General features: G+C 44.5%; 4 protein-coding genes across 4 annotated transcripts in view; 3 read left to right on the forward strand and 1 right to left on the reverse strand.

The window, feature by feature from the left end:
- Window positions 1-12,860: 12,860 nt before the first annotated feature.
- mfng (MFNG O-fucosylpeptide 3-beta-N-acetylglucosaminyltransferase) lies at window positions 12,861-20,194 on the reverse strand. The gene is made up of 9 exons (XM_058382111.1): window positions 20,061-20,194; window positions 19,536-19,843; window positions 18,380-18,425; window positions 18,175-18,277; window positions 17,764-17,917; window positions 15,929-16,014; window positions 15,661-15,826; window positions 14,636-14,721; window positions 12,861-13,957 (listed from the first exon to the last, which is right to left on the reverse strand). The coding sequence occupies exons 2-9, from the start codon at window positions 19,839-19,841 to the stop codon at window positions 13,900-13,902; spliced, it is 1,005 nt and encodes a 334-aa protein (XP_058238094.1). The 5' UTR covers window positions 19,842-19,843; window positions 20,061-20,194; the 3' UTR covers window positions 12,861-13,899.
- Window positions 20,195-30,808: 10,614 nt separating this feature from the next.
- On the forward strand, window positions 30,809-38,568 carry LOC131347390 (amine sulfotransferase-like; the record flags this gene model as incomplete). Its single annotated transcript, XM_058381394.1, has 6 exons — window positions 30,809-31,109; window positions 33,833-34,035; window positions 34,205-34,331; window positions 34,781-34,875; window positions 37,748-37,928; window positions 38,268-38,568. Coding segments are annotated over 6 exons (1,035 nt in total), but the record flags the coding sequence as incomplete, so codon positions are not given.
- A 7,327-nt stretch (window positions 38,569-45,895) lies between these two features.
- On the forward strand, window positions 45,896-50,425 carry LOC131347750 (amine sulfotransferase-like). Its single transcript, XM_058382112.1, has 6 exons — window positions 45,896-46,099; window positions 47,552-47,754; window positions 47,924-48,050; window positions 48,516-48,610; window positions 49,511-49,691; window positions 50,069-50,425. Exons 1-6 carry the CDS (start codon window positions 45,934-45,936, stop codon window positions 50,194-50,196), a joined length of 900 nt encoding a protein of 299 aa, XP_058238095.1. The 5' UTR covers window positions 45,896-45,933; the 3' UTR covers window positions 50,197-50,425.
- Window positions 50,426-53,648: 3,223 nt separating this feature from the next.
- Window positions 53,649-62,500, forward strand: part of man2b1 (mannosidase, alpha, class 2B, member 1) — an 11,590-nt gene continuing 2,738 nt past the window's right edge. The window contains exons 1-16 of the mRNA XM_058381860.1: window positions 53,649-53,807; window positions 54,583-54,685; window positions 57,626-57,799; window positions 57,958-58,151; window positions 58,382-58,514; window positions 58,693-58,838; window positions 59,106-59,305; window positions 59,428-59,548; window positions 59,717-59,795; window positions 59,880-59,989; window positions 61,048-61,155; window positions 61,384-61,500; window positions 61,601-61,783; window positions 62,086-62,183; window positions 62,296-62,413; window positions 62,482-62,500. The exon at window positions 62,482-62,500 is cut by the window's right edge and continues 100 nt beyond it. Coding sequence (XP_058237843.1) covers window positions 53,703-53,807; window positions 54,583-54,685; window positions 57,626-57,799; window positions 57,958-58,151; window positions 58,382-58,514; window positions 58,693-58,838; window positions 59,106-59,305; window positions 59,428-59,548; window positions 59,717-59,795; window positions 59,880-59,989; window positions 61,048-61,155; window positions 61,384-61,500; window positions 61,601-61,783; window positions 62,086-62,183; window positions 62,296-62,413; window positions 62,482-62,500 — 2,008 coding nt within the window. The 5' untranslated portion in view covers window positions 53,649-53,702. The remainder of the gene's footprint in view (window positions 53,808-54,582; window positions 54,686-57,625; window positions 57,800-57,957; window positions 58,152-58,381; window positions 58,515-58,692; window positions 58,839-59,105; window positions 59,306-59,427; window positions 59,549-59,716; window positions 59,796-59,879; window positions 59,990-61,047; window positions 61,156-61,383; window positions 61,501-61,600; window positions 61,784-62,085; window positions 62,184-62,295; window positions 62,414-62,481) is intronic.

Consider the following 62,500-nt stretch of genomic DNA (forward strand, 5'->3'; position numbering starts at 1 on the left):
AATGAGTCCCGCCCATGTTCATGAATCCCTGCCCCTAGGGTGTGCAGTGGCCCGTAGAGAGGAGTGTCTATAAAAAAGACTGACAGACTGATTTAAACACACACACACACACACACACACACACATATATATATCCAGACTCAAGTCTATTTTTCACTTTCGCTCAGGTCACATTGTTTAATCGTGTTCATTTCTACAAGTTAAAAATAAAAAGTGACTATTGCACCTTTAAAGTAAAAAAACACTACTACACGTTCTACAATCACGTGCTGAAAATAAATCAGATTAAATCGTATTTCAGGATCTGATATCATCACGGTGCAATACTCTGCAGGGTTGCCAGATTGTGGTCAGGTTTAAAACAGATTTAATGTTTTAGAACAAAAGCTACATTTCAACAGAGTTAATTTCTGGTCAATCTGGCAACCCGGATACGGTGATAGTCCGACAGCGGCACCAGCTGGAGATCTGCGGTCACTGCGTCAGGACGCTTCACAGCACGTGACAGAGAGAAACGGAGAATAATTAGAAATGTTAAACTTATTTCTAGACATTCAGATCACTTTCACATCCTTCCGTTCACACTTTTCTCATGCTCCTCTCTTTCTCTTTCACTCTCTCCCTTCTTTTTCTTCTCTTTCTCTCTTTAACTGCCTCCTCAGCATCCCCATTCCTCTTCCAGGTCCTATTTTATATCTTTTTGCTCCTTCACTCCTTCATTTCCTTCCTGCAACACCCCCCACCCCACCCCACCCCCGTCTCTCTCTCTCTCTCTCTCTCTCTCTCTCTCTCTCTCTCTCGCTCCCCATCACTGATTCTGGTCCTCATGTTTCTATGGTAACAGAGCACAGAAGCGAGGCAGGTCGTGTGCCAAGACTGAACACCCACACACTCTCTCTCTCACACACACACAAACACACACACACACACACACACACAGACACTCTCTCTCTCTCACACAAACACACACACACTGCCTGATTGTCTACAGCAGCACTACACACTGGTTATTATTTATCAGCACAGCTGGCAGTGTTCAGTGTGTATGGTGTATGTATGGGAGTAGGGGGTGTGGCTCTGGATGGGCATGGTCTACAGCAAGCACTAGAACTCTGAGAACTCTAGATTTAGGATTCAAATTTTAATTCTCGGGTAAAAAAAGTGCATTAAACACTGAGCTGATGCTCTGTGGTGTGTAGTACACATCCTGTTTACTTTCTAGTGTGTGTTGTGTATCACACACTGCTGAGTGCCCCACCCTCTCAGGAACCAAAAGCACCCCAGGACCTGACTGCTGGTCCAGTTCTGATACCACATTACCACAAACCACCAGCAATCTGCACTTGTATTAAAAGCTCTTCATGTTTACAGTCATTACACACACACACACACAGACGTACGAGATTGAGATAATGAAAAGCTGAGTCTCAGGGTGACCATCACTGACCACGAGCTATAAAGCACACCATTATGCTAACAGCAGTGTGTTCAATACAGCGCGGTGAGCAGGGAACAATTACTCCAACAAAAACGATAATGATACACACGCCGCTGACAGGAGCTGCTTTACGAGCCGGCTTTATGACTTCACGGCCATGTGAGACCCGCTCAGTGCTCTACACACTAGTGCTCTAAATGAAACACAGCCCTGAATGTTCCCTGAAGACTTGGTGTGTTTTTATCTACAGCACTGACCACCTTCTCATCACAACCGCAGAGAAATAAACACCACAATCAGCCCAGAAACACATCAGGACTCAGACTGTAGCGTTAGCGCTACCGCTAGGAACACACTCCACTGTCCTAAGGGTGTGTGTGTTATTCTACACAGCGTTGTGGTCATCAGTGTGAAAGTTCTGCTATTTAGAGTCGGGTTCCACTTTCACATTATTACCTTCACCTGTGTGTAGCTCACACCTCCAGCTTTAAACACTCACCTGTATACACACACTCACCTTTATACACACACTCACCTTTATAAACACACACTCACCTGTATACACACACTCACCTTTATACACACACTCACCTTTATAAACACACACTCACCTTTATACACACACTCACCTTTATACACACACTCACCTTTATACACACACACTCACCTTTATACACACACTCAACTTTATACACACACTCACCTTTATAAACACACACTCACCTTTATACACACACTCACCATTATAAACACACTCAACTTTATACACACACTCACCTTTATACACACACTCACCTTTATACACACACTCACCTTTATACACACACTCACCTTTATACACACACTCACCTTTATACACACACTCACCTTTATAAACACACTCACCTTTATACACACACACTCACCTTTATAAACACACTCACCTTTATACACACACTCACCTTTATAAACACACTCAACTTTATACACACACACTCACCTTTATACACACACTCACCTTTATACACACACTCACCTTTATACACACACTCACCATTATACACACACACTCACCTTTATAAACACACACACCTTTATACACACACACTCACCTTTATACACACACTCACCTTTATACACACACTCACCTTTATACACACACACTCACCTTTATACACACACTCACCTTTATAAACACACTCACCTTTATACACACACTCACCTTTATACACACACACTCACCTTTATACACACACACTCACCTTTATACACACACACTCACCTTTATACACACACACTCACCTTTATACACACACTCACCTTTATACACACACACTCACCTTTATACACACACACTCACCTTTATACACACACACTCACTTTTATACACACACTCACCTTTATACACACACTCACCTTTATACACACACTCACCTTTATACACACACTCACCTTTATACACACACTCACCTTTATACACACACACTCACCTTTATACACACACTCACCTTTATACACACACTCACCTTTATACACACACTCACCTTTATACACACACACTCACCTTTATACACACACTCACCTTTATACACACACACTCACCTTTATACACACACTCACCTTTATACACACACACTCACCTTTATACACACACACTCACCTTTATACACACACTCACCTTTATACACACACACTCACCTTTATACACACACTCACCTTTATACACACACACACACCTTTATACACACACTCACCTTTATACACACACTCACCTTCAGACACACACGCACACACACACCTTTATACACACACACACCTTTATACACACACTCACCTTTATACACACACTCACTTTTAAACACACACACTCACCTTTATACACACACACTCACCTTTATACACACACACACCTTTATACACACACACTCACCTTTATACACCCACACTCACCTTTATACACACACACTCACCTTTATACACACACACACCTTTATACACACACACTCACCTTTATACACACACACTCACCTTTATACACACACACTCACCTTTATACACACACTCACCTTTATACACACACACTCACCTTTATACACACACACTCACCTTTATAAACACACTCACCTTTATACACACACACTCACCTTTATACACACACACTCACCTTTATACACACACACTCACCTTTATAAACACACTCAACTTTATACACACACACTCACCTTTATACACACACACTCACCTTTATAAACACACTCAACTTTATACACACACACTCACCTTTATAAACACACTCACCTTTATACACACACACTCACCTTTATACACACACACTCACCTTTATACACACACACACACCTTTATACACACACACTCACCTTCATACACACACTCACCTTTATACACACACTCTCACCTTTGTACACACACACACACCTTTATACACACACACTCACCTTTATACACACACACTCACCTTTATACACACACACTCACCTTTATAAACACACTCAACTTTATACACACACACTCACCTTTATACACACACACTCACCTTTATACACACACACTCACCTTTATACACACACACTCACCTTTATACACACACTCACCTTTATACACACACACTCACCTTTATACACACACACTCACCTTTATACACACACACACCTTTATACACACACACTCACCTTTATACACACACACCTTTATACACACACACTCACCTTTATACACACACACACACCTTTAAACACACACACACCTTTATACACACACACTCACCTTTATACACACACACTCACCTTTATACACACACACTCACCTTTATACACACACTCACCTTTATACACACACACTCACCTTTATAAACACACTCACCTTTATACACACACTCACCTTTATACACACACACTCACCTTTATACACACACTCACCTTTATAAACACACTCACCTTTATAAACACACTCACCTTTATACACACACTCACCTTTATACACACACACTCACCTTTATACACACACACTCACCTTTATACACACACACTCACCTTTATACACACACACTCACCTTTATACACACACACTCACCTTTATAAACACACTCACCTTTATAAACACACTCACCTTTATACACACACACTCACCTTTATACACACACACTCACCTTTATACACACACACTCACCTTTATACACACACACTCACCTTTATACACACACACTCACCTTTATAAACACACTCACCTTTATACACACACACTCACCTTTATACACACACACTCACCTTTATAAACACACTCACCTTTATACACACACACTCACCTTTATACACACAATTACCTTTATACACACACACACCTTTATACACACACTCACCTTAATACACACACACACACTCGTCTTTGTACACACACACTTACCTTTATACACACACACACACCTTCATACACACACACACATTCATACACACACACACACACACACCTTTATACACACACTCACCTTTATACACACACACACCTTCATACACACACACACACCTTCATACACACACACACCTTTATAAACACACTCAACTTTATACACCCACACTCCCCTTTATACACACACACCTTTATACACACACACTCACCTTTATACACACACACACACCTTTAAACACACACAAACCTTTATACACACACACTCACCTTTATACACACACACTCACCTTTATACACACACACCTTTATACACACACACTCACCTTTATACACACACACACCTTTATACACCCACACTCCCCTTTATACACACACACCTTTATACACACACACACTCACCTTTATACACACACACTCACCTTTATACACACACTCACTCACCTTTATAGACACACACACACCTTTATACACATACACCTTTATACACACACACCTTTATACACACACACACACCTTTAAACACACACAAACCTTTATACACACACACTCACCTTTATACACACACACACCTTTATACACCCACACTCCCCTTTATACACACACACACTCACCTTTAAACACACACACCTTTATACACACACACTCACCTTTATACACACACACCTTTATACACCCACACTCCCCTTTATACACACACACCTTTAAACACACACTCACCTTTATACACACACACTCACCTTTATACACACACACACCTTTATACACCCACACTCCCCTTTATACACACACTCACCTTTATACACACACACTCACCTTTATACACACACACTCACCTTTATACACACACTCACCTTTATACACACACACTCACCTTTATACACACTCACTCACCTTTATACACACACACACACCTTTAAACACACACAAACCTTTATACACACACACTCACCTTTATACACACACAAACCTTTATACACACACACTCACCTTTATACACACACACCTTTATACACCCACACTCCCCTTTATACACTCTCACCTTTATACACTCACTCACCTTTATACACACACACCTTTAAACACACACACACCTTTATAAACACACACACACCTTTATACACACACTCACCTTCATACACACACTCACCTTTATACACACACTCACCTTTATACACACACACTCACCTTTATACACACACTCACTCACCTTTATACACACACACACACCTTTAAACACACACACACCTTTATACACACACACACACCTTTATACACACACACTCACCTTTATACACTCACTCACCTTCATACACACACACACACCTTTAAACACACACACACACACCTTTAAACACACACACACACACCTTTATAAACACACACACACTTTTATACACACACACTCACCTTTATACACACACTCACCTTTATACACACACTCACCTTTATACACACACTCACCTTTATACACCTACACTCACCTTTATACACACACACACCTTTAAACACACACACACACACCTTTATAAACACACACACACCTTTATACACACACACTCACCTTTATACACACACACACCTTTATACACACACTCACCTTTATACACACACTCACCTTTATACACCTACACACACCTTTATACACACACACACCTTTATACACACACTCACCTTTATACACACACTCACCTTTATACACACACTCACCTTTATACACACACACACACCTTTATACACACACTCACTCACCTTTATACACACACACACACCTTTATACACACACACCTTTATACACACACACTCACCTTTATACACACACTCACTCACCTTTATACACACACACACACCTTTAAACACACACACTCACCTTTATACACACACACACCTTTATACACACACACTCACCTTTATACACTCACTCACCTTTATACACACACACACACCTTTAAACACACACACACACCTTTATAAACACACACACACCTTTATACATACACACTCACTTTTATACATACACACTCACCTTTATACACCTACACACACCTTTATACACACACACACACCTTTATAGACACACACACACCTTTATACATACACACTCACCTTTATACACACACACTCACCTTTATACACACACTCACCTTTATACACACTCTCACCTTTATACACACACTCACCTTTATACACACACACACACCTTTATACACACACTCACCTTTATACACACACTCACCTTTATACACACACACACACCTTTATACACACACTCACCTTTATACACACACTCACCTTTATACACACACTCACCTTTATACACACACACACCTTTATACACACACTCACCTTTATACACACACACACACCTTTATACACACACTCACCTTTATACACACACTCACCTTTATACACACACACACCTTTATACACACACACACCTTTATACACACACTCACCTTTATACACACACTCACCTTTATACACACACACTCACCTTTATACACACACACTCACCTTTATACACCTACACTCACCTTTATACACACACTCACCTTTATACACACACTCACCTTTATACACACACTCACCTTTATACACACACACTCACCTTTATACACACACACTCACCTTTATAAACACACTCACCTTTATACACACACTCACCTTTATACACACACTCACCTTTATACACACACTCACCTTTATACACACACACACCTTTATAAACACAATCAACGTTATACACACACTCACCTTTATACACACATACTCACCTTTATACACCTACACACACCTTTATACACACACTCACCTTTATACACACACTCACCTTTATACACACACTCACCTTTATACACACACACACCTTTATACACACACTCACCTTTATACACACACACACCTTTATAAACACAATCAACGTTATACACACACTCACCTTTATACACACACTCACCTTTATACACACACTCACCTTTATACACACACACACCTTTATAAACACAATCAACGTTATACACACACTCACCTTTATACACACACTCACCTTTATACACCTACACACACCTTTATACACACACTCACCTTTATACACACACACACACCTTTATACACACACTCACCTTTATACACACACACACCTTTATAAACACAATCAACGTTATACACACACTCACCTTTATACACACACTCACCTTTATACACACACTCACCTTTATACACACACACACCTTTATAAACACAATCAACGTTATACACACACTCACCTTTATACACACACTCACCTTTATACACCTACACACACCTTTATACACACACTCACCTTTATACACTGTGACGGCGCCGCGCCCGCCACCGCTCGCTCACAGAAAAGCGCCGCTCCTTGACTCCCTCCTTTCCTGTAAAAACACGCCCAGCGGCGATTCAGCACCCTGGACAGCGGCGCCTGCGCAGGGCGGAAGCCGATCAGCACCACGGCCAGTGCCGCTAAATTAGAGCGCAGGGCGGAGTGGGAGAAAGCGCGCCAAAATACTCTGGGCCAATCAGAAGCGCCCTTAAACCCTTCACCCTCCAGCAGAGCAACACAGCAGAGACATTAGCTCTGCCGGCCACACAAGGCGAGGAGGGCTCCCTACTGGACTAACAGGTACCCTATGTGTTGTTTCCCGGCAGTTCGGACCGAGAGAAGCACCGTTTGGAATCACTAACACCCGGCCTCCCTCCTGACTCCTTCAGGCCTGGCCAGGACTCTGCTTCTGTCCCCTACTCCTTCACTCTGTTTCAGGGAAGGAATTGCCTTAACTGACTCTCCTCTTTTGTGCTCTTTTTTTTTTCCTTCTCTTCAAGCCCAGCAATCCTCAGTTCTTCCTTCCTTGCCTTCTTTTGTTGTTGGTGATTAAATGCTGGCATTGACCTGCTACCTGGCTCTGTGTGTTGCTCTCTGTCCCTGCTCAGCGCGCTACACTGGTGGAGCATGCGGGCAGAGGATGCCGAACAGGCCTCAGGGGTCAGCTTGGAGCATATCCTGAAGCACCTGCTGGAGACAAGCATCCACCAGCAGGAGGCCATTAGGGAGCTGACCCGGGGCCTGACAGTCGCCAACGAAAAGCTAAGGGAGCTCTGGAGAGGGCCCCAAGCGGCAGCAATTCCACTCCCAGACCCAGGCCATGCAGCCCGGCGCCTCCTCACAAAGATGACCGAAGAGGATGATGTGGAGGCCTTCCTTGAGACCTTCGAGCGTACCGCCGAACGGGAAGGCTGGCCGCGAGGGGACTGGGCCGACGTGCTAGCCCCTCTCCTCACAGGGGCCGCCCAACTGGCTTACCACGCCCTCAAGCTGGATGAAGCACACAACTATGAGCTGGTGAAGGTGGAAATCCTCGCCCAGGGCGGCCGGTCTCCAGTCAAAACGGCAGGGGACTTCCATAGGTGTTCTGCAGGTGGAGGGAGTAAATACCCACCCAGGGGACCAGCTGCCTGCAGCATTCTTCCTCATTAAGGGGGGGTTGCTATACTACCACTCTGAGCGCCGTGGCAAGCTGTGCAACCTGCTAGTGGTTCCTCGCTCCCGCGCCACTCTCCTTCTACACCTGGCCCACACACACCCACTGGGGGGCCACCTGGGCCCACGGAACACTCTAGAGAAGCTGAAGGACCACTTCACGTGGCCCGGGATGCTGGCAGAGGTCCAAGGCTTCTGTCGGGCCTGCCCCCGATGCTAACAGATGGCACCCCAGAAGCCAGCGCCGGCTCCCCTCATACTGCTCCCCATCATCGGCGTCCCCTTTGAGCGTGTCGGCATGGACCTTGTAGGGCTGCTATTGAAGTCAGCCCGGGGGCACGAGTATATACTCGTGATGATGGTCTACACCACCAGATACCCCGAGGCAGTCCCACTCCGAAAGGCCACCTCCCGCAACATCGCTAGAGAGCTCCTCACACTCTTTAGCCGTGTGGGAATCCCGAAGGACATCCTCACTGATCAAGGTACGCTCTTCACCTCACGGCTAATGGCAGATCTGTGTCAGCTCTTACAGGTCAAACACCTGAGGATGTCTGTCTATCACCCACAGACGGACGGGCTGGTGGAGCGGTTTAACCAGACCCTCAAAAGGATGCTGCACCGGGTGGTGGATGAGGAAGGGAGGAACTGGGATCTCCTCCTCCCCTACGTCCTCTTTGCCATCTGTGAAACGCTCCAGGCCTCGACAGGGTTCACACCATTTGAACTCCTGTTCGGGCGGCGACCACGAGGACTGCTCTATGTGGCCCGCGAAGCTTTGGAGGGTCAACACTCACCATTCCACTCGGTGATTGACTACATCCAGGACATGCAGGCCAGAATAGACCGGGTAGGGCCTATCGTACAGGAACATATGGAGACAGCCCAAAGAGACCAGCAGCAGGTCTACAACCGACCGGCCCAGCCCTGGGAGTTCCACCCAGGGGATCAGGTGATGCTCCTGCAAGTTGCACCGCCTGCAAGTTCCTGGCCAAGTGGCAGGGCCCCTACACAGTCATCAAACTGGTTGGGCCTGTGAACTACCGCCTCCAACAACCAGGTAAGCGTGCAGACACACAGCTGTACCACATCAACATCCTAAAAAGATGGTTGCCGGCCCAGCTGGTTGTGTCTGCATTTGCTTCTCCTGCCACAGACCCCCAGGAGCGCCCCCTAGTTGGGAGGGGAGAGGAGCTCTTGCCAGCCCAACAGCAAGACCTCACAGAGCTTGTCGACCAGTTCACTGACGTGTTCTCAACCACCCCGGGGCTCACACAGTTGGTACAGCATAAAGTGAAGACCCCTCCCGGGGTAGTGGTCCATCAGTGGCCTTACCGGGTCCCCGAGGGCCGCTGCCAGGCTATAGAGGAGGAAGTGGAGCGGATGCTGAGAGACGGGGTCATCGATGAATCCACCAGCCCCTGGTCCAGCCCCATTGTAGTGGTGCCCAAGCCTGATGGGTCCCTTCGTCTGTGCAATGACTTCTGGAGGCTCAACTAGATCTTGCAGTTTGACTCCTACCCCCTGCCCCGGGTGGACGACATCGTGGAGAGACTGGGAAGAGCCCGGTTTGTATCCACCCTGGACCTCACCAAGGGTTATTGGCAGGTAGCCCTGGCCCCAGACGCTTGGCCCAAGACCGCCTTCACCACCTCCGGTGGCCACTGGCAGTATCGGGTCTTACCCTTCGGTCTTCATGGGGCCCCAGCGATGTTCCAGCACCTTATGGACATCATCCTGCGGCCCTACAAAGCCTTCGCTGCCGCCTACCTGGACAACGTCCTCATACACCCCTCCACTTGGTCAGACCACCTCTTCCAGCTGAGGGAGGTATTGGGCAGCCTCTGGAAGGCAGGGCTAACAGCCAACCCCCGTAAGTGCCACCTGGGGCTGACCGAGGCACAGTACCTGGGCTACTGCATTGGGCGGGGTTGCTACGACCCCAGGAAAAGAAGGTCGAGGCCATCAGGGAGTATCCCCAACCCACCACCAAGAAACAGGTACGAGCATTCTTGGGGCTGGCAGGATACTATCGGCGGTTTGTCCCTAACTTTTCCTCTGTAGCTTCCCCCCTTTCAGATCTCACAAAGAAGGGCCAACCAGACTGGGTGCTCTGGATGGAAGACAGCAGAGGGCCTTCCAGCAGCTGAAAGTGGCGCTCACCAGTCGCCCGGTGCTCCGAAACCCTGATTTCCAGCTCCCCTTCACCCTCCACGCCTCCGAGACAGGGCTTAGCACGGTTCTGTCCCAGGTATTTGAAGGAGAGGAGCACCCGGTCCTCTACACCTCAAGGAAGCTGATCCCGGCAGAGGAAAAACTATGCGTCAGTTGAATGAGAAGCCCCGGCAATCAAATGGGCCGTCAAGGAACTGTGCTACTACCTGGCAGGCCACCACTTCATCCTGGTCACCAACCATGCGCCCCTGCAGTGGATGGCCAAAGCCAAAGACGCCAATGCGCAGGTTACTAGGTGGTTCCTCCCATTGCACGACTTCTCGTTCCAGGTCCAGCACAGAGCCGGGAGCCAACATGGGAACGCAGATGGCCTGTCTCACGCCCACTCCCTTTGGGGCCGAAGATCGCCACGGAAAAGGGGCTCGGAGCTAAGGGGGGGGGTGCCCTGTGATGGCGCCACGCCCGCCGCCGCACACACACAGAAAAGAGCTGCTCCTCGCCTCCCTCCTTTCCCGGAAAAACACCCTGGACAGCGGCGCCTGCGCAGGGCGGAAGCAGATCAGCACCACGGCCAGTGCTGCTAAATTAGAGCACAGGGAGGAGTGGGAGAAAGCGCGCCAAAATACTCTGGGCCAATCAGAAGCGCCCTTAAACCCTTCACCCTCCAGCAGAGCAACACAGCAGAGACGTTAGCTCTGCCGGCCACACAAGGTGAGGAGGGCCCCCTACTGGACTAACAGGTACCCTATGTGTTGTTTCCAGGCAGTTCGGACTGAGAGAAGCCCCGTGTGGAATCGCTGACACCCGGCCTCCCTCCTGGATCTGTACCAGCCGCCTCCTGACTCCCTCAGGCCTGGCCAGGACTCCGCTGCTGTCCCCTACTCCTTCACTCCGTTTCAGGGAAGGAATTGCCTTAACTGACTCTCCTCTTTTGTGCTCCTTTTTTTCCCCTTCTCTTCAAGCCCAGCAATCCTCAGTTCTTCCTTCCTTGCCTTCTTTTGTTGTTGGTGATTAAAAGCTGGTTCTGTGTGTTGTTCTCTGTCCCCACTCAGCACGCTACAACACACACTCACCTTTATACACACACACACACACTATTAATTTATATCAGTTACTGAACCTACTGAGGACACAAGATTCTAAAATGAGCTCATAAAATCCTAATGTGTGTGTGTGTGTGTGTGATGTAGGTGATTTTATCACACTCTTAATTCTCTATATTGATTTATATTTAAATAAAATAGATAAAATAAATATTTCTGCACATAAAGCTTCATTTTAAAGCTACAGGTAAACATGAGGAAATAGTTAAATGACTAATACACACGAGAAACATTACAAAAAAAGTTTTAAAAAAATAATTTATTGACATTTTTTGAACACACTGTCTCTGTACAACACACAGTGGTTTAACTACACACTCTCTTACACTCCATACACGTGTGTGTGTGTGTGTATGTTTGTGTTCCTGCTGAAACTGAATTAGGGGTTTCACTGTTATTCCAGTCTAAACACACACACACACACACAGAGTGCTCTGTTAGCAGTGTGAATACTGAAGCCTTCAGTAGAATGTTATAAAATCCGCTCCAATCTGTGAACAGATCCATCATTAAAGCAGGAATAAGGAAGCAGGTGTGTCTCTGGGTTTCAGAACATGTTCACACTCAGCCTGAATAATCCGGATCAATCAGCCTGAATAATCCAGATTGATTAACGCTTGGTCTGAGGTGTTTTCTTCTGGTGAACATATAGAAGATCTCCAGCAGAACCAAAGATCTGTGTGAATTCTGGATGAGATGCCTGAGATGCTCTGACCTCTAACACACACTTTCCTGGAAGATCTTCTCATTAAATCAGTCTTCAGACTCATGTGGGATTAAACACCATGATCAGGCAGGAATTAACACAAGGGACACTGGGACACTTATACAGGGACACAGTGAGATGGACACAGTGACTCAGGGTACAGTGACTCAGGAACACTGTGACTCAGGGACATAGTGACTCAGCAACACTGTGACTCAGGGTACAGTGACTCATGGTACAGTGACTCAGCAACACATGGACTCAGGAACACTGTGATTTAGGGTACAGTGACTCAGGAACACTGTGACTCAGGAACACTGTGACTCAGGAACACTGTGACAGGGTACAGTGACTCAGGAACACTGTGACTCAGGAACACAGTGACTCAGGAACACAGTGACTCAGGAACACTGTGACTTAGGGTACAGTGACTCAGGAACACTGTGACTCTGGAACACAGTGACTCTGGAACACAGTAATGTATGGATGCAGTAACTCAGAGACACATGGTGCATGTCCTCAGTGTGTATGTGTGTGTTATATTATCCTCCAGGGGATTGTGGGTATTTAAGTGTTTTCATGGGGGTGGACACCAGCTGGTCAGAGGGTACAGGAAACAGTGTAGTGTTTTAAACCTGCAAAAACAAACACACAATAAAATCAGTCCCAAATCTAATTACTGTATCTGATCTTATCATTGGCTTACAATCTCATTATATTGTCTGATTATATCATCAGATTACAGTCTGATCTGATTAAATGATCTGATGACTATAACTTCTGTTTATGCTGAACAGTGTCCTCACGTCACATAACCACCAGACTCATATCACATGACCACCACACTCTGATTATATCACACTGTCTGATTATCCAGTTTAGATATGATACCTTAGACATTGTAATAGTCTGATTCTAATCTGATTACAGCCTTAACACTCAGATGATATTAATTGATTTGATTATCTGATTATAATGATATAATCTTAAATATGATTATACTGTGTTTAGGTATCTGACTGTATAGTCTGATCATGTCTGATATATTCTTATTAAGCTCTCTGTATATTTGATTATATAGTCTGATTAAATTCTGACATCTGATTAAAGCATAAATTCTGATTATATGTATTTGATGCCACTAACATTATTAGTCTGATCATATGATTATGATAGTCTGATTATACATAGTCTGATTATGATACATAGTCTGATTATGATACATAGTCTGATTATGATATATAGTCTGATTATGATAGACTGATGTATTATCTGAAGATAATAATGAGATCAGACTGAAGGACAGATGTTACCTGGAGGGATCGTCCTCTGTACTGAAACCTCCCATCAGCCACACACTGTTCATCTTATTCTCCAACAGGCCATAACTCAGAGTAACCTACACATACACACACACACACACACACACACACACATATGCACACATGCATTCACACACACACACACACATATGCACACATGCATTCACACACACACATATGCACACATGCATACACACAAACACACACACACACACACATATATTCACACATGCATTCACACACACACACACACACACACATATGCACACATGCATACACACAAACACACACACACACATATATTCACACATGCATTCACACACACACACACACACACACACACATGTGCGCACACACACACACACACACATATGCACACATGCATTCATATACATACACACACACACACATATGCACACATGCATACACACACACACACATATGCACACATGCATTCACACACACACATATGCACACATGCATTCACACACACACATATGCACACATGCATTCACACACACACATATGCACACATGCATTCACACACACACATATGCACACATGCATTCACACACACGTATGCACACATGCATACACACAAACACACACACACACACATATATTCACACATGCATTCACACACACACACACACACACACACACACACATATACACACATGCGCGCACACACACACACACACATATGCATACATGCATTCATATACATACACACACACACACACATATGCACACATGCATTCACACACACACATACACACATGCACGCACACACACACACACACACACACACATATGCACACATGCATTCATATACACACACACACACACATATGCAGGCATACATTCACACACGCACATACACACAGACATCAGTAGAAACATCAGCATCAACATGGCTGCTGTGAGTGAATGTGAGTGAAGTGCTCTCCTCTGATTGGCTGCTGTGTGTGAGTGTGAGTGAAGTGCTCTCCTCTGATTGGCTGCTGTGCTCTGACCTGTGTGAGGATCTGTGCAGGTGTGAGCAGCAGGAGGTTCTCCAGGTGAGAGTGGAACAGCTGACTGTGGATCATGGACACGCCCACTCGCTTCTCCACAATGAATCCGATCACACAGTCATCAGGAAGTCTGATTACAGCTGAGGTGTGTAATAACCTGGAGCCGCTGCAGACACACACACGCGCACACACACACCTTCATAGATGCTTCCTTCTGTCAGTGAAAAATAAATAAATTCTATACTATAGACGTGTAATTTAATCACACCTCGCCCATGGAGCCATCTTCTCTGCCAACTTCCTGTTGAGACAAAACCCCGCCCCTCCTGTAGCGAACCAGAACTGCACATCACGCTGAAAACACACACACACACACACACACACGCCAACCTCTTGTTCAGTAATCAGAAATAATTACTCTTTATATTTGGAAATTTTATTATATCTTTTCATGTGACAACACTGAAGAAATGCCCCTCTGCTCCAATGTACAGTAGTGAGTGTCCAGCCTGTATAACAGTGTAAATTTACTGTCCCCTCAAAATAACTCAACACACAGACATTAATGTCTAAACTGTTGGCAACAAAAGTGACTACACCCCTAAGTGGAAATGTCCAAATTGGGCCCAATTAGCCATTTCCCCTCTCCAGTGTCATGTGACTCGTTAGTGTTACAAGGTCTCAGGTGTGAATGGGGAGCAGGTGTGTTAAATCTGGTGTTATCGCTCTCACACTCTCTCACACTGGTCACTGGAAGTTCAACATGGCACCTCATGGCAAAGAACTCTCTGAGGATCTGAAAAAAAGAATAGTTGCTCTACATAAAGATGGCCTAGGCTATAAGAAGATTGCCAAGACCCTGAAACTGAGCTGCAGCACGGTGGGCAAGACCATACAGCGGTTTTACAGGACAGGTTCCACTCAGAACAGGCCTCACCATGGTCCACCAAAGAAGTTGAGTGCACGTGCTCAGTGTCATATCCGGAGGTCGTCTTTGGGAAATAGACGTATGAGTGCTGCCAGCATTGCTGCAGAGGTTGAAGGGGTGGGGGGTCAGCCGGTCAGAGGGGTGGGGGGTCAGCCGGTCAGTGCTCAGACCATACGCCACACGCTGCATCAAATTGGTCTGCATGGCTGTCCCAGAAGGAAGCCTCTACTAAAGATGATGCACAAGAAAGCCCACATACAGTTTGCTGAAGACAAGCAGACTAAGGACGTGGAATACTGGAACCATGTCCTGTGGTCCGATGAGACCAGGATAAACTTATTTGGTTCAGATGGTGTCAAGCGTGTGTGGGGGCAACCAGGTGAGGAGTACAAAGACAAGTGTGTCTTGCCTACAGTCAAGCATGGTGGTGGGAGTGTCCTGGTCTGGGCCTGCATGAGTGCTGCCGGCACTGGGGAGCTACAGTTCACTGAGGGAACCATGAATGCCAACATGTACTGTGACATACTGGAGCAGAGCATGATCCCCTCCCTTTGGAGACTGGGCCACAGGGCAGTATTCCAACATGATAACGAGCCCAAACACACCTCCAAGACGACCACTGCCTTGGTGATGGACTGGCCAAGCATGTCTCCAGACCTAAACCCTATTGAGCATCTGTGGGGCATCCTCAAATGGAAGGTGGGGGAACGCAAGGTCTCTAACATCCACCGGCTCTGTGATGTCATCATGGAGGAGTGGAAGAGGACTCCAGTGGCAACCTCTGAAGCTCTGGTGAACTCCATGCCCAAGAGGGTTAAGGCAGTGCTGGAAAATAATGGTGGCCACACAAAATATTGACACTTTGGGCCCAATTTGGACATTTCCACTTAGGGGTGGAGTCACTTTTGTTGCCAATGGTTTAGACATTAATGGCTGTGTGTTGAGTTATTTTGAGGGGACAGTAAATTTACACTGTTATACAGGCTGGACACTCACTACTGTACATTGGAGAAGAGGATCGTTTCTTCAGTGTTGTCACATGAAAAGATATAATAAAATATTTACAAAAATGTCAGGGGTGCACTCACTTCTGTGAGATATTGTGTATATATATATATATATATTGTGTGTGTGTGTGTGTGTAAGGTAACTTGTATCTTCAGGATAACTCTTACAGTCTTGTTGCTAGGCAGCAGCTCCTGGGCTTCGATTGGTTGATTCAGACTGGGTTTACCCACATACACGTCTCTGTCCAATGAGAATTCAGAGAGGAGAGAGAGCAGCGCACCTGGATTCAGGTAGTTATCATCATCGACATGGCACAGCCACCTTGCATTACACACACACACACACACACACACATACACATGTCATCCACTAACACCAAACATTGTCTCCTCCAGTGTAAAGCACTGAGGTTATTTGGGATGAAACCTCAGGCAGCTCTGATGTATCAGTGAGAAAAAGGAGTAGTGAGTGAGGGACGACAGAAATGTCCTGGATCAACGTTAGCTAAACAGCTACAGCGCTAACGCTACACAGAGCTAACTCGCTAACTCAGGGCTCCTTCAGTGTGACACACTCACTTTTTATTAGATGCCATGAAGTGATCATACTCAGCAGCCATCTTACAGGAGAGAGCCTCACGAGTGTGTTCAGGAGAACAGCTGGTGACAATGATGTTGAACCCTACACACACACACACACACACACACACACACACACACAACTCATGGAAACTTTTGAAACTTTTGACTCTTAACTCATATGGGGTGTGTGTGTGTGTGTTACCTCTAGAGCTGATCTCCTTGTCTGTGATATCTGTGAAGATATATGTCTGTAAACACACAAATTACAGACAGACAGACAGACAGACAGACAGACAGACAGAGATGTGACTCAGTTATTATCCCGGAGTAAACTCATGTTGCTCTCTGAACTGCAGCTCACACACACTTTATATAGCAGAATAAAGAAGTGAAACTTTACACACTCACACAAACATACTCACTCACACAAACTCTCCCTCACACACACTTACTCACACACACACACACACACACACACACACACTAATTCCAGTCAAGTTTCTTTTTCTTTAAATGTTATACTAATCTTTATTTTATTAAACACATTATGTCTCAGTTGATTATTCTCTGATGTGTGTGTGAAGTGTTTCTGATTGTGTGTGTGTGTGTGTGTGTTATAGTCACATTGTTTCACTTCCTGTAGCTGTAACTTCCTTTCTCATGAGTTTCCTCTGTTTTCACACACACACACATATGCACACACACACACACACACACACACTCACTTACACTCATGCAGATATGCAACAGTGCGCAAACACACATATACCATGAACACAAATCTACACATAACTCACTGACACAAATCATTCATCTGATACTGTCGGTCTCCCTGTCTGTCTGTTTGTCTGCCTGTCTCCCTGTCTGTCTGTTTGTCTGCCTGTCTGTCTGTCTGTCTGTTTGTCTGCCTGTCTGTCTGTCTGTCTCACAGTGTGTATGAAGGGCACTTACCTAAGGGAGAGTGGACACTGTGTACACAGGGGCAGATTAATCTGCTGGCCCCTGGGCAGACATGTAAGCACTAAGTGAACTGCAGGAAGTGGAAGTCATGTGACACAGGGGATAAATCTGATTGGCTGAATGAGGAGATATGTATGTGATTATCAGTGTGGTGCTCAAATATATATAGAGTCACTAAGTGCCTCATGTCAGAGATAAGAGGGGGTGGGGGGCCAGAGAGAGAGAGAGAGAGAGAGAGAGAGAGAGAGAGAGAGAGAGCTCTGTACAGTATGTGTGTAAGTACTGACAGTGCATCTGTTCAAAGGTATTGGCGCCCCTCTACACCACCCACTAATAGATTAATGTGTGTGTGTGTGTGTGTGTGTGTGTGTAAGCCTGGATCTTAAGAGAGAGCTCACGTGCTCTTTAGTCTTGGAGATCCAGGTATCCAGCAGGAGCGCGAGGCGGTTTCGGTGGTTGTGTCTCGTGCTCTTCACCGCGATGAACACGTCCTCGAGCTGGACCCTCCGCTGTCCTCGCGCGCCGGTCACAGTAGAGATAGGGGAGAAGGGGATGGAGGTAAAAGAGGAGGAGGAGGAGGGTGGCTTCTTCACGCGCGCTCTCACGTTTCCGTTCAGCAGGTGCGAGTGCAGAAAGGCGACGACGATGAGGAGCGCGAGCGCGGCCACCGGAACCGCGCGGCTCGGCTTCCATCTCAAGTGCATTTCTAAATAAAGGGCTTTATTTCATGATTGTTTTTAGAATTTCGTAATTACAAAAAGTTAATCTTAATGAAAACCTTTAAAAAAGTTTTTTTTTAAAAAAACGAAGCTGGTGGCGCGCGAGATCAAACAGGGAAATGAAAAAAGAAGAAGAATAAAATAAAGTGCGCGTGCCGTGGAGTTGCTTCATCCACTATCCAGATTAAAACATGTAAAACCTACCCTAAACTCTGAAAAGAACACAGCGCACTTCCTGTGCTGTCAGTCATCACTTCCCTTTAATCATCATTTCCTTTCTCCATCACAGCGCGCGAGAGCAGGTTGATGATGGCGCGCGCGCACAGTGTGGCTCTCATAACGGAATTCTGCCTGTGTTCTGCTCTGAACTGAAATAAACCGGAAGTCGAGTCCGTTATCTGTCTGCACGTGGAAGAGCATCATCACTTTTAATCAGTTTCTCTCTCACTCTTTCACTCTTCTGTAGTGTGTGTGTGTGTGTGTGTGTGTGTGTGTGTGTGTGTGTGTGAAAACACTGAAGGATCAAAGCTTTCTTCTTCTTTCACATTATTTTGTCTGGAACAAAAATCCGCTCTTATTTTATCAATAAAATATTTTACACTTTTTTCATTATTTAAAGAAGTGGTATAAGGTGAAAATCCCTCTCAACAAACAAAAATGACATAACAAAATAAAAAATAAACTATGTCAGTTATTAACATTTATTAACTTAAATAATATATATATATATAAGAACCTATTAGTGTTCTATTTATTTATTTGTTTTTTTGTTTGTTTTTTTTGTTTGTTTTTTATTTTACTTTCATACTTCTAGCTTAATGATCTGTCTGTGTAGAACTGGTTTAGAAATCTTTATCCTTCTCACCTGCTCTGGACAGCTGCTCTGGACACAAGCTCTGGACACAAGCTGTAGAACATGGCTTACATGTCTGACAGCATCTCCTGATATTTTCTGAAAGCATGCTGATGACTGGTGTAACCGACAGAGATGGTCAGAGAGGTTCTCCATCACTCCTGCCTCCTCATTTGTCTATGGCGTGTCACATGACAGCTGTGGCTCCTAGTCTCAGCCCTTACTGACTTTCTGTCCTGCAGCCTGAAGGTTTTTCACCTGCTTCTCATTGCCATGGTAAATGATCTTCCTTCCTTCCTAACTCAGCATATGTGGTATTTGGCAGTATAATTATCAATAAGGAAACAAGACAGAATTAGCGAACATCCATCTGGTTTATTACTTAACACGCTTCACCTCTTCTTTTCCTCCTCCCCTCACATCCAGTTTAACTACACAGTCCAGAGTTCCTATTTCAAAATAGTAGTCACAATGCAGTTACTCATGAACACAACATTTTCCCCTTTTTTAAGAACATCCCTGTAATTATTAATCCGAAGCACATTCGTTTTGTAGCTGTAACTGGTCTTTGATTCTCAAGTATATAACACTATAACACATATCTGATAACAGTAGTGATGCAGACCATACCAATTCTGTATCATTAGAACTTATTAAATCAAAATGGCACAACTTGGTAGCATACCAATGAACGACAATCAACGATGGTGCCGGATATTCTGTTGTTTCAGGAAAGCGGCAAAGGCAGCAGATGTAAACTGGATGCCGTTATCAGTAACGATGCTCAATGGATTGCCATAACGACTGAATACAGATGAGAGAAATTAAATCACAGCACTTGTAGTAATAGTGTGAGCAAAGGAGACCTCAGGCCACTTCCTGTAATCTACCTAATCAGTCAATGTTATAGCAAACCTGCAGTCAGATGTGGAGGTTTCAAATGGCCCGACTATATCCACAGCTACCTTCTGCCATGGTCCATCTGGCAGCGGTACTGGCTGAAGAGGGGCAGGATGCGATTTCACCGTTTTGTCATTGAGTTGACATACGTGACAAGAACGAACAGTGTTGTGAACCTGAACATCCATTCCTGGTCACCAATAAAGATCACGGAGATGCTGTTTAGTTCTCACCTCCCCTTGGTGCCCTTCGTGCGCTATAGAGACCAGCGTAGAGTGAAGAGCAGCAGGTGCTATCAGCCGTGAACCCTGGAAGATGAAGCTATCCTTGACAGACAATTCCAGTCGCAGCTGATAGTATGGCAACAAGTCAGCATTCAGTCCCTTGGGTGAAGGAGGCCAGCCATCAGTAATCTGTGCACGAAGTTTGGTTAGTACAGGACAAGAAGCACATGCAGCAGCAACATCAGTAGCAGACAGAGAAGTACAAGTGGCAGACAGAAATGCAACAAACTCTTCATCCACATCATCACCAGCATCATAAGCCAGATCAGCAGCATCATCAGGTAAGGGCACAGGTGACAGGTAATCAGCAGGGGCATTTTGGGAACCTGGACAGTATACCACATCATAGTTAAATGACATGAGGCGTGCAGACCACCTTGCTACACAGAGTCCAGCACGACCAACACCTTTAGTGGTAAGTAGGGTTGTCAGGGCCTGGTGGTCCATACGTAGAGTGAAACGACGGCTCCATAGGTAAGTACGCCACCTTTCTATGGCCCACACACATACTAGTGCTTCCTTTTCAACTGTGGCATATTTATGATCAACAGCCGTCAGCATGCGTGAAGCAAACGCTACAGTACGTTCAATGCCATCTGGACTAACATGGGAGAGTATGGCACCCAGGCCATAATCAGAAGCATCTGTAGAGACAATGGTATGCAGTGTGGGGTCAAATAATGCCAAGGAGCAGCTGCTTGCCAGCAATTGTTTCACTTTGATAAAACATTGTTCTGCCTCTTTTGACCAGCTGAACCCAGTAGGTATGTAGGTATGAGCGCACTGGAGCTAGAACAGTGGCAAAATCCGGGATGAACTTACTGTACCATGACATGGGTCCAATAAGGAACGCAAAGTAGGTGCATTCGAAGGTGCAGGAGCATTAAGTTACTGCCTGTACTCATGACCTAGCCAGGCGAAGGCCCTCTGGGGACACAGTATGGCTTAAGAACAGCAGACTGGTTTGCTGAAAACGGCACTTGTCTTTGTTGAGTTGTAACCCAGAGACTTCCAAATGCTGTAAGACCTCCTGAAGTGTTCTGTCATGTGTAGGCATGTCGCATCCATGGACAATAATATCGTCCAATTAATTTTCGACCCCTGACAATCCAGCAAGGATGATACTCATCATCTTCTGGAATACTGCAGGTGCTGAAGCTAACCCATAAGGAAATCGGCAGAATTGGTACAGTCCATCATGGTAATAAAGGTAGTGAGATCGCGACTGTCCTCATGCAGCAGCACTTGATAGTAAGTGTTAGCCAGGTCAATAGTGGTGAAGACAGCAGAGCCTTTGAGAAAAGTGAGCAGTCCATCCATGTGTGTCAATGGAAAAGTATCCATGATTACTGCTTTATTTGGCCCTCTGAGGTCCACACACATCCTGATATTTCCTGACTTTTTCTGAGTAACAACAATTGGTGAGACCCATGCAGAAGCGTCAATGCTGCTTGTAAGCTACTCAATTCCTCTGACACAGCACTTCACACAGAAGGGGGTAGATGGTGAAGTTTTTGACGCACTGGCATGACCATTTCATCCAGCTTTACATGGTGTACAAAATTTTTTAGCACATCCAAAATCGTTGAGTCAGCAACAGTGCACTGTAACACAGGAGAAGCAAGCTCAGGAAGGGAATCAGAAGGCAACACTTGATTATTCTCAATCCTCACTTGCAGTGCAGACATTAATCCCTCCCCATTAGTGGTGTGCCTTGTTCCACGATGAAGAATGTAGCAAAAGCTGTGTGGTCATGTAACAAAACGTTCGCTGATAAACACCCGACCACTGGGATTTGAGATTTTGAGTGAGTCACCAGCCCGGCTGTCAGTTGTGACAGTGCAGCATCACTGAAATGGCATGCATAAGTACGGTAAGGCAAGATCGAAATGGAAGACCCGGTGTCAACCACCAGATTCACTGTACAGATCTGATCAGCAGAGGTGGATATAGTTACTGTACTTGTTATGCTAGGTAAGCGAGCTGTATGTTCTGTGTACAGAACAGTAACTTCTGGTAGTTCAATTTCATGTACCTCACACATGTTTGACTACGCAGATCGACACAGTTTAGCATAATGTCCAGTCTTTTTGCACTTTCTGCATGTTGCAGTTGCAGCAGGGCAGTTTGCAGCGTTAGCTAAGTGTGCCTCTGAGCCACAGTGAAAGCAGGACCATTTTTTCCCCGCGTGAGCAGAATTGGGCATGATGTGCTGTGGTTTCCCCCTCCTCCGCTTTACTACATGCTGTACTGCCTGTATGGAAGCGATAGCTTGGTGAGGGTTTGAGATTGATTTAGCCTGATCGGCAGCTGATTCAATCTGACTCGCTATAGTAATGGCTCTATCCAGCGTGAGATCTGTTTCAAGTTAAAGTCTCTCACGTATTCGTGGGCTAAGCATATTTTCCACTAACTGATCTCAAATCATCTCATCAGCACCGGCACCGAATTCACATGTGACAAGTTCTCACAAGGCAACAAGGTATTGTATAACTGTCTCGTGAGGCACCTGGGAGCGTTTACGGAAGGCGTGACGTTCAGCTACTATGTTAGCTTTTGGCACAAAATAGGCTTTTAGTGCATCCTCCGCATCCTTATAGGTCATACCTACATTAGGCAGTGAGTAGAAAATCCGCTGCCCCTTTGTGCCAAGGCAGTGAAGCAGGACAGCTCTCCGTCTTTCGTCCAACTAGGAGTTCCCTGTTGCATCGATAACGCATAGGTAGGTTCCAAAGATCCGCAACCACGTGCTGAACAGCATAGTAGGTTCGCTGGGGAAAAGCAGAAAAAAACTAGGAAAAGGCACATTAGCAACAGCCATCTTCACGACCAAATTAGCAGAAAAAGAAAAAAAATTAATCCTCGTCGCCAATTTGTGGTATTTGGCAGTATAATTATCAATAAGCAAACGAGACAGAATTAGCGAACATCCATCCGGTTTATTACTTAACTCACTTCACCTCTTCTTTTCCTCCTCCCATCACATCCGGTTTAACTACATAGTACAGAGTTCCTATTTCAAAATAGCAGTGCAGTTACTCATGAACACAACAGCATGGCTTAGCACAAGGTCCAGAAACTTAGAGATGATCTGCTGACCTACAGAGGACGTGTCTCTCCTGACCCCAGCATGCACAGCATGATACCACAGCACCCACACAACCTCCAGACCCTCAGAGATCAGAGCCGGTGATGTGTCCGTGTTGACCTTCACTAAATCCAGTGAGACACGAAGACAGTTAGGAATCTGAGGTGTGAGGTGTTTATGTAGATGACCAGTGTGCTGTGTTTATGTATTTGAGTTAATGTACTTTTACATGTCCGCCACTGGACGGCGCTGCAGATGTCAGTATAGAGATGTGAGATAATCAAGGAACTGAAGAAGATGGTTGTTGCCCTTAACCTGGTGATGCTCCTTCTGCTCTCACCTCCTCAAGGACAAAGGAAAGGTGGGAAGGAAACACACACACACATTCTGCACCTTCATGCCACTGCTGTCTCCATGGAGATGAGTGTTAAAGCTGTAGTGCTGAAGGTTGAACAGATCTTCAGGTGTAGAGGTGAAGTTTGGACCATTCACAAGAGGTTTATTAACAAAATAGAGCAAAATGGAAAAATCACCAACAGAAGGCCAGTCCTAGACATGAACAATAATCAGAGGACATACAGGATCCAAAAACATAACCAAAGGCTTAGTCACAGACTGGAAACATGGTCTACACCACAAGGAACATAGACAAGAAGAACCCAGAGATAAGATAAGATAAAACTTTATTGATCCCACAGTGGGGAAATTTAATAGTCACAGCAGTTCAACAGACAGTTACCATGCAGGTTTTTAATCTAAAGATAGAAAGAACGAAATTTAAAAAAGACAGATAGTAAATGAAAAGAATGTAAAAATATAAATTGTATAATTTATGTAAAAATTATAAGAGAAAATAAATAAATAAAATAAAAAATATTGCACAATACAAATAATAATAAACTAATAACAATACAAATAGTAAAAGAAAGTAAGATTATATAAAATTATAAAATATAAAATTATAAAATGGTAAAATATTGCACATTGGAACATCACTGTAATGCAGTGTTGTAAAGTCTGACAGCAGCTGGTATGAATGACCTGAGGTAGTGCTCCTTCCTAGCAGTCTGCTGCTGAAGGAGTTACACAGTATCTCCACAGTCCCATACAGGGGGTGAGAGGTGTTGTTCATAATAGATCTCAGCTTGGCAAAAATCCTTCTCTCACCCACCTCCTCCACCAGGTCCAGTGGGCAGCCCAGGACAGAGCTGGTTCTCCTAACCAGCTTGTTCAGTCTCTTCCTGACCAGATCTGTACTGCCTCCCACCCAGCAGACTACGGCAAAGAGAATTACGGAGGCCACCACAGAATCATAAAAAGTCTTTAATAATGTTCTGCACACTCCAAAGGACCCTAGTCTCTTTAGCAGGTGGAGGTGACTCTGGTGCATGTGTGTGTGTGTGTGTGTGTGAGCTGAGAGCTGGACTGGGTTCAGGGTGTGTTTATTGTGTGGTTATTGTGTGTTTATTGTGTGGTTAGCACTCGATGGCTGCTGCTACACCAAGAAGGACAAATCCAGCATCCAGGTCCTCAGCTTGGAGGAGATGATCAGGTGAGACTCGTCACGTCAGGAGGCTTTTATTATCAATTACAATGTATATAACTGGGGCAGTACAGGAAACAGGAGCCTGAGACACAGAGCTACACAAAACTACACAAAACACAGAACTACAAAAAACTACACAAAACTAGATGAAACTCAAAGCTACACAAAACTACACAAAACTCAGAGCTACACAAAACTACACATAATTCAGAGCTACACAAAACAGTGAAAATGGAGAATAAACAAACCTGGCAGATTGTTCTGAACACAGGACTGAGTTCATGAAAGTCTTGGGTGTGTGCCCATAGAAAAACAGCTGAATTCTAACACTCAGAAAGACCTTTTATTTGGGGTAAAGTGACTGATGTGCCTAACGTTTTTCAGCAGAGCCTCTGTTTCACTGAATAATCAATGACTATTCATGAATATGTAAGACCTATTGACACCTGGCTCAGGTGACACCAGGTTTCCCCAGGACTCCTATTGATGTCTCAGCTGTTCGCACCTATACATTCAGATTCCTCCTACAGAAACAGGGTACACTGAGGCCAGGTTTTGTTGAGAGAAACTCCAAAGGACCCTAGTCTCTTTAGCAGGTGGAGGTGACTCTGGTGCATGTGTGTGTGTGTGTGTGTGAGCTGAGAGTTGAACTGGGTTCAGGGTGTGTTTATTGTGTGGTTATTGTGTGTTTATTGTGTGGTTAGCACTCGATGGCTGCTGTTACACCAAGAAGGACAAATCCAGAGTCCAGTTCCTCAGCTTGGAGGAGATGATCAGGTGAGACTCGTCACGTCAGGAGGCTTTTATTATCGATTACAGTGTATATAACTGGGGCAGTACAGGAAACAGGAGTACAGAGCAGTATACAGCAATACACAGCAGTACACAGCAGTACACAGCAGTACAGAGCAGTATACAGCAATACACAGCAGTACACAGCAGTACACAGCAGTACAGAGCAGTACACAGCAGTACACAGCAATACAGAGCAGTACAGAGCAGTACACAGCAGTACAGAGCAGTACAGAGCAGTACAGAGCAGTACACAGCAGTACAGAGCAGTATACAGCAATACAGAGCAGTACAGAGCAGTACACAGCAGTACAGAGCAGTATACAGCAATACACAGCAGTACACAGCAGTACACAGCAGTACAGAGCAGTACACAGCAGTACAGAGCAGTACACAGCAGTACAGAGCAGTACAGAGCAGTACACAGCAGTACAGAGCAGTACACAGCAGTACACAGCAGTACACAGCAGTACAGAGCAGTACACAGCAGTACAGAGCAGTACACAGCAGTACACAGCAGTACAGAGCAGTACACAGCAGTACACAGCAGTACAGAGCAGTACAGAGCAGTACACAGCAGTACAGAGCAGTACACAGCAGTACAGAGCAGTACAGAGCAGTACAGAGCAGTACAGAGCAGTACAGAGCAGTACACAGCAGTACACAGCAGTACAGAGCAGTACACAGCAGTACAGAGCAGTACACAGCAGTACACAGCAGTACACAGCAGTACAGAGCAGTACACAGCAGTACACAGCAGTACAGAGCAGTACACAGCAGTACACAGCAGTACAGAGCAGTACACAGCAGTACACAGCAGTACAGAGCAGTACACAGCAGTACAGAGCAGTACACAGCAGTACAGAGCAGTACACAGCAGTACAGAGCAGTACACAGCAGTACACAGCAGTACACAGCAGTACAGAGCAGTACACAGCAGTACACAGCAGAACAGAGCAGTACACAGCAGTACAGAGCAGTACACAGCAGTACAGAGCAGTACAGAGCAGTACAGAGCAGTACACAGCAGTACAGAGCAGTACACAGCAGTACAGAGCAGTACACAGCAGTACAGAGCAGTACAGAGCAGTACAGAGCAGTACAGAGCAGTACACAGCAGTACAGAGCAGTACACAGCAGTACAGAGCAGTACACAGCAGTACAGAGCAGTACAGAGCAGTACACAGCAGTACAGAGCAGTACACAGCAGTACAGAGCAGTACACAGCAGTACACAGCAGTACAGAGCAGTACACAGCAGTACAGAGCAGTACAGAGCAGTACAGAGCAGTACACAGCAGTACACAGCAGTACAGAGCAGTACACAGCAGTACACAGCAGTACAGAGCAGTACACAGCAGTACAGAGCAGTACACAGCAGTACACAGCAGTACAGAGCAGTACACAGCAGTACAGAGCAGTACAGAGCAGTACAGAGCAGTACACAGCAGTACAGAGCAGTACAGAGCAGTACAGAGCAGTACACAGCAGTACAGAGCAGTACAGAGCAGTACACAGCAGTACAGAGCAGTACAGAGCAGTACACAGCAGTACACAGCAGTACACAGCAGTACAGAGCAGTACACAGCAGTACACAGCAGTACAGAGCAGTACACAGCAGTACAGAGCAGTACAGAGCAGTACAGAGCAGTACACAGCAGTACAGAGCAGTACAGAGCAGTACACAGCAGTACAGAGCAGTACAGAGCAGTACAGAGCAGTACACAGCAGTACACAGCAGTACAGAGCAGTACACAGCAGTACAGAGCAGTACACAGCAGTACACAGCAGTACAGAGCAGTACACAGCAGTACACAGCAGTACAGAGCAGTACACAGCAGTACACAGCAGTACAGAGCAGTACACAGCAGTACAGAGCAGTACAGAGCAGTACACAGCAGTACACAGCAGTACAGAGCAGTACACAGCAGTACACAGCAGTACAGAGCAGTACACAGCAGTACACAGCAGTACACAGCAGTACACAGCAGTACAGAGCAGTACAGAGCAGTACACAGCAGTACACAGCAGTACAGAGCAGTACACAGCAGTACACAGCAGTACAGAGCAGTACACAGCAGTACAGAGCAGTACACAGCAGTACAGAGCAGTACAGAGCAGTACAGAGCAGTACACAGCAGTACAGAGCAGTACACAGCAGTACACAGCAGTACAGAGCAGTACAGAGCAGTACAGAGCAGTACACAGCAGTACAGAGCAGTACAGAGCAGTACACAGCAGTACACAGCAGTACAGAGCAGTACAGAGCAGTACACAGCAGTACAGAGCAGTACAGAGCAGTACACAGCAGTACACAGCAGTACACAGCAGTACACAGCAGTACAGAGCAGTACAGAGCAGTACACAGCAGTACAGAGCAGTACACAGCAGTACAGAGCAGTACACAGCAGTACAGAGCAGTACACAGCAGTACACAGCAGTACAGAGCAGTACACAGCAGTACAGAGCAGTACAGAGCAGTACACAGCAGTACAGAGCAGTACAGAGCAGTACAGAGCAGTACACAGCAGTACAGAGCAGTACAGAGCAGTACACAGCAGTACAGAGCAGTACACAGCAGTACACAGCAGTACAGAGCAGTACACAGCAGTACAGAGCAGTACAGAGCAGTACACAGCAGTACAGAGCAGTACAGAGCAGTACACAGCAGTACAGAGCAGTACACAGCAGTACAGAGCAGTACAGAACACTGCAGGACAGAAAGATGCAGATAGCAGAGACCAGGGAACAGTCTGTGTGTTTCTCAGTGTAAATACAGATGATGTTGTAAACACACACACACTCTCTCTCTCACGACATCAGCAGTTTACAGCAATTTAATTGTGGTGTGTAAAACAGATGTGTGTGTGTGTGTGTGAGAGTCTGTGTGTGTGTGTGTGCGCATGTGAGAGTCTGTGTGTGTGTGTGTGTGTGTGTGTGTGTACAGTAGGAGAACTCTCTGACAGTGGCACAGAGTGAACACTGACCTTGTTTATCAGGAACAGATGAAAGATCTGTCACTGGGCTTTGTGTGTATGTACACACACACACACACACAAACACACAAACATACAAACACTCTAACCATGATTAATCCACTGTAAAAAAAAAAAAAAAAAGTTTAAATACTTGATATAACATATAAATACTTGTTTTATAGAGCCGAAGTGTGTTATTTCTCTCTCTGATAAATCTGATATAAAGACTAAATGAATTAATGAATTAATGAATTAATGAATTAATGGACTTAATGACTTAATTAATTAATTAATTAATTAATTAATTAATTAATTAATTAATTAATTAATTAATTAATTAATTTTAAAAAAAACAAAAAATCATCTGATGGTATGGATGCCGTTCAGATTTCAGTTTAAGGTTTTGGTCAAATAATGATTATTAGTTGATCAATAATAATAATAATAATAATAATAATACTGTAAATTGTTTAAAGTGTAAAATGATTACTTTTTTAACACTGCTGAGATGAAATCCTCTTAAAATTATTAACAATGACTCCGCCCACTTTCCCCACCCAACAGCTCTCCTATCTGCAGAACTTGAACCTCGTGCTCGGATAAAAGGTGTGTGTGAGTGTGTGTGTGTGTGTGTGAGATTGAGTAGACTGCTCTACAGCATGGCTCAGCAGATCGGAGACAAACTCCTGTCCTACAGAGGGTACGTCTTTTCTCACTTCAACAAGGACAGTCTCACGCCGCAGCACATGGACAGTCTGAGGACCTTCCAGATCAGAGACGATGATGTGTACGTCATTACATTTCCTAAATCTGGTGAGACACACACACACACACACACTGTATAGTGGGTATAAAAGTTTTTATCTATGAAGAGAAATGTGTACTGTGTAATAACTGACCGCTCTAATGTTGGTGTTACTAGCAGTAAGTGGACTGAAGGTGGTAATGACCCCTGTCCTGTTTACTATCTGCTTTATAATCACTGAATGAACTCCCGCTCATGAACTGAAATAACCTTCATACACACACATCATAAAGGTTATAGTCTCTTCATTCTCTCCACTTTATCTGTAACGTGTGTGTGTGTGTGTGTGTGTGTTTAGTATAAGATTAAATGTTAGTCTTTATTCTTATATTAAACTGTAAAGCCCCATGTGATCACCAGGCCTTATTTAACACACTGGACACAGACAGATGTAATCATAAATCACTCACCAGTGGTCAGAGACTGGAGCTCCGTGAACATGGTCAGTAATTTGTGGTTAATTTTCATTTATAAAGCATGAAAGAAGTTTTATTTACACAGCACTGTACTAAAAGATTGATAAGTGAGGAGGGATCCCAGAGCTCAGGTTTTCCCAGAGCTCTTCTTTAGCTAAAGCTTCAGTGGCTTTCACACACTGCAGTCACACACTGAAAAGTAGTTCCAGTCAGATTACACTGCCTGGTATCCCTACGCCATCAGATATTCCAGTGCTTCCCTGTGGAAACGGAGTGGAGAAAGGAAGCGGCGCATCATTCGACGCATTTCCAGCCTCGCCCACACATCAGCACATCACAGATGAGAGTGTGAGAGGATTTGGTGCAGTGCGCTGCTTTTTGTGTAAATCAGGAATAATTGTAGCTGATGTGTCACCGTACGGATGTGGTGGCTCAGTGGTCAAGGTGCTGGGTCAGTGATCAGATGGTCAGGGTTCAAGCTATCAACAGTGGGCCCTTAAGTAAGGCCCTTAACCCCACCTGCTCCAGGGGCTTTACCCTGCACTCTTACCCCAGCTTGATAATAAGCTGGGATATTTGAAAGCCCTTTATTGGGGCAGTGGTAGCTCAAGTAATTAAGGCTCTGGGTTGTTGAATGGAAGATCTGGGTTCACCCTCTTTGCTCCAGGGGCACTGCAGCATGACTGACCCTGTGCTCTGACCCCAACCCTTAAAGATACACTATATTGCCAAAAGTATTCGCTCACCCATCCAAATAATCAGAATCAGGTGTTCCAATCACTTCCATGGCCACAGGTGTATAAAATCAAGCACCTAGGCATGCAGACTGTTTTTACAAACATTTGTGAAAGAATGGGTCGCTCTCAGGAGCTCAGTGAATTCCAGTGTGGAACTGTGATAGGATGCCACCTGTGCAACAAATCCAGTCGTGAAATTTCCTCACTCCTAAATATTCCACAGTCAACTGTCAGCTGTATTATAAGAACATGGAAGTGTTTGGGAACGACAGCAACTCAGCCACGAAGTGGTAGGCCACGTAAACTGACGGAGCGGGGTCAGCGGATGCTGAGGCGCATAGTGCAAAGAGATCGCCAACTTTCTGCAGAGTCAATCGCTACAGACCTCCAAACTTCATGTGGCCTTCAGATTAGCTCAAGAACAGTGCGCAGAGAGCTTCATGGAATGGGTTTCCATGGCCGAGCAGCTGCATCCAAGCCATACATCACCAAGTGCAATGCAAAGCGTCGGATTCAGTGGTGTAAAGCACGTCGCCACTGGACTCTAGAGCAGTGGAGACGCGTTCTCTGGAGTGACGAATCGCGCTTCTCCATCTGGCAATCTGATGGACGAGTCTGGGTTTGGCGGTTGCCAGGAGAATGGTACTTGTCTGACTGCATTGTGCCAAGTGTAAAGTTTGGTGGAGGGGGGATTATGGTGTGGGGTTGTTTTTCAGGAGCTGGGCTTGGCCCCTTAGTTCCAGTGAAAGGAACTCTGAATGCTTCAGCATACCAAGACATTTTGGACAATTCCATGCTCCCAACTTTGTGGGAACAGTTTGGAGCTGGCCCCTTCCTCTTCCAACATGACTGTGCACCAGTGACCAAAGCAAGGTCCATAAAGACATGGATGACAGAGTCTGGTGTGGGTGAACTTGACTGACCTGCACAGAGTCCTGACCTCAACCCGATAGAACACCTTTGGGATGAATTAGAGCGGAGACTGAGAGCCAGGCCTTCTCGTCCAACATCAGTGTGTGACCTCACAAATGCGCTTCTGGAAGAATGGTCAAAAATTCCCATAAACACACTCCTAAACCTTGTGGACAGCCTTCCCAGAAGAGTTGAAGCTGTTATAGCTGCAAAGGGTGGACTGACGTCATATTGAACCCTATGGATTAGGAATGGGATGTCACTTAAGTTCATATGCGAGTCAAGGCAGGTGAGCGAATACTTTTGGCAATATAGTGTATGTGAAGAAAGAATTTCATTGTGCAGTAATGTATACATGACAAATAAAGACTACTTGACTAACCCCACCCCCATGGACACAGACGACATAACCATGCCTTTACACTCATCATTACTTTCAGCTTTAAATTTACATCAATATGCAAATTAGGAAACACCCCCATGCACTTCTACTAATGTAGCTAGCATGACCTAGCTTAACTAGCCCATTAGCATACAGCGTTATATAACTCTCACAAGCATCGCAGCATCTCTGTGTCCCATGTGTTCATCCTTTAATCATTTGCATGTCAGAGGTGATATTTGTGACAGTACAGATGTGTAGCTCCACCCATAAATCTCTCTCAGGTACGGTTTGGACTCAGCGCATCATCACGCTGCTGTATGAGGACGAGTTTCCCGAGGATGTGGAGCAGAGTTCATACGACCGCATGCCCTGGCTGGAGTTTCCTCAGAAAAGTGACGACTACACTGCTCGCCCTTCCCCCCGCCTCTTCTGCTCCCACCTCCCCGAGGACCTGGTGCCCCAAGGCCTACAGGGCAAAGGAAAGGTAGGAAACACACACACACACACACACACACATACTCATCATTACTATCTTTATCATCTATCATGATCCACATGTCCAGCCCCCAGTGCTGAGATTAACAGTAATGTCCATCTCTAACGGTCCTTCTGTACAGATTTAATCTTTTATTAAGAGTTTTATTTGATTGCAGATCATTTACGTGAGCAGGAACCCCAAAGACATCATGGTGTCCTACTTCCACTTCACTCAGTACATGAAGATTTTAGAGAGCTCAGAGACGTACAATGAGGCGATGGAGAAATTCTTCAGTGGGCGGAGTCAGTACACACACACACACACACACACACATTAGCACTTCATGACCTTGACATTGTATCTTCAGGCTTCATCACATGGCTGTAGGTAAGAAACATGTCCACTGTGTGAAAGATAATCTGACCCAACACTCATCTGCTACACTTACACACACACCTGAACTTCATTCAGAAAGTCTTCCTCCTCAGATCCTCACTGTCCCTGAGTAATGACCTCCTGAACCTGTGTGTAATCATGTGTTTACTGTTGTGTATAGTGGGGATGTGGTAGTTTAGTGGTTCAGGTGATGGACTGACGAACAGAAGGTTGTGAGTTTGAATCTCAGGTCCACCATATTGCCCCTGCTGGGCCCCTGGACAAGGCCCTTAACCCTCAACTGCTCAGTTGTATAAAATGAGGTAAAAAGTTGTTCTCTACAACATGCTGGAAATGTGAAGTTGTGTGTGTGTAGTGGTCGGTGGCTGCTGGTTTGATCACATCAGAAGCTGGTACACCAACAAGGACAAATACAACATCCTGTTCCTGAGCTATGAGGAGATGATCAGGGTGAGACATGACACACACCATCACCTACAGCCTCATAACAGTTCTGTAAAGCTGTTAAAGAAATGACTCGATGTTGCTGGGAGTGTAAAAGTGTGTGTGGTGTTTTTAAGGACCTGAGAGGTGTGTGTAGTGTTTTTAAGGACCTGAGAGGTGTGTGTAGTGTTTTTAAGGACCTGAGAGGTGTGTGTAGTGTTTCAGGACCTGAGACGTGTGTATGTGTGTGTGTGTTTGTGTGTGTTTAAGGACCTGAGAGGTGTGTGTAGAGTTTCAGGACCTGAGAAGTGTGTGTGTAGTGTCTTGAAGGACCTGAGAGGTGTGTGTAGGGTTTCAGGACCTGAGAGGTGTGTGTAGGGTTTCAGGACCTGAGAGGTGTGTGTGTAGTGTTTTGAAGGATCTGAGAGGTGTGTGTAGGGTTTCAGGACCTGAGAGGTGTGTGTAGTGTTTTTAAGGACCTGAGAGGTATGTGTAGTGTTTAAGGACCTGAGAAGTATGTGTGGTGTTTCAGGACCTGAGAGGTGTGTGTAGTGTTTTTAAGGACCTGAGAGGTGTGTATAGTGTTTTTAAGGACACTGAGAGGTGTGTGTAGTGTTTTTAAGGACCTGAGAGGTATGTGTGGTGTTTAAGGACCTGAGAAGTATGTGTGGTGTTTAAGGACCTGAGAGGTGTGTGTTGTGTGTGTGTGTGTTGTGTGTGTGTGTTTAAGGACCTGAGAGGTGTGTGCTGTGTTTAAGGACCTGAGAGGTGTGTGTAGTGTTTAAGGACCTGAGAGGTGTGTGTAGTGTTTAAGGACCTGAGAGGTGTGTGTAGTGTTTAAGGACCTGAGAGGTGTGTGTGTGTGGTTTTTTTAAGGACCTGAGATGTGTGTGTGTGTGTGTATAGTGTTTAAGGACCTGAGAGGTGTGTGTGTGTGTTTGTGTGTAGTGTTTAAGGACCTGAGAGGTGTGTGTGTGTGTAGTGTTTAAGGACCCGAGAGGTGTGTGTAGTGTTTAAGGACCTGAGAGGTGTGTGTGTGTGTAGTGTTTAAGGACCTGAGAGGTGTGTGTGTGGTTTTTTAAGGACCTGAGAGGTGTGTGTGTGTGTGTAGTGTTTAAGGACCTGAGAGGTGTGTGTGTGGTTTTTTAAGGACCTGAGAGGTGTGTGTGTGTGTAGTGTTTAAGGACCTGAGAGGTGTGTGTGTGTGTAGTGTTTAAGGACCTGAGAGGTGTGTGTGTAGTGTTTAAGGACCTGAGAGGTGTGTGTGTGGTTTTTTAAGGACCTGAGAGGTGTGTGTGTGTGTAGTGTTTAAGGACCTGAGAGGTGTGTGTGTGTAGTGTTTAAGGACCTGAGAGGTGTGTGTGTAGTGTTTAAGGACCTGAGAGGTGTGTGTGTGGTTTTTTAAGGACCTGAGAGGTGTGTGTGTGTGTAGTGTTTAAAGACCTGAGAGGTGTGTGTGTGTGTAGTGTTTAAGGACCTGAGAGGTGTGTGTGTAGTGTTTAAGGACCTGAGAGGTTTGTGTGTGTGTGTGTAGTGTTTAAGGACCTGAGAGGTGTGTGTAGTGTTTAAGGACCTGAGAGGTGTGTGTGTGTGGTTTTTTTAAGGACCTGAGAGGTGTGTGTGTGTGTTTGTGTGTAGTGTTTAAGGACCTGAGAGGTGTGTGTGTGTGTTTGTGTGTAGTGTTTAAGGACCTGAGAGGTGTGTGTGTGTGTAGTGTTTAAGGACCCGAGAGGTGTGTGTAGTGTTTAAGGACCTGAGAGGTGTGTGTGTGTGTAGTGTTTAAGGACCTGAGAGGTGTGTGTGGTTATTTTAAGGACCTGAGAGGTGTGTGTGTGTGTGTGTGTAGTGTTTAAGGACCCGAGAGGTGTGTGTAGTGTTTAAGGACCCGAGAGGTGTGTGTAGTGTTTAAGGACCTGAGAGGTGTGTGTGTGTGTGTAGTGTTTAAGGACCCGAGAGGTGTGTGTGTGTGTAGTGTTTAAGGACCTGAGAGGTGTGTGTGTGTGTGTAGTGTTTAAGGACCTGAGAGGTGTGTGTGTGTGTGTGTGTGTAGTGTTTAAGGACCTGAGAGGTGTGTGTGGTTTTTTTAAGGACCTGAGAGGTGTGTGTGTGTGTAGTGTTTAAGGACCTGAGAGGTGTGTGTATGTGTGTGTGTGTAGTGTTTAAGGACCCGAGAGGTGTGTGTAGTGTTTAAGGACCTGAGAGGTGTGTGTGTGGTTTTTTAAGGACCTGAGAGGTGTGTGTGTGTGTGTGTGTGTAGTGTTTAAGGACCTGAGAGGTGTGTGTGTGTGTGTGTGTGTAGTGTTTAAGGACCTGAGAGGTGTGTGTGTGGTTTTTTAAGGACCTGAGATGTGTGTGTGTGTGTGTGTGTGTAGTGTTTAAGGACCTGAGAGGTGTGTGTGGTTTTTTTAAGGACCTGAGAGGTGTGTGTGTGTGTAGTGTTTAAGGACCTGAGAGGTGTGTGTGTGTGTGTAGTGTTTAAGGACCTGAGAGGTGTGTGTGTGTGTGTGTGTAGTGTTTAAGGACCTGAGAGGTGTGTGTGTGTGTAGTGTTTAAGGACCTGAGAGGTGTGTGTGTGTGTGTGTGTAGTGTTTAAGGACCTGAGAGGTGTGTGTGGTTTTTTTAAGGACCTGAGATGTGTGTGTGTGTGTGTGTATAGTGTTTAAGGACCTGAGAGGTGTGTGTGTGTGTGTGTATAGTGTTTAAGGACCCGAGAGGTGTGTGTAGTGTTTAAGGACCCGAGAGGTGTGTGTGTTTTTTTAAGGACCTGAGAGGTGTCTGTGTGTAGTGTTTTATGAGAGGTGTTTGTGTGTGTGTGTGTGTGTTTCAGGACCTCAGAGGTGTGTGTAGTGTTTCATGAGAGGTGTTTGTGTGTGTGTGTGTGTGTGTGTGTGTGTTTCAGGACCTGAGAGGTGTGGTGGTGAAGATCTGTGACTTTTTGGGGAAGAATTTGTCTGATGATGTCATCGACAGCGTGGTGAAGAAATCCAGCTTCAACTTCATGAAGAAAGATCCCAGAGCTAACTACCAGTTTTTACCTGATGAAATGGTAGACTCAAAGAAAGGAGCCTTCCTCCGCAAGGGTAACACACACACACCCACACACACACCTCTCATGAAACACTACACACACCTCTCAGGTCCTGAAACACACACACACACACACCAAACATCACACACACACACACACACACAGCTCTCACTAATGCTGTACATCTAAACATTTACTTGAAATGGATTTAGGGGAGTTTTTAATCCCTGTACCTCCTGTGCAGTGTGTTGATCGGCAGTCCTGAACCTGTGTGTGTGTGTGTGTGTGTGTGATGTTTGGTGTGTGTGTGTGTGTGATGTTTGGTGTGTGTGTGTGATGTTTGGTGTGTGTGTGTGTGTGTGATGTTTGGTGTGTGTGTGTGTGTGTACAGGTACAGTAGGAGACTGGAAGAACTCTATGACAGTGGCGCAGAGTGAACACTTCGACCGTGTTTATCAGGAATGGATGAAAGACCTGCCACTGGACTTTGTGTGGAACATCACTGACCTACACACATGACACACACACACACACACACACTTTACTGGTCACTTTGTGGTCATTAAAATGACCTGTTCATGTTTGGATCAAAAGTGTGAATGTGTAATTGTCAAAATAATAATAAAAATAATAATAATTATAATGATGATGATGATAATGATGATGATAATGGTGATGATGATGATGATGATAATGTTGATGATAATGGTGATGATGATGATGATGATATTGATGATGATAATGATGATGATGATGATGATAATGATGATGATAATGATGTAGTCAGTGTGTTTTCATCACATGCTTCATTCTGGTTGATTAAATCACCATCTCCATCTGCATTCACTCATTGTGTATTTACTGTTTTTGAACCACACAACCATTACTGTGCTGTAAATACATTAGATGACCAAAAGTATCTGACCACCACATCCATCTAACAAATATCACACACACATACACCCACACATACACTAGCCCCCACACACACACACCACAGACACACCATGAACACACACACACCATATACACATACATGCACGCACACACACCAAACATCACACACACACCAAACATCACACACCAAACATCACACACACACCAAACATCACACACCAAACATCACACACACACCAAACATCACACACCAAACATCACACACAAACCAAACATCACACACACACCAAACATCACACACCAAACATCACACACACACCAAACATCACACACACACACACACCAAATATCACACACAACAAACATCACACACACAAACATCACACACACCAAATATCACACACACACACACACACACCAAACATCACACACACACACACACACACACCAAACATCACACACCAAACATCACACACACACCAAATATCACACACAACAAACATCACACACACCAAATATCACACACACACACACACACACCAAACATCACACACACACACACACACACACCAAACATCACACACCAAACATCACACACACACCAAACATCACACACCAAACATCACACACACACCAAACATCACACACCAAACATCACACACACACCAAACATCACACACACACCAAACATCACACACACACCAAACATCACACACACACACACACCAAATATCACACACAACAAACATCACACACACACACACACCAAACATCACACACACACACACACCAAACATCACACACCAAACATCACACACACACCAAACATCACACACCAAACATCACACACACACCAAACATCACACACACACACACACACACCAAATATCACACACAACAAACATCACACACACACACACACACCAAACATCACACACACCAAATATCACACACACACACACACACACACCAAATATCACACACACACACACACACACACCAAATATCACACACACACACACACCAAATATCACACACACACACACACCAAATATCACACACACACACACACACACCAAATATCACACACACACACACCAAATATCACACACACACACACACACCAAATATCACACACACACACACACCAAACATCACACACACACACACACCAAATATCACACACACCAAACATCACACACACACACACACCAAACATCACACACACACACACACCAAACATCACACACACACACACACCAAACATCACACACACACACTCACACACCAAATATCACACACACCAAACATCACACACACACCAAATATCACACACACACACACACACCAAACATCACACACACCAAATATCACACCCACACACACACCAAACATCACACACACCAAATATCACACACACACACACACCAAACATCACACACCAAACATCACACACACCAAATATCACACACACACACACACCAAACATCACACACACCAAACATCACACACCAAACATCACACACACACCAATCACACACACACCAAACATCACACACACACCAAATATCACACACAACAAACATCACACACACAAACACACCAAACATCACACACACCAAATATCACACACACACACACACACCAAACATCACACACACACACACACCAAACATCACACACCAAACATCACACACACACCAAACATCACACACCAAACATCACACACACACCAAACATCACACACCAAACATCACACACACACCAAACATCACACACCAAACATCACACACACACCAAACATCACACACACACCAAACATCACACACCAAACATCACACACACACCAAACATCACACACACACACACACACACCAAATATCACACACAACAAACATCACACACACACACACACCAAACATCACACACACCAAATATCACACACACACACACCAAACATCACACACACACACACACACCAAACATCACACACCAAACATCACACACACACCAAACATCACACACCAAACATCACACACACACCAAACATCACACACACCAAATATCACACACACACACACACACCAAATATCACACACACACACACACACACCAAATATCACACACACACACACACACACCAAACATCACACACACACACACACACCAAACATCACACACCAAACATCACACACACACCAAACATCACACACCAAACATCACACACACACCAAACATCACACACACACACACACCAAATATCACACACAACAAACATCACACACACACACACACCAAACATCACACACACCAAATATCACACACACACACACACACCAAATATCACACACACACACACACACACCAAATATCACACACACCAAACATCACACACACACACACACCAAACATCACACACACACACACACCAAATATCACACACACCAAACATCACACACACACACACACCAAACATCACACACACACCAAATATCACACACACACACCAAATATCACACACACCAAACATCACACACACACACACACACCAAACATCACACACACACACCAAATATCACACACACCAAACATCACACACACACACACACACCAAACATCACACACACCAAATATCACACACACACACACACATACCAAATATCACACACACCAAACATCACACACACACACACCAAACATCACACACCAAACATCACACACACCAAATATCACACACACACACACACACACCAAACATCACACACACCAAATATCACACACACCAAATATCACACACACACCAAACATCACACACACACCAAACATCACACACACCAAATATCACACACACCAAACATCACACACACACCAAACATCACACACACACACACACACCAAACATCACACACACCAAATATCACACGCACCAAACATCACACACACACACACACACCAAACATCACACACACACACACACCAAACATCACACACACCAAATATCACACACACCAAACATCACACACCAAACATCACACACCAAACATCACACACACACCAAACATCACACACCAAACATCACACACACACCAAACATCACACACACACACCAAATATCACACACAACAAACATCACACACACACACACACCAAACATCACACACACCAAATATCACACACACACACCAAATATCACACACACACACACACACACACCAAATATCACACACACCAAACATCACACACACACACACAACAAACATCACACACACACACACCAAATATCACACACACCAAACATCACACACACACACACACCAAACATCACACACACACCAAATATCACACACACACACCAAATATCACACACACCAAACATCACACACACACACACACACACCAAACATCACACACACACACACACCAAATATCACACACACCAAACATCACACACACACACATCAAACATCACACACACACACACACACACACCAAATATCACACACACCAAACATCACACACACACACACCAAACATCACACACACACACACACACCAAACATCACACACACCAAATATCACACACACACACATACCAAATATCACACACACCAAACATCACACACACACACACACACACACACCAAACATCACACACACACACCAAACATCACACACCAAACATCACACACACCAAATTTCACACACAACAAATATCACACACACACACCAAACATCACACACACCAAATATCACACACACCAAACATCACACACACACACACACACCAAACATCACACACACCAAATATCACACACACCAAATATCACACACACACCAAACATCACACACACACACACACCAAACATCACACACACCAAATATCACACACACCAAACATCACACACCAAACATCACACACACACCAAACATCACACACACACCAAACATCACACACCAAACATCACACACCAAACATCACACACACACCAAACATCACACACACACACCAAATATCACACACAACAAACATCACACACACACACACACCAAACATCACACACACCAAATATCACACACACACCAAATATCACACACAACAAACATCACACACACACACACACCAAACATCACACACACACACACACACACACCAAATATCACACACACCAAACATCACACACACACACACACCAAACATCACACACACACCAAATATCACACACACACACACACCAAATATCACACACACCAAACATCACACACACACACACACCAAACATCACACACACACCAAATATCACACACACACACACACACCAAACATCACACACACCAAATATCACACACACCAAATATCACACACACACACACCAAACATCACACACACACACACACACCAAATATCACACACACCAAACATCACACACACACACACACCAAACATCACACACACACCAAATATCACACACACACACACACCAAACATCACACACACCAAATATCACACACACCAAATATCACACACACACCAAACATCACACACACACACACACCAAATATCACACACACACACACCAAATATCACACACACCAAACATCACACACACACACACACCAAACATCACACACACACACACACACACCAAATATCACACACACCAAACATCACACACACACACACCAAACATCACACACACACCAAATATCACACACACACCAAACATCACACACACACCAAACATCACACACACCAAATATCACACACACCAAATATCACACACACACACACACACACACCAAACATCACACACACCAAATATCACACACACCAAATATCACACACACACCAAACATCACACACACACCAAACATCACACACCAAACATCACACACACACCAAACATCACACACACACACACACACCAAATATCACACACAACAAACATCACACACACACACACACCAAACATCACACACACCAAATATCACACACACACACACACACACACCAAATATCACACACACACACACACACACACACCAAACATCACACACACCAAATATCACACACACCAAACATCACACACACACACACACACACCAAACATCACACACACCAAATATCACACACACCAAATATCACACACACACCAAACATCACACACACACACACACACACACCAAACATCACACACACCAAACATCACACACCAAACATCACACACCAAACATCACACACACACCAAACATCACACACCAAACATCACATACCAAACATCACACACACACCAAACATCACACACACACCAAACATCACACACACACACACACACCAAATATCACACACAACAAACATCACACACACACACACACCAAACATCACACACACCAAATATCACACACACACACACACACCAAATATCACACACACACACACACACCAAATATCACACACACCAAACATCACACACACACACACACCAAACATCACACACACACACACACACACCAAATATCACACACACCAAACATCACACACACACACACACCAAACATCACACACACACCAAATATCACACACACACACACACCAAATATCACACACACCAAACATCACACACACACACACACACCAAACATCACACACACACACACACCAAACATCACACACACCAAATATCACACACACACACACACACCAAATATCACACACACACACACACACCAAATATCACACACACCAAACATCACACACACACACATCAAACATCACACACACACACACACACACACCAAACATCACACACACCAAATATCACACACACACACACACACATACCAAATATCACACACACCAAACATCACACACACACACACACACACACACCAAACATCACACACACACACACCAAACATCACACACCAAACATCACACACACCAAATATCACACACACACACACACACCAAACATCACACACACCAAATATCACACACACCAAATATCACACACACACCAAACATCACACACACACACACACACACCAAACATCACACACACACACACACCAAACATCACACACACACACACAAAATATGTGGTGTTTCCCCAGCCTGAGAGAACCGGGGTGCAGGTACAAGGTGTGTGAACACACACACACACACACACACACACACACACACAGTGTTTGAGAAAGTTGTGTCTCGGGTTCTGTGTGATGTCTCTGTCACTTTTCTTTATCTGTCTTTAAACCCTGCATGGTCTCTGTGAGGAAGAGGAGCAGTCTGTACGTGAATGAAAATATAGCCTGATGTTTAGAACATCTGGATTATAAATACAGATATATCCGCGTTCTCTCGTGCTGTTTCCTGCACAGATCTTACTGATACACCTCGGGTCAGGGCTGTGATGATGATGATGATGATGATGATGATGTTCTGTGAGCTGGAGTCTGTGTTTATTTCTCAGTGCATGGACAGACAGATGTTCGTGTTTATAGCTGTGTATTAGTGAGAACAGGAAGTACCCCGAGCCACTGTCCCACAACAAGAACAGGAAGTAAACAGAACAGACTTTTAAAGCTGCTGTCATGTCCAGTAGAGTTTTAATTCTAGTCAAATGTTCAACTTCAGTCCTACACAGTGTTTTATTGTGTGTGTGTGTGTGTGTGTGTGTGTGTGTGTGTGTGTGTGTGTGTGTGTACAGTAGGAGAACTCTCTGACAGTGGCACAGAGTGAACACTTTGACCTTGTTTATCAGGAACAGATGAAAGATCACACACAAACACTCTAATCCTGATTAATCCACTGTAAATAAACTTTAAATACTTGATATAACTGGTTGTTTTATAGAGCCGAAGTGTGTTTCTCTCTCTGATAAATATGATATAAAGATTAAATAAATAAATAAATAAATAAATAAATAAATAAATAAATAAATAAATAAATAAATAAAAACAAAAAAGCATCTGATGGTATAGATGCAGTTCAGATACCAGTTTAACACTGCTGAGATGAAATCCTCTTAAAATGATTAACAATGACTCCGCCCACTTTCCCCACCCAACAGCTCTCCTATCTGCGGAATTTGAACCTTGTGCTTGTATAAAAGGTGTGTGTGAGTGTGTGTGTGTGTGTGAGATTGAGTAGACTGCTCTACAGCATGGCTCAGCATGAGGTCCAGAAGATCGGAGACAAACTCCTGTCCTACAGAGGGTTCGTCTTTCCTCACTCCAACAAGGACAGTCTCACGCCGCAGCACATGGACAGTCTGAGGACCTTCCAGATCAGAGACGATGATGTGTACGTCATTACGTTTCCTAAATCTGGTGAGACACACACACACACACACACACACACACTGTATAGTGGGTATAAAAGTTTTTATCTATGAAGAGAAATGTGTACTGTGTAATAACTGACCGCTCTAATGTTGGTGTTACTAGCAGTAAGTGGACTGAAGGTGGTAATGACCCCTGTCCTGTTTACTATCTGCTTTATAATCACTGAATGAACTCCCGCTCATGAACTGAAATAACCTTCATACACACACATCATAAAGGTTATAGTCTCTTCATTCTCTCCACTTTATCTGTAACGTGTGTGTGTGTGTGTGTGTGTGTGTGTGTGTGTTTAGTATAAGATTAAATGTTAGTCTTTATTCTTATATTAAACTGTAAAGCCCCATGTGATCACCAGGCCTTATTTAACACACTGGACACAGACAGATGTAATCATAAATCACTCACCAGTGGTCAGTGGTCAGAGACTGGAGCTCCGTGAACATGGTCAGTAATTTGTGGTTAATTTTCATTTATAAAGCATGAAAGAAGTTTTATTTACACAGCACTGTACTAAAAGATTGATAAGTGAGGAGGGATCCCAGAGCTCAGGTTTTCCCAGAGCTCTTCTTTAGCTAAAGCTTCAGTGGCTTTCACACACTGCAGTCACACACTGAAAAGTAGTTCCAGTCAGATTACACTGCCTGGTATCCCTACGCCATCAGATATTCCAGTGCTTCCCTGTGGAAACGGAGTGGAGAAAGGAAGCGGCGCATCATTCGACGCATTTCCAGCCTCGCCCACACATCAGCACATCACAGATGAGAGTGTGAGAGGATTTGGTGCAGTGCGCTGCTTTTTGTGTAAATCAGGAATAATTGTAGCTGATGTGTCACCGTATGGATGTGGTGGCTCAGTGGTCAAGGTGCTGGGTCAGTGATCAGATGGTCAGGGTTCAAGCCTCCAGACAGGCAAGCTATCTGACCCCAGCTTGATAATAAGCTGGGATATTTGAAAGCCCTTTATTGGGGCAGTGGTAGCTCAAGTAATTAAGGCTCTGGGTTGTTGAATGGAAGATCTGGGTTCACCCTCTTTGCTCCAGGGGCACTGCAGCACGACTGACCCTGTGCTCTGACCCCAACCCATAAAGATATGTGAAGAAAGAATTTCATTGTGCAGTAATGTATACATGACAAATAAAGACTACTTGACTAACCCCATCCCCATGGACACAGACGACATAACCATGCCTTTACACTCATCATTACTTTCAGCTTTAAATTTACATCAATATGCAAATTAGGAAACACCCCCATGCACTTCTACTAATGTAGCTAGCATGACCTAGCTTAACTAGCCCATTAGCATACAGCGTTATATAACTCTCACAAGCATCGCAGCATCTCTGTGTCCCATGTGTTCATCCTTTAATCATTTGCATGTCAGAGGTGATATTTGTGACAGTACAGATGTGTAGCTCCACCCATAAATCTCTCTCAGGTACGGTTTGGACTCAGCGCATCATCACGCTGCTGTATGAGGACGAGTTTCCCGAGGATGTGGAGCAGAGTTCATACGACCGCATGCCCTGGCTGGAGTTTCCTCAGAAAAGTGACGACTACACTGCTCGCCCTTCCCCCCGCCTCTTCTGCTCCCACCTCCCCGAGGACCTGGTGCCCCAAGGCCTACAGGGCAAAGGAAAGGTAGGAAACACACACACACACACACACACACATACTCATCATTACTATCTTTATCATCTATCATGATCCACATGTCCAGCCCCCAGTGCTGAGATTAACAGTAATGTCCATCTCTAACGGTCCTTCTGTACAGATTTAATCTTTTATTAAGAGTTTTATTTGATTGCAGATCATTTACGTGAGCAGGAACCCCAAAGACATCATGGTGTCCTACTTCCACTTCACTCAGTACATGAAGATTTTAGAGAGCTCAGAGACGTACAACGAGGCGATGGAGAAATTCTTCAGTGGGCGGAGTCAGTACACACACACACACACACACACACACACACATTAGCACTTCATGACCTTGACATTGTATCTTCAGGCTTCATCACATGGCTGTAGGTAAGAAACATGTCCACTGTGTGAAAGATAATCTGACCCAACACTCATCTGCTACACTTACACACACACCTGAACTTCATTCAGAAAGTCTTCCTCCTCAGATCCTCACTGTCCCTGAGTAATGACCTCCTGAACCTGTGTGTAATCATGTGTTTACTGTTGTGTATAGTGGGGATGTGGTAGTTTAGTGGTTCAGGTGATGGACTGACGAACAGAAGGTTGTGAGTTTGAATCTCAGGTCCACCATATTGCCCCTGCTGGGCCCCTGGACAAGGCCCTTAACCCTCAACTGCTCAGTTGTATAAAATGAGGTAAAAAGTTGTTCTCTACAACATGCTGGAAATGTGAAGTTGTGTGTGTGTGTGTGTGTGTAGTGGTCGGTGGCTGCTGGTTTGATCACATCAGAAGCTGGTACACCAACAAGGACAAATACAACATCCTGTTCCTGAGCTATGAGGAGATGATCAGGGTGAGACATGACACACACCATCACCTACAGCCTCATAACAGTTCTGTAAAGCTGTTAAAGAAATGACTCGATGTTGCTGGGAGTGTAAAAGTGTGTGTGGTGTTTTTAAGAACCCGAGAGGTGTGTGTAGTGTTTTTAAGGACCCGAGAGGTGTGTGTAGTGTTTTTAAGGACCTGAGAGGTGCGTGTGTAGTGTTTCTAAGGACCTGAGAGGTGCGTGTGTAGTGTTTCTAAGGACCCGAGAGGTGTGTGTAGTGTTTCTAAGGACCTGAGAGGTGTGTGTAGTGTTTCTAAGGACCCGAGAGGTGTGTGTAGTGTTTTTAAGGACCTGAGAGGTGTGTGTAGTGTTTTTAAGGACCTGAGAGGTGTGTGTGGTGTTTTTAAGGACCTGAGAGGTGTGTGTAGTGTTTTTAAGGACCTGAGAGGTGTGTGTAGTGTTTCTAAGGACCTGAGAGGTGTGTGTAATGTTTTTAAGGACCTGAGAGGTGTGTGTAGTGTTTTTAAGGACACTGAGAGGTGTGTATAGTGTTTTTAAGGACACTGAGAGGTGTGTGTAGTGTTTTTAAGGACACTGAGAGGTGTGTGTAGTGTTTTTAATGACCCAAGAGGTGTGTGTGTTTAAGGAACCGAGAGATATGTGTGGTGTTTAAGGAGCTGAGAGGTGTGTATAGTGTTTTTAAGGACTTGAGGTGTGTGTGTATGTGTGTGTTTGTGTGTGTTTGTGTGTGTGTGTTTAAGGACCTGAGAGGTGTGTGTGTGTGTGTGTGTGTGTGTTTGTGTGTGTAGTGTTTAAGAACCTGAGAGGTTTGTGTGTGTGTGTGTAGTGTTTCATGAGAGGTGTGTGTAGTGTTTCATGAGAGGTGTTTGTGTGTGTGTGTGTGTGTGTGTGTGTGTGTTTCAGGACCTGAGAGGTGTGGTGGTGAAGATCTGTGACTTTTTGGGGAAGAATTTGTCTGATGATGTCATCGACAGCGTGGTGAAGAAATCCAGCTTCAACTTCATGAAGAAAGATCCCAGAGCTAACTACCAGTTTTTACCTGATGAAATGGTAGACTCAAAGAAAGGAGCCTTCCTCCGCAAGGGTAACACACACACACCCACACACACACCTCTCATGAAACACTACACACACCTCTCAGGTCCTGAAACACACACACACACACACCAAACATCACACACACACACACACACACACAGCTCTCACTAATGCTGTACATCTAAACATTTACTTGAAATGGATTTAGGGGAGTTTTTAATCCCTGTACCTCCTGTGCAGTGTGTTGATCGGCAGTCCTGAACCTGTGTGTGTGTGTGTGTGTGTGTGTGATGTTTGGTGTGTGTGTGTGATGTTTGGTGTGTGTGTGTGATGTTTGGTGTGTGTGTGTGTGTGTGTGATGTTTGGTGTGTGTGTGTGATGTTTGGTGTGTGTGTGTGATGTTTGGTGTGTGTGTGTGTACAGGTACAGTAGGAGACTGGAAGAACTCTATGACAGTGGCGCAGAGTGAACACTTCGACCGTGTTTATCAGGAACGGATGAAAGACCTGCCACTGGACTTTGTGTGGAACATCACTGACCTACACACATAACACACACACTTTACTGGTCACTTTGTGGTCATTAAAGTGACCTGTTCATGTTTGGATCAAAAGAATAAAACTACAGTGTGATTGTGTAATTGTCATCATCATCATCATAATAATAATAATAAGAAGAAGAAGAAGAAGAAGAAGAAGAAGAAGAATGATGATGATGATGTAATCAGTGTGATTTCATCACATGCCTCATTCTGGTTGATTAAAGTTGTGTGCATCACCACTCATTGTGTATTTACTATTTTGGAACAGTATCTGACCACCACATCCATCTAACAAATATCACACACGCACACACACACACCCACACATACACCAGCCCCCCCCCCCACACACCAAAAACACACACACACCATAGAAACACATGCACATCACACATACACAACAAATATGAGACACATACCAAACATCACACACACACACTAAATATCACACACAACCGACAAACCATAAACATCACACACACCAAACATCACACACACACACTCAATATCACACACACCAAACATCACACACACACACACACTCAATATCACACACACCAAACATCACACACACACACACACTAAATATCACACACAACAGACAAACCATAAACATCACACACACCAAACATCACACACACACACTCAATATCACACACACCAAACATCACACACACACACACTAAATATCACACACACCAAACATCACACACACACACACACCAAACATCACACACACACTCAATCACACACACCAAACATCACACACACAAACACTAAATATCACACACACCAAACATCACACACACACACACACTAAATATCACACACACCAAACATCACACACACACACTCAATATGACACACACCAAACATCACACACACACTCAATATCACACACACCAAACATCACACACACACACACTCAATATCACACACACCAAACATCACACACACACACTCAATATCACACACACCAAACATCACACACACACACACTCAATATCACACACACCAAACATCACACACACACACACACTAAATATCACACACAACAGACAAACCATAAACATCACACACACCAAACATCACACACACACACTCAATATCACACACACCAAACATCACACACACACACACTAAATATCACACACACCAAACATCACACACACACACACACCAAACATCACACACACACACTCAATATCACACACACCAAACATCACACACACAAACACTAAATATCACACACACCAAACATCACACACACACACACACTAAATATCACACACACCAAACATCACACACACACACACTCAATATGACACACACCAAACATCACACACACACTCAATATCACACACACCAAACATCACACACACACACACTCAATATCACACACACCAAACATCACACACACACACTCAATATCACACACACCAAACATCACACAGACACACACTCAATATCACACACACCAAACATCACACACACACTAAATATCACACACACTCAATATCAAACACACCAAACATCACAAACACACACACTAAATATCACACACACCAAACATCACACACACACTAAATATCACACACACTCAATATCAAACACACCAAACATCACAAACACACACACTAAATATCACACACACCAAACATCACACACACACTAAATATCACACACACTCAATATCAAACACACCAAACATCACAAACACACACACTAAATATCACACACACCAAACATCACACACACACACTCAATATCACACACACCAAACATCACACAGACACACACTAAATATCACACACACCAAACATCACACACACACTAAATATCACACACACTCAATATCAAACACACCAAACATCACACACACACACTCAATATCACACACACCAAACATCACACAGACACACACTAAATATCACACACACCAAACATCACACACACACTAAATATCACACACACTCAATATCAAACACACCAAACATCACACACACACACTCAATATCACACACACCAAACATCACACACACACACACTCAATATCACACACACCAAACATCACACACACACACACACTAAATATCACACACAACAGACAAACCATAAACATCACACACACCAAACATCACACACACACACTCAATATCACACACACCAAACATCACACACACACACACTAAATATCACACACACCAAACATCACACACACACACACACCAAACATCACACACACACACTCAATATCACACACACCAAACATCACACACACAAACACTAAATATCACACACACCAAACATCACACACACACACACACTAAATATCACACACACCAAACATCACACACACACACACTCAATATGACACACACCAAACATCACACACACACTCAATATCACACACACCAAACATCACACACACACACACTCAATATCACACACACCAAACATCACACACACACACTCAATATCACACACACCAAACATCACACACACACACTCAATATCACACACACCAAACATCACACACACACTAAATATCACACACACTCAATATCAAACACACCAAACATCACAAACACACACACTAAATATCACACACACCAAACATCACACACACACTAAATATCACACACACTCAATATCAAACACACCAAACATCACAAACACACACACTAAATATCACACACACCAAACATCACACACACACTAAATATCACACACACTCAATATCAAACACACCAAACATCACAAACACACACACTAAATATCACACACACCAAACATCACACACACACACTCAATATCACACACACCAAACATCACACACACACACTCAATATCACACACACCAAACATCACACAGACACACACTAAATATCACACACACCAAACATCACACACACACTAAATATCACACACACTCAATATCAAACACACCAAACATCACACACACACACTCAATATCACACACACCAAACATCACACAGACACACACTCAATATTACACACACACCTACACCCACACATGCCACCCCCCACCCCCCATGGAAGTGAATGTAACTGTAATTGAATATACAGTGTGTCCACTCTGTCCTTCAGAGGTCATATACATTATTATACATTGTTATCAATATTATAAAATTTATAAATAAATACATAAATAAAATATATAATTATTATTTATATGTAGTGTGTGAATATTAATACATTAATAAACAAAAATATCTATTACACTTGATCTGTGTTTATATGTGGTGTGTGTATGATGTAGGGATAAAATCTACTACATTTATTATTAATAATGTATTTTTTATTTTTATTAATAATGGAAATTTACTCGTGACGTCCTCCTCGCTCAATAGCTGGCCACGCCCCTCTCAATTTGGCAACGCCTCTGTCGTTTGCATATTCATCAGGTGACGCGTCGTCATTACTTCCGCATTCGGTTCCCGGCCACGCGCCACGCTATAAACCGGGGGTCATGTGACCGTGTTGTTGTTCATCATGGCGGCGCGCGGCTCTGTCTCTCTGGCTGTGTTTCTGCTCCTGGGTCCGGCGGCGGGTGTGTGGTGTTTCCCCAGCCTGAGAGAACCGGGGTGCGGGTATAAGGTACACACGCACACGCACACGCACACACACACACACACACACACACACACACACACACACACACACACCAAACATCACACACACCAAACATCACACACACCAAACATCACACACACCAAATATCACACACACCAAATATCACACACACACACACACACACACACACACACACAAAATATGTGGTGTTTCCCCAGCCTGAGAGAACCGGGGTGCAGGTACAAGGTGTGTGAACACACACACACACACACACACACAGTGTTTGAGAAAGTTGTGTCTCGGGTTCTGTGTGATGTCTCTGTCACTTTTCTTTATCTGTCTTTAAACCCTGCATGGTCTCTGTGAGGAAGAGGAGCAGTCTGTACGTGAATGAAAATATAGCCTGATGTTTAGAACATCTGGATTATAAATACAGATATATCCGCGTTCTCTCGTGCTGTTTCCTGCACAGATCTTACTGATACACCTCGGGTCAGGGCTGTGATGATGATGATGATGATGATGATGATGATGATGATGATGATGATGTTCTGTGAGCTGGAGTCTGTGTTTATTTCTCAGTGCATGGACAGACAGATGTTCGTGTTTATAGCTGTGTATTAGTGAGAACAGGAAGTACCCCGAGCCACTGTCCCACAACAAGAACAGGAAGTAAACAGAACAGACTTTTAAAGCTGCTGTCATGTCCAGTAGAGTTTTAATTCTAGTCAAATGTTCAACTTCAGTCCTACACAGTGTTTTATTGTGTGTGTGTGTGTGTGTGTGTGTGTGTGTTTAGTCATGTCCAGCGACGAAGCCATCCATGCTGAATGTACACTTGGTTCCTCACACACATGATGACGTGGGCTGGTTAAAGACTGTGGATCAGTACTACTATGGAGGTCACACACACACACACACACACACACACACACACACAGAAGTGATATACACACTGTGTTCTGCACTAATCCCCATTTTATCACCTCATTAACATCACATGGTGGAGCATCACGTGTGTTCATTCTGAACTCTACAGCTCCATCATCTTTCACACTCTCACTACGGTTTCTGTTTCTGCTTCACCTTCAACACATAGTAACGCCTGTGTCCACACCACACCTGCATCCACACCACGCCTGCGTCCCAGAGGTGGACAGTAAAGAAGTACATTTACTTGAGTACTGTACTTAAGTACACTTTTTGAGTATCTGTACTTTACTTGAGTATTATTTTTTCTGGATACTTTTTACTTTAACTTCACTACATTTGAAAGACAAATACTCTACTTTTACTCCACTACATTTCTGTCAAGGTCATTGAGTAGAAAGTAGTTACATTAATCATAGGATTTTTTTTCACTCTTGTAGCGTCACGTGTTGTAAAGTTCAGTGGTTTTCCATCACTTTTTTGAACTCAATTGATCAATTTCTGACAAAATGGACGAAGATATGCTTTGTATATTATACACCACCAACACATTGGTAATGATGTTAGTTAACACACAAAAACGTATGCTGTGTCCAAATTCTCATACGATGTGTCCTAAATAGTATTCAAAAATAGAATTAGTATGCCCCAAATCGCAGTATACTGAAAAGAGTATTCCAAAAATTCCTGGATGCTCTACTACTTCCAGTAGAAATTCAAAGTGCAGAACAATGCACACTCTAACGGGTAATATTGCCCACAATGCATATAATATACCATATACCATATAATACACCATATACACAATGGTGTAAATGCATATTAAAACGATGTAAATGAATTGTGGAAATATATATAACTCTGTTAAAGCAGTGTTGCTGTTGGGTGGTTGGACAGCTACAGTTGTGTAGCTGGGTTTTAAAGCAGTTTAGATTTTTTTTTCTGACCAGTCTTCATTTACAGACCATTAGATTGAAATGTTCATGAGTGGATACACATAGATGTGTACAGGTACAACTCAAAATTTAGAATATAAGGAAAAAGGTCAATATTTTTTGTCACTCAGTTCAGAAAGTTAAACCCATATATTATATAGATTCATTACACATAGAGTGAAATATTTCAAGCCTTTATTTCTTGAAATTGTGATGATTATGGCTTACAGATAAGGAAAACCCAAAATTCTGTGTCTCAGAGAATTAGAATATTGTGAAAAAGTTCAATATTGGAAAGTCATGGTGTCACACCCTAATTAGCTAATTACCTCAAAACACCTGCAAAGGTTTCCTGAGCTTTTAAATGGTCTCTCAGTCTGGGTCAGTAGGCTACACAATCATGGGGAAGACTGCTGACTTGACAGTTATCCAGAAGACAGTCAATAACACCCTCCACAAGGAGGGGAAGCCACAAAAGGTCATTACTAAAGAAGCTGGTTGTTCACAGAGTGCTGTATCCAAGCATATTCATAGAAAGTTGAGTGGAAGGAAAAAGTGTGGTAGGAGAAGGTGCACCAGCAAAAGGGATAACCGCAGCCTTGAGAGGACTGTCAGGCAAAATCCATTCAAGAATTTGGGGGAGCTTCACAAGAAGTGGACTGAGGCTGGAGTCAGCACATCAAGAGCCACTACTCACAAACGAATCCTAGACATGGCCTACAAATGTCACATTCCTCATGTCAAGCCACTCCTGAACCAGAGACAACGTCAGAAGCATCTTACCTGGGCTGTGGAGAAAAAGAGCTGGACTGTTGCTCAGTGGTCCAAAGTCCTCTTTTCAGATGAAAGTAAGTTTTGCATTTCATTTGGAAATCAAGGTCCCAGAGTCTGGAGGAAGAGTGGAGAGGCACAGAATCCATGTTGCTTGAAGTCCAGTGTGAAGTGTCCACAGTCAGTGGTGATTTGGGTTGCCATGTCATCTGCTGGTGTTGGTCCAATGTGTTTTCTGAAGTCCACAGTCAACGCAGCCATCTACCCGGAAATTTTAGAGCACTTCATGCTTCCTTCTGTTGACAAGCTTTATGGAAATGCTGATTTCATTTTCCAGCAGGACTTGGCACCTGCCCACACTGCTAAAGGTACCATAAGCAGGTTCAATGACCGTGGTGTTACTGTGCTTGATTGGCCAGCAAACTCGCCTGACCTGAACCCCATAGAGAATCTATGGGGTATTGTCAAGAGGAAGATGAGAGACACCAGACCCAACAATGCAGATGACCTGAAGGCTGCTATCAAAGTAACCTGGGCTTCCATTACACCTGAGCAGTGCCACAGGCTGAGTGCCTCCATGCCACGCCGCATTGATGCAGTAATTCATGCAAAAGGCCCAACCAAGTATTGAGTGCATAGAAACGAACATACTTTTCAGAAGTCTGACAGTTCTCTTTGAAATATCCTTTTTTATTGATCTTATGTAATATTCTAATTTTCTGAGACACAGAATTTTGGGTTTTCCTTATCTGTAAGCCATAATCACAATTTCAAGAAATAAGGTTGCTAGGTTGCTACAAAAGGTACTGTAAGTATTGCATACAACAATGCAACAATAATAAAACAATGTGTTGACATTTACTTTTGATACTTAAGTACTTTTAAAAACAAGAACTTCTGTACTTTTACTTAAGTAAAAATCTGTCTTTACAACTTTTACTTGTAATGGAGTAATGTTTGACCAGTAGTATTTGTACTTTCACTCAAGTAAGGAAGTTGTGTATTTCGTCCACCTCTGCTGCGTCCACACCACGCCTGCGTCCACACCTGAGGATTAGAATAAAAATATATAAAAATTGCTGAAATAACTATCAAATAAGACAGACATTTGAGTTGTACACAGAATAAGGTGTGTGTGTGTCTATGGTGTATGTCTGTGGTGTGTGTGTGCGCATCTGTGTATGGCGTGTCTGTGTGTGTATGTAGGCCGTAATGATATCCAGCACGCCGGGGTTCAGTACATCCTGGACTCTGTGGTGTCGGAGCTGCAGAAGGATCCAGCGCGCAGGTTCATCTATGTGGAGACGGCGTTCTTCTACCGCTGGTGGAAAAATCAGGAGCAAGAGACAAGGAACATCGTCACACAGCTGGTGGAGCAGGGTACGAGTGTGAGGAACAGAACATCAACTAAAGAAAGAAAAGGGAGAAAAGAGAAAGCAGGAAAGGAAGAAAGATTATAGTGGTGATTTTTCCACTGACTTTCTCTCCCCTCTCCCCTCTCCTCTCTGTCTTAACCCCCCACCCCCCCCACCCCGCAGGGCGGTTGGAGTTCGTTAATGGAGGTTGGTGTATGAGTGATGAAGCCAGCACACACTACAGTGCAGTAATAGATCAGATGACTCTGGGTCTGCGCTTTTTAAACGAGACTTTTGGAGATTGCGCTAGACCTCGCGTGGCCTGGCACATCGACCCTTTCGGCCACGCCCGGGAACACGCCTCCATGTTTGCCCAGGTAACAGTCGTGTCCTGATAACATACACCTACCCCAGGTAACACGCGTGTCCTGATGACGCACACCTACCCCAGGTAACACGCGTGTCCTGATGACACACACCTGCCCTCGAACTTCTGGACATTATATCTTGGTCGATATCATTCACTTAGCCAATACACACCTTATGTGGTAGTTGGTGTATGTTAAGGTGTTTAGATGTCGTGTGTGTGCGCGTGTGTGTGTTTCAGATGGGTTATGATGGCTTCTTCTTCGGCCGTCTGGATTATCAGGATAAAGCACACAGGATGCAGATGAAGGAGATGGAGATGGTGTGGAGAGCGAGTGAGAGCCTAGAAGCACCAACTGCTGACCTCTTCACTGGTATACACACACACACACACACACACACTTTGAGGTCAGACCCATTTCATTTGGATGGACAAGGATGTCATATATATATATATATATATATATATATATATATATATATATATATATATTAGTTTTATATATATATTATATATATAATATGTGTGTGTGTGTGTGTGTGTGTGTGTAGGAATTCTCCCAAATGGTTATAACCCTCCTGCAGGGTTCTGTTGGGATCAGTCATGCTCTGACACACCAGTGCAGGATGACCCAGACCTTGAGGACTACAATGTGGACCAAATAGTGGACACTTTCATTAGAATCTCGTACACACAGGTGAGGAGAGGTGGGGACAGATGAGGAGAGACGTGGGGGGAGGGGGGAGGGGAGAGGTGGGGGGACGGGGGAGGGGAGAGGTGGGGGGACGTGGGGGGACGGGGGAGGGGAGAGGTGGGGGGACGTGGGGGGACGGGGGAGGGGAGAGGTGGGGGGACGTGGGGGGACGGGGGAGGGGAGAGGTGGGGGGACGGTGACAGTCGGTGACAGTTGACAGTGTGGATCACAAGGCTGTTGTCTAAAACTGTGTGTGTGTGAATCCCACAGGCTGAGATATACAAGACGAATCACATCATCATGACAATGGGTTCAGATTTTCAGTATGAGAACGCTGTCCCCTGGTACAAGAACATGGACAAACTCATCCGCTACGTTAACGCCAAGCAGGCCGGAGGAAGCAAAGTCCATGTCCTCTACTCCACACCTTCATGCTACCTACAGGAACTCAACCTAGCTAACATCAGCTGGTCGGTTCACTCACAGACATGCGCGCACACACACACACACACACACACACACACACACAGTGTGTTACTTGTTCTAGCTCATTTGACTGTATTACTTCTTTATTTTTCTCTTCGTCTCTCAGGCCGTTAAAGACGGATGATTTTTTCCCGTACGCCGACAACGCTCATAATTTCTGGACCGGTTACTTCACCAGTCGTCCGGCACTCAAACGCTACGAGAGACTCTGTAATAGCTTCTTGCAGGTCAACACACACACACACACACACACACACACTCCTGTACAGGGTGGATGAAAAGGAACTATAAACATGTCGCGTATCTTGTAGGTACACTAACAGGAATTTAGACTCTGAACTCAGGACTGTTTTCATTACCCTCTAATGTGTCTGTGTAATGTGTTTGTGTCTCAGACGTGTAATCAGTTGGAGGTGCTCGGTGGCCCGAAGTCTACACACGGCCCGTTTGGACAGGGAGACAGCGACACACTGAGTACGTTCATTACTATGTCACAGAAATCCTCTGGATTTCTATTGGCTGCTCTGTAATTGACTGAATTGCTCTCTGTCCAATCAGAGCGTGCGATGGCTGTAGCGCAGCACCATGATGCAGTTTCAGGCACTGAAAAGCAGCACGTTGCCGACGACTACGCCAAGAGGCTCGCGATTGGCTCAGCACATTGCCAGGTAAAACTGCTGATGATGATGATGATGATGATGATGATAAACTAGATCCTGTTTTTGAGCTGAACTCGATGAAGGAAAAGCCAAATGAAGTTCATCACTGAAGTTATCGGGTAGAAAAAGAAAGGGCAGATGAAGCTTTCTTTCCCTCGGGCATGTGATGAGTTGGACACCTGGAGATGCATCTGGTTACATCATCTCTAACCGTACCCGAGTTCACCCTGAGCAGGAAGCCCTGATCTTCATCACTAGCCATCTTGAGGTTGTTTCTGTGGCCTCGGGTTCCTGACATCTTTCATTGTGCCGTCCAGTGACCAGGTCCACCTTCATTCTTGATCCATCTTCCACAGTGTTCCTCACCTGTTCCTTACTATTTTCAAGGAAATTTCACTAATCAACTAACCGGTCATACGTCTACCTCCACAAGGACCATGTCTTATCTAACTGCTGCAGTGGAACTCGTGATGCTCCTGAGAGTCGATCTTCACCTGCTGGTCACCTTTGCAGTGCTTTTGGTTTTCTTTCCTGTTTTGACAATTACAAAGTCATGGTGCTGCTTTCTGTTCTTGATTATCCCAGTAGAGATGACCTCAGGCATCACCAGTAGTGGCATCACCTCCAAGGCAGTTGACCAGTAGGTGAGATTGAATACGGAATGCACTGGGGAAGAAGATCTGATGTCTTTCAGTCCATTTCTTGCTTGTGTCTGGTTCTCCACTGCGGATAGCCAAGTTTCCAGTCTCTGTAAAGCAGGTCTGTCCCTCAGGTGCAGTTAAGCTCTTGATGAGCTTCTTGATTGAAGATAGAATCTGGACTTAGAAGTTCTGCACTCATAAACACAGCATTGTTACCTCCATTAACACTCTAATGGACAAAAGGTGGACACCAGTTAGGTCAGAAACCTCGACACTCCCTTTCCCCTGATTTCGACCAGCATGTTTATTAAGTCAAGTAGCTCCACTGGAACAGGGCTAGTTAACTCTATACTCTTCTCAGAGAGACCTTTAGTGTGTAGTGAAAGATCACATCCTCATCACTCTGTTCTGTCTGTCTCTCTGTAGGTGTTGGTCAGTAACTCTCTGGCGCTTCTCAGCGGCTCTAATGTACCACGCGTCTTCTGCGAGAACCTCAACATTAGTGTGTGTCCTCTCACTGAAGGCAGCAAACAGGTAACACCCACAGTAACGCACACCAAAGACCCGTGGAGCTGAACAGTAATTCCCATGAGTTGTAAGCAGCTTTGGTTCTGGAGATTTAAGGTGAGGTCCAACACACCATGCTGTAGAATCTTAGCCCAGAAACTTCCAGAAGCAGAACTTTTCCATGATTCTGGTGATCTCTTTAGTTGGCATGACTTTAGTACTTTACTGCTGATGTTCTGTGTCTGTATCTCTCAGTTCTTGCTGAATGTGTATAACCCTCTCGCTCGTCCCGTGCGCTGGTCAGTTCACCTTCCTGTTAATGGAACCGTATACAACGTCACAGACTCGGACGACACACCTGTGGACAATCAGGTGGGTGTGGTTCACATCCCCTTATTAATCTGTGATGACTTATCCCAGACTGGTCTTTCTCTTTTTTTAATGAACCCCACCTTCTCCGTCTGTCTCTCAGGTGATTCCCGTTTCCAAGGCAACTCAGGATTTGAGGCGGGATCGTGGTTCTGCTCAGTTTGAGTTGGTCTTTCAAGTTCAGGCTCCTCCAATGGGCTTCAACACTTACACCATCACTCTGGTGCATAACAGCCCCGCCCCAGCCCCACCCAAACCTGGAGCCCCGCCTTCCATTCAGAATAAGGTTAGAACACAGTCTCTCGACCCAGAGCCCAAGCACTACCAGGACAGAATCCACATTCCACCTCTAGCTAGTGTTCCTACATCTATCTAGAACCCAAAGGTCAACAGTTCCTCTGTCCAGAACCAATAAAGAACCCAGTGGTCCATTTCCCCAGAATCTCTCAGGTGCATTGTGGGTGTTGTGTATACCTTGTTATATAGTGTGTGTGTGTGTGTGTGTGTGGTACATAGTGAAGTGTATTAATATGTAGTGCACTATAGAGTGGTTAGGGACAGAGCCGGTGTGTGTCCTGTCTGTTTCAGTACCTGAAGGTGACCTTTGACACACTAACAGGACTGCTCAGTGGACTGACCAACCTGGAAACACAGCAGACCATCAAACTCACACAGAACTTCTACTGGTCTGTCTCACACTCTCTCACAAACACACACTGTAATGATTTTACTGAGTGGTAAGAGTGAATCTGCCAGTACAGAAAAGAAAGTGTGTGTGTGTGTGTTTGTTGGTTGCAGGTACAATGCAAGTGTTGGCAACTTGGAGAGCTCTCAGACGTCAGGAGCTTATATTTTCAGACCAAACTCTTCAACACCCATTACTATTAACACAAAGCCTGAAGTCACCACACTGCAGGTAATATACACTCACATGCACACACATACATACACACTTCCTGTTTATAACTGTGTGTGTGTGTGTAGAACTCTGTGGTACAGGAGG

Source organism: Hemibagrus wyckioides, linkage group LG27 (assembly GCF_019097595.1).
Source record: "Hemibagrus wyckioides isolate EC202008001 linkage group LG27, SWU_Hwy_1.0, whole genome shotgun sequence".
Taxonomy (NCBI): domain Eukaryota; kingdom Metazoa; phylum Chordata; class Actinopteri; order Siluriformes; family Bagridae; genus Hemibagrus; species Hemibagrus wyckioides.

Coding starts and splice junctions, on each gene's coding strand:
- mfng (XM_058382111.1), bottom strand. CDS start 19,841: ATGCACTTGAGATGGAAGCCGAGCCGCGCGGTTCCGGTGGCCGCGCTC. Junction 18,278..18,379: donor CAAGGAGATCAGCTCTAGAG/GTAACACACACA, acceptor GTGTGTGTGTAG/GGTTCAACATCATTGTCACC. Junction 17,918..18,174: donor TTCATGGCATCTAATAAAAA/GTGAGTGTGTCA, acceptor GTGTAATGCAAG/GTGGCTGTGCCATGTCGATG.
- LOC131347750 (XM_058382112.1), top strand. CDS start 45,934: ATGGCTCAGCATGAGGTCCAGAAGATCGGAGACAAACTCCTGTCCTAC. Junction 48,051..48,515: donor GAAATTCTTCAGTGGGCGGA/GTCAGTACACAC, acceptor GTGTGTGTGTAG/TGGTCGGTGGCTGCTGGTTT. Junction 49,692..50,068: donor AGGAGCCTTCCTCCGCAAGG/GTAACACACACA, acceptor GTGTGTGTACAG/GTACAGTAGGAGACTGGAAG.